The 72,089-nt window shown below is 39.2% G+C and overlaps 2 protein-coding genes across 3 annotated transcripts; both read left to right on the top strand.

The window, feature by feature from the left end:
• Nucleotides 1-40,256: 40,256 nt before the first annotated feature.
• Nucleotides 40,257-41,604, top strand: LOC145059207 (uncharacterized). 2 transcript variants are annotated; one of them, XM_079007059.1, is made up of 2 exons: nt 40,257-40,477; nt 41,008-41,604. In XM_079007059.1, exon 2 carries the CDS (start codon nt 41,013-41,015, stop codon nt 41,472-41,474), a length of 462 nt encoding a protein of 153 aa, XP_078863185.1. In that variant the 5' UTR covers nt 40,257-40,477; nt 41,008-41,012; the 3' UTR covers nt 41,475-41,604. The 2 variants fall into 2 exon arrangements, with proteins under 2 accessions (XP_078863185.1, XP_078863184.1); XM_079007058.1 differs by having other exon boundaries at nt 40,259-40,477; nt 40,978-41,604.
• A 1,448-nt stretch (nt 41,605-43,052) lies between these two features.
• On the top strand, nt 43,053-44,615 carry LOC145058179 (UPF0481 protein At3g47200-like). Its single transcript, XM_079006090.1, has 2 exons — nt 43,053-43,129; nt 43,220-44,615. Exon 2 carries the CDS (start codon nt 43,234-43,236, stop codon nt 44,452-44,454), a length of 1,221 nt encoding a protein of 406 aa, XP_078862216.1. The 5' UTR covers nt 43,053-43,129; nt 43,220-43,233; the 3' UTR covers nt 44,455-44,615.
• The last annotated feature ends 27,474 nt before the right edge of the window (nt 44,616-72,089 follow it).

Here is a 72,089-nt window from a genome sequence, read left to right as displayed (position 1 = left end):
CGACCTTCATTGTCGATCACCAGTAATAGGGTTTTAAGTCCAAGTATATTTTGGTGTTGCCTGGGTGTATAGAATACATGGTCTTATGAGATTCTTCCATAAGAAGATCTAGTATACCACCCAACTTAGGCACCCAAATGCGATTCTTAAACGTGTTCAATCCTTACTTATCTTCTTCAAACACAAACGTCTTGCCTAGACATTCTTCCGTCTTATGACCTTCTGCTAGAGCCCTTCTCTGAGCTTTTGTAACATCCCAAATTTCATAGCTAAAAATTTATTTTTAATTAAGTAATTATAAAAACAGTAGTCTGAAACATTCATAGTGCTAACTCATTTCATAATCAAAACCAGTATTTCAAATAACTAAAACATGTCATAGAAAAGTATTATTAGAGAACAAGTCCCAAAGATCTCACAATGCGGAAATCATTGTGTGATGCGCTGCGATCCTACCGGCTCCTTTCCTTTTGAAAAAGAAGTAATTGAAACCAAAACTGAAAACCGTAAGCGTGAAGCTTAGTGAGTTCCCCCATCATACCACTTACCACACAATAATCATACTGTCTAACATGTCTGGGTACTGGACTACCCCTTTGGCCTCTTTAAACCAATAATTGCCTAGCATATCAAGGTGCTGGCCTACCCCTTCAGTCTCTTTCAACTGGTAACTGCCTAGCACATTAGGGTGTTGGCCTACCCCTTCGGTCTCTTACAACCGGTAACTTGCCTAGCATATCAGGGTAATGGGCTACCCCTTCGACCCTTTCGACCAATACCTTGCCTAGCATATCAGGGTGCTAGCCTATCCCTTCAGCCTTTTTGACAAGTACCAGGGACTATTTCACCCCCTACTTCTACTATATAACATCCTAGCTCATAACACATAAGTCATATACTGCTTAGCTTATCAGGGTCCTGGCATACCCCTTCGGTCCTTTCAACCGGTACTGGGGCCTATCCTACCCCTCCTACGACTATCACATACTATCATAGCATACTAGCACATAAAGCATAACAGATAGTGACATACCAGATAATTATCACAAATAAAATCATCTCTACTATAACTCTTACTAGTGGGTTGACGTTGGTGCCTTCGACCCACTTCTACTGGAAGGTAACTCACCTCACACTGCTGAAGCTCATCGCAATAAATCGTTAGCTATTTCCCTGACAACTCCTCGAGCTATCAATACAAAAATATCACCCAATTAGCAATTGGGTCCCAACCCATGATCCATAATCCATACTTGGGGTGAAATGACCGTTTCACCCCCCGACACATCAAAGTTCATACTATAAAATCCATGAAAGCCCATAAATGGCCCAATTTTCCAAATTGGACCCAAAGCCTTATATGGGACTACCCTTTAGAACCCATTTTATACATCATAACCCCCAAGGGTCAACCTTGGTCAAAGTCAAGTCAAGGTCAAGTCAACATCCAAGTCAAAGTCAAAGTCAACGCTCCAAGTTAACTCTACTCGGCGAGTTCCCATAAACCACATAATCGTGACACTACGAATCAACTCATCAAATTCTACCTTAGCTCGTCGAGTCCTCTCCTTTTCAACAGGATTGGGACACTTTGATTCAACTCGTCAAGTTCCCATGTGGACTCGTTGAGTTCCTTTAACAGAATCGGGACATACTCGTTTCAACTCGCCGAGTTCCTTGTGAACTCGTCAAGTTCTTCAGTCTGTTAACCATGCTTAAAGCATTAAGGCATTTCTCTCGAATCCAATAGCTCCAAACCTCAGGTCCTTTCCATTATGATGTCTAGTAGGGTAAAGTTTCTAGCTTTACACTAAAGAACCAACTACTAACCTTAAAACTCAAACCCTGGTTTCTTTAAAGGTGGTTTTTATCCCTTAAGCCCCTAAACCCCTACTACAACCCACCAACATATAGATCTGATGTCCCAAGGTGGACAAATCATGTAAAGTTTCCAACTTTACGTTCATGCATGCTAGAAACACCCTCAAATGTCCATATTTGGCTTCACAAAGGACATATTGCATGAATGGGACATGGAGGCCATTAAATTTTGCAACTTTAAGCCTCAATAGGTCATATAGGGGTTAGATCTATCCCATTAACCCCTAGAAACCTCTTCTCTTCGTACTTTTTGATCAAAGCCCCAAAACACACGCTAAAACTTCAAGAAAAGAGATCTAGTAAGCTATAGGTCAAGGTGACGACTTTATACCTCAAAGATGCAGCTCTTGATGAAGGGTTTCTGGATCTAGTGCACTCCTTCAAGCTAGGTGTTTCCCTCTTCAAGTCTCCTTCAAGAATCACCAATAAATGAACCTTATGAACTCATAACACTCAAAAATGGCCTTAGGGTTTCGAGGTTAGGGTTTTGGACGGTGGAGGCTAGAAATGAGGCCAAACCATAGAGATTAAGTTGATTAAATAGGGTGGAAAAACCCCGAATTTAGGATTTCTCAAACAACGAACAACTCGTCGAGTTGGTTCATCCAACTTGCCGAGTTGATCTTCGAAAATGAGTGTGACTCCTAACTCCTACACATTGAGTTTATACCTTAAACTCAACGAGTAGACCTTTCAAAGTGAGTTTTTATTTTCCATAATTAGCCTTCTAGATTCTGGGTGTTACAGCTTCAATGATCTTTTCCACAATCATTGAGATCACTTCAATCTTCAACGATCTAGCTCTTTTCCCTTCCAAAATCACCTTTCTACTTAAGCCGTCAGCTATGATATTTGCTTTATGTGACAACTAGAAGATTCTGGGTCAAACCAAGTCTAAGTGACCTTGTGTATACGGGTATTGAAAATGTATATCTATGTAAATTGATGCAATAATATAAATTGAAAGCCAAAAGGGCAACATTTGTATGATTAAAGATAATATACACTTGGAAATTCATGTTGAATTAAGCCTTGAAAAGTTCATGCAAGTCAAACAAGAATCAAATAGTTGTAACATACCAATATGTATTTATGCAAGGACCTTGAATTATTGAGTTTTAAGGCCATGATTCTTGTGATATAAACCACTCAAAACCAAAATCATAATGCTTAGGAAACATCAAAACCGAAATCTACTATAATGGATTATTGTTTGGCCAAAAACACACATTAATGACCCACTAAGGCCAAAAACACCTTTACAAGGGGGATAGGATCGAAAACACTTATTCAAGCCATGCCTAGGACCGAAATTATGCATGATTTCGGTCATACCAAGGTAATTAGAGATTTTTGCGGTCTAGATTAAGGGAAATGCAAGAATAGTTGACTTTAGGATGTGATAACTTAACCCTTTCCAATAAAAATCCCAATAACCCATGTAATATCCCCCAAATAAACATGCATTATCCCCATACTTCCAAATAAATATCTTATCATCACTTTTCTTTATTACACACGAAATAAAACCCTCCCATGCCACCATTCTCTTCCTTCTTTAAAACTTGCGAACGAACACACACACACACACATCAAAAACCTCTCCACTCTTTTCACTCTTACGTTTTCTCTCATTTTCCCCCACCAAAAATCGTGAGCCATCTTCAAGGAGTGATACTTCTTCAAGTGGTCCTAGGAATTTTTGGTCAGTTTTGTGTAAAACTCAAGTGTTATTATGCATGTTAAGGTTAAGATCATTCTATTTACACACACACACTTTCGTGTGATCCTTAAGACACTTGTATTTTCATGAATATCTTCAAGTTTGTGCAAGTCTAGGCTCGGCATCCTCTTCATTTCCTTCCTATAACTCACGCAATTATCAAGGTGAGCTTCATACCCCCATTTTTTTTTCGATTTTTCATGCTTTTAGCAGGGGGGGGGGGGGGTGGGAGTACAAGTCAAACATGTTAATCTTATGAATATTTGCTAGTTTCATCTTTATTATCCGAAGGTGAAATAATATTTGCATAAGATATGCTTAACTCTATTTTATCTACACAAAAATCATGTATATAAGATGACATAAAAAAATAAAAACTCATTATGTGATACAAGTACCAACAAGAAAATATGAGTTGTAAAACTACAAGTTTTGGTAGTCTCTTTGCTAAAAATAGCTTTTCTAGTAAAAGTGGTCATAATTTTTAGTCATCATCGTTTGGTGGGTCAAAACCCAAGAATATTATGTTTTAACCACATATATTACTACTAAACAAGATTTCAACTAGATATTTATATAAAGTTTATATAAATAGTTTTACACAAAAACATACAAGACAAATTATCGATAGTATAATTTGTGTGTCATAAAACTCATGTCATAAGTTTTTCAAATAGTGGAAGTGCTTTATTACACAATAGAAAGAGAGTCGTAGTTCACGTAAATCCATTAATGCTCTAGTAAGATGTGCTCTTCATCGTACCTACCTAACATACACTTTAAGTCTTGGATTATAAACTGAGTCTCCTGGAGAGAGAGTGAGATAGTTGTGTATAGATCTATACAGGATTGACAACTCCACACCTGAGCTATTTGCTACAGCTAGACGGGTCAGTCTACGATGACAAATATCTACCAATTCCAACGCCTGAAGAACGTCGTACATGCATAACAGTCACATCAAGCATGGTTCTAATAACTCACATAGGGAATAACAATACTATCTTGGTTTACAGGAAGCTTACACTTCACCGGTTTTATTAAAATACAAAACTACATATCATTTTTTTTAGTACACAATCGCTTACACTTCTGGTCTTAGGTTTTAAGACTATAGGTTACTTATAAGAAAATATTGGATTTTCTTGAAACATACATACACTATCATTTTACAAAGAAAGATACAAGAGTCGTACACACATTTTTCTTAGTTTTGGATATAAGACTAACAATACAGTTTATAGAAAATATCGGATTTTCTGAAAGTATATGAAAACCATTTTAAACAATTACAAATCCATTTTTATACAAAAATTCTTATAAACTCACTAACTTTTTAGTTGACGCTTTTCAAAATGACTTGTATTCTCGGGGAACCAGTAACAGGTAATCAACTCTGCTTTGAGATCAAGTGATGCAGCATTATGAAATTTTACTTTTTGATACTTTTGTTTAACTGATGAACAAGTACAATATATAAACTATGTTAGTTTGTATTCTCAACGTATGTCGTTTGGGTTTCTATGTTTCATTTATATTCAACTGTTATGATACGATACAATGACGTCATCCTCCCCCGGACGTTTCTGTCATCCTGGTTCAGGGGTGTGACACTTTACTTGGGTGGTAAAGTATCTCACAATCGTAGTCCTTGAGTAGCTCCATTCATCACCTTTGTCTCATGTTCAATTCTTTCTTAGCAAAGAGATATTGAAGGATTTAATGATTTATATATATTTTGCTTTTGGTTCCTTCAAGACAATGTCTCCAAATCTTTAGGGTAAAAACCACTGCTTCAAGTTCTAGATCATGAGTCGGATAATTTTGCTCGTGACGCTTCAAATTTCTCGAGTCATAAGATACTACTTTGTCCCTTTGGGTAAGGACACATCATCTAATCTTAGAAGCGTCATTGAAAATCGTAAATTTGTCAGTTCCTTCTGGTAGGGCGAGGATTGGTGCTTCACATAACCTCTTTTTGAATTCACCAAAAGCTTTTTATTGCTTCTCACTCCATGTATATGCATATCCCTTTTTGTTCAGGGCTGTCAATGGAGCCGCGATAAAAGAGAAATTTTGGATGAATCTTCGATAGTATCCTGCCAATCCCATAAAACTACGAATTTATGTCGGACTCTTTGATCTTATTTACTCCAAGAACAATCAAGATCATGGAAATCATCTCCGAGAAGTGCTCAAACTCCTTTAGAGGGAGACGCTTTATGCACACTTACAAAGTGCGACTGGTGGTGAAAGGCTTTACTTAAACTCCGAGAGTTGACTATGATGAGATCTTCTCACCAGTAGTGAAGATGAAGTCTATTAGGGTTCTTCTAGCCATAACTGCATTTCATAATTATGAAATATGGAAAATCGATGCCAAAACCTCTTTCCTTAATGGAAAGTTTGCTGAGTATGTTTACATGAATCAGCCATAGGGTTTTGTCGATGCAAAGTACCCTAATAGAGTGTGTAAGCTTGAGAAATTCATTTATCGATTGAAACAAGCATCTCGCAGATGGAATCTTTGCTTCGATGAGCAAGTCAAAGAGTTTGGCTTTTTGAGGACAGAGGATGAGTCATATGTATATGTTAGGGCTAGTGGGAGTATAGTTATGTTTTTGGTACTGTATGTGGATAACATACTACTCATAGGAAATGACATCCCAACTTTGCAGGAGGTTAAGTCCTGGCTTGGGAACTGTTTCGCTATGAAGGACCTTGGAGAAGCTGCCTATATCCTAGGGATAAGAATACTGAGAGACATGAGTTAAAGACTAATTGGACTTAGTCAGAGTACCTACTTAGATAAGGTGTTGAAAAGGTTCAACATGGAGAATTCCAAGAAAAGAGACTTACCGATCAAACATAATGCCAGACTGAGTAAGACTTAGAGTCCGAGTACAGAGGCTGAGATAGCTGAGATGAGTCGATTACCATATGCTTCCGTTGTTGGCTCGATCATGTATGCTATGACTTGTACTCGTCCTGATGTTGCCTTTGCTTTGATCATGGTCAACAGATACCTAGAAAAACCTGGAAAGGCTCACTGGACTATGGTAAAGTATATTCTCAAGTACCTACGGAGGACTAAGGACTCAGTTCATACCCTCGGTGGGAGTGATGACTTGAGAGTAGCAGGGTATAGTGATGCTAGCTATCAGACTGATAGAGATAATTTCCGCTCTCAGTCAGGCTGGGTATTTACCCTAAATGGCAGAGCAATTACTTCGAAAAGTTCCAAGCAAGAGACAGTAGTGGATTCTACTTGTGAATCGGAGTACATAGCAGCAAGCGAAGCGGCAAAGGAGGAGATATGGCTGAAGAACTTCATTGGAGACCTTGGAGTTGTACCAGCTACACAGGAGCCTATAGAAATTTTATGTGACATCAATAGTGCGGTTGCCTTAGCCAAGGAACCAAGAGATCATGGCAGATCCAGACACATTGACAGAAAATATCACTTCATAAGACACAAGATAGAAGAAGGACTCCTCGTGGCAAATAGGGTATCATCAGAAGAGAACCCTGCAGATCCCCTCATGAAGGGACTCACTACGGTGAGACATTTGCAGCATGCGAGGAGCATCGGGCTAAGAGACAATATTAGTTATAATAATTAGATAGCTATTTCTGAAACTTGTAAATGTAATTGACATTTGATGATTAAATAAAAGTTGTTGTTTATTTATAAGTGAGGTGTTACTATCTTATGTTAATCATTTACTATCGTTTCAATTTTGCATGTTTTGACTTCCAGAATAATTATTTTATTCAAAACTGTCCACAGTCGGTCATATGTTGGAAGTAGGCATTGAATTAAGACTGTCATGAATTTGGCTTGTAAGATTTGTCTATGGTGCATTAGACATTGCAATGGTTGCTACAACATTCATGAGTACTAATAAGGTCTGAGTATTGGATTAAATCCACGCTCACTTGTATCACTTCATGGAATTTATCTCGAGTGATCGTGAAACGGTAATATCATATATATCTCCAAAGCTAGAGATGTGAGTTGTTGACTATGAGTTGATTATCCATTGATTGTATGAAAACGCATCAGTAACTTGATGTCATAAAACGTGCTTTTGTGCATAATTCTACTAGTAGTTAGTACAAGCATATGAGTCGAAATATATCTGTTCCTTCTAGCAATAGAAGCGATATTTGGGCCCCTCGATGATTTGGTTTTGACTTATGTGTCGGGCCCGGTCAGAACCTAATAGACGTGTTCAATTTAGTTCTATGTCAAACAAATAAGAGAGCGAGAAAAAACTATTGGACAATAAGTACAACATTGTTCCATGTATTTGTCCGGCTGGTATCTTGAGAACAGAGGATTATATGATCACTTATCTAAAATGGCGCTTCATAGTTCAACAGAGTTTTAAAAGAGCTACGATTGCTGGTTGGTTCCTGAAGTTATACTTGCAACTATAGTTATCAGACTTATCTAAGTGGGAGATTGTTGGATAAGGTGTCTAAGTCTGTAACTAATTCTGGTATGAACTTGACCCGAACAATTTGTATGGATATACTTTTGAGAATAAGATGTTCATGATCTATTAATATATTATAAGTTATAATATATTAATATGAAATCATATTATTTAATTAGTGTTGATCAAGAATTAATTTTGGAATTAATTTTATGATCAAAAGAGGCTAATTAAATATAGACTCTTACATATATATGGATTGGGCTAAGATTTATTTAGGATGGGCTAAGAGTATATGGAAGTCCATGTATAGTCCATTGATCTTTTAACCCATGGATCCTAGGTAAATGAAGAGTCATGTGTATTAGGGTTTAACCCTAATCCTCCATAATATATAAAGAGGTCCTTGGTTCTAGAATTGGCATTAGTCTGTGTGAAAAACAAGGGTGGGCCGATTTTAGCAAGCGTCATATTCTCTTAAGTATTTCCAAGTTGTTTTGGGTGATTTGTGACACCACTTGAGGCATCCACACTATTTGTGCTAGGCTCTAAAACTCCAAGCAATCAACCACAAAAGAAAGGTATGTTATTCTACTTAAAGTTTTATATTACAAGTACCCCATAACATGCTAGTTAGGTTGTAAACCTTGGAAATCAAATTTGCATCATAGATCTAAGGTTTCTAGGGTTCCATGTACACCATAGGAGTGTTAGTATGCTCAAAACCCAACACTTACTGCCTTTAAACTATTGCTAGCAGATACATTCCTACCATCTACTTCTACAAAGAAAGGCGTACTTAGACTAAGTGGTGATAATCTAAGTTTCCTACCAAATTCATGCGATATAAATGAATGATTCTCTCCAAAATTGAATAATATCTTTATAGGAATTTGATTAACTAAGAATGTACCTAAAGCAACATTGGTCTTTTCCTTTGCTTCATTGAAGGTCATCTGATAGATTCAACCCTTGGGCTTCGGTGGTATGATTCTTGGGGCAGGTTTCTCAACCTTTGGGCACTATGCCTTCATGTACCCCTCCTCTCCACAATAGAAACAAACTTTTCCTTTGACTGGGCAATTTGTAGAAATATGCCCGGGCTTCTTGCACTTGAAGCAGACGAAAAAATCGTTGAAATGCTTCTTCTTGCACTAGTCGCACCACTTCCCATCCTGGTTGCTTCCAGATTTGTTGCTTGACTTTGAGAACTTATTCTTCTTCTTTGCACTATTGGTGTTGCTTTTCTCAGCCTTCCTCTTTTCACTGACCTCGGTCTTTTCAGCAACGCTCTTCTTCATCATACCTTCCACAGATGTTGTAGCCCACACGTCTGCCTAAAAAGTAGGTTCCTGCTTCATTGGTTCAATGTACTCTCATGGAAATCCCTTTGCATACCAATTAATCTTGGTCAATATATTTGAAACAAGTCGCAGGTCGAACTCTATTTTATTATTGAAAGCATTGGTGTACTCGTCTACTGACATGCTTCCCTTTGTCAAAGCCAAGAATTGATTCTCCGCTTCCAGCATCTTCTCAGTTGAATAGAACTTCCTCTTGAAATGGGTCAAGAATTCATCCCATGTCAGCTATAGTGGCCTATTGGGGCTTAGAATCTTCCCTAACGTGTTCCACCAATGAAGCGACGTGCCCTTGAACTGCCTCATAACATAGGTGGTTTGCAGCTTCCCCGCGTAATTGCATGTTATAAAAGTTGACTCCATCTCTGATATCTAATCCATGACTCTAATTGGATCCTCTTTTCCATTGAAGGATGATGGCTTGCAAGTCGAAAAATCCTTGTACTTGCAAATACCCCTTGGCTCATGATTCCTTCGGATTTGCAATTCCTCTGCAAGAGGAAGTGGTCCTTGATAACTTTCCAAGTCATCATTTCCTTCCTTAACCGTCTCTGGATGACAAGGAATTGGTCCGTTGTTGGATTGTTCAACAACTACCGGCTCATTAATCACTGACGCTCATCCTCTAGCATTAGCTAGTTCTTGAGCTAAGAGCTCCCTAAACTCACCTCACTGCTGATCAAGAAATTCTTGCATCATTGCTCGAGTTTCATTCATCGGGATTTGAACGATAGCTTTTTCGACATTTTGGGGTGCTGGACCTCCTTCGTTTTTGACGACTCTTCTGCTCCTAGTGATCGTCATGTCGTTCTATAGTCGTAAAGGCAAGAAGTTTTAGGAAAATGATATATATATATATATATATATATATATATATATATATATATATATATAGACACACACACACACAAACAATTAGCACATATTCAGCAATTAAGGCATCTTCCTATAATATACTAGTGGTAGTGTCTAATACAATTAAGGTATCTATCCTAAAGTAATTTATCACACACCTCAACGATCATACTTAGCTTATAAGTTTAAATCTATAATTTTCCTAAATTCCTATTTCTCTTAAACTAATGGTTTGATACCAAATGTGACATAACCTATTTTTTTCAAAACCAATTAAAACATTTTCTTTACGCTTTATAAAGTGAGATGTGGAAATTCCCAGTTAAATAAAACATTTTTAAGATAACAAAAGTTGTTTTAGTAAAACCTTGAGGATGTCATTCGTTCATCATCAAAAATACATTATAGTGTAAATTATAAAAAGGTCCTAAGACTACTTATTATAGGCACTTATCTTTATTCCACTCGGCATCCTAACTAGACAACAACAACCTTGGTTCTATTACCTGTGATGCATAAAAATTAGTGGGTCAGGTTTGGCAAACCTGGTGTGAGGCACAGAGTTTTCAAGCCCATAATAGTTTCATGATAATCATAATTAATATCATTCCTGCAAACAATTTTATCATATAAAATAAAATCTAACCTAAGAACAACTACACAATCGAACCGATCCTCACAGATCCTAAAGCAACGGTTATCTGGAGGAATCATCTAGCCTGATGAATCGTATGAGAAACTGTTTGACTACACAGCTATGGTATCCTTAGCCAGTGTAAGTCATATAAGGCAACCCATGTTTAGATATTTGATAAATATGATATCCTATGCCATCTATGTCGATGGGTTCTAAGTCCATGCTAGCAACGCAATTCACTAGACCGACTAGAATAGTCAAGTGTTGACATCTGCTCTTGTGGATGACCTAGACATACTTGCCAATTGTTTGATCTGGACCCACGATTTCTAGTCATCGAAGAAAGAGGAGAAACACTCTGCTCTGATCTCACACACTCTACCCCAGTCATGAGACCTACTCATTGTCAAGCTTAATTTGAACTACGCAACCTTTATAAGTCTTATTCTTAAACCTAAGGTAAGACTTATAACTAAGGAAAATTGATTTCCGCTACGGTTTCTAATTCAATAGTATTATCTTAATTACACAAATAACATATAGTAGAGATAGTACAAACACGCATTTAATGTTACATATAAATAATACTTTTATTTTAGATTATGATTTTGGTAAAAACTACACTCACTTGACAAAGTGTCTGGTAATTGGTGAATCGGACAGAGCTTCGCCTTACATCTTTTCCAAAAGACCTAGATGTATATAACGTTAAGTCTTAGTCTAATTCCATACTTCTTGGAACTATTATCCTAAGGGTTTAGATTCCTCAATAATCCGAAAAGTCTACTTTAATATCTAATAAGTAATAACTAGGTAGGATCATATTGGAGGTAGGGTCCGTTTGGTATACAAAGTATACTGTTTGGAAATTCCATTTTAAACACATGACTGAATCTACCTAAATATCTCTCTTGTAAGTAAATCAAGAAGTATAACGAATTGGAAATATTGATAAATATTACTTATAAGTATAACGAATTGGAATCATTGATAAATCTTACTTATAAGTTCCAAGTAACGACTTATAATTATAATTATAAATTACATACAAGCAGAGTAAGTGTATCTCGGTTATAGAGGGCTATTGATGAGAACCGAGATCGAAGCGGGCAGAATGTTGACTCGAGATCTCCTACTCGAAGGATACTACTAAAATGTGTACTCAAGGGTGTCACAGGGCTTAACCGCAGCCTAGAATGAAGGAATTATGGACCAAATGTCGAGTATTTCAAAGCAAAGTCGATTGAAATGGTGTGAAGATCGAAGAAGGAATGCACTGCTATTTATAGGGCGATTTTGGTTCAAGCACATTGTGCACCATGGAGGCATGCCAAGCCCTTAGTCGAGACAAAGTGACTTGGCGAAATGCTGGCCTGACACGTGCCACAAGATGGGTGGGGCTACGTGGTCTTGTCAGGTGCGTCGCGCTCCTTATCTCAATTTAGATTTTCAAAATTGTGTAACTTCTTCATAAGAACTCCGTTTTTGATGTTCTTTATATTTTCGAAAAGTTATCGACAAGATCTACAACTTTTGTTTAGACTCCTTCAGCTACTTTTGACTTGATATTTTTCACACATGCTTAGATTGTTAAAACCCATATAAAAAGCACAAATCTCTCATCTGGTGTCCATTTTGACTTTATATCATTGGAATCCTATTAAATAGATCTTCAACTCTTGTTTAGATTACATTGGCCAAAATTCGACCAATCTAAAATTCGATTTTTGGGTTGAATACTATTGTGTCGAATCTTAGAGAAATAACAACTTCCTCTAATATAGTCAGATTTAGACGTTTTCTATATGCACGCTCTCGGTTTAATGGCTACTACAAATTTTGTTTAGATCATTAAGGCTAAAAAGTAATTTATCAAAAATTTATTTTTTACGAGACGCAGAGTCATGGTGGTTTAATCACGAAACTTTGAAGAAGCATAACTCCTTCATATGAAGTCGGATTTGAACGTTCTTATATCTCTGAAATCTTTATATCATATACTATAACTAGGTTAAGATTATTTATCCTAAGTAATCTTTTATCTACGTCGCGTATTGATTTTTTTATTATTAAATACTCATATAATTTACACATAATATCCTATAAAACACGTAATCATACTATAATACCCCGACTCCCAGGTATAAGTTTTAAAGCATTATGTACACGTTTATAGACCTACTCGACGAGTTGGTTACCCCAACTCGTTGTGTAGAGGCGGATTAGCCCGCATGGATTATTGAACCTACTCGGCGATTCGGAGGACCCGGACTCGACGAGTAGGAGCTGGAAGATGAAACCCTAATTTTAAGGGTTTTCACCCTATTTAAAGGACCTTAAGTCCTTACCTCCAGTCCCTTACCACCTCTTGACGGCCAGAAGAAACCCTAATCGCTACTAACCATGTTCTTGAGTGTTTTTGAGGCTTAAAGAGTGATTTTGGTGTATTTTGTGAAGAAGGTGTGAAGTACAAGAAGCTTGGAGCAAAGAGGAGCTTGTTTATCTGACTCTACTTTATCTTGGCATCATTTTGAAAGTAACAAGTCATTACCTTGGCTTATCTTTAGCTAGATCTTTTCATATTTAGGTTTAGGGCCATCATTAGCATTTTTGGGAGTCATTTCATGTATTGGGTATGATGTGAAGTTGTAACTTCAGATCTGGACTCCCTTGGTCCCTATCGCTATAAAGTTATGTGATTTGGCAAGCTTGGGACTTTCCCTTTGAGTTAACCTTTCCCTTAGTCTAGTTGGGCCATGCATGTACGTAAAGTTTGCAACTTTACGTGGAAACCATGCACTAGAAGGTTGGATCTGCAATATGGAGCTTTGGAGTGGCTTAAAAACATTTTTATAAGTAATGGAGTGCATGAACTCGACGAGTCGCTTAGCCGAATCGGTGAGTCAGATAAAGGTTGCCAGTATTTGACTCTACATGAACTCGGTGAGTCAGTAAGAGGACTTGACGAGTCAGTTAGGGTTTTTTCCCCGAATTTTGGACACACATGGATTCAACGAGTTGGTTGGAAACTCGGCTAGTCGGTTAGGGTTTTATGACTTTCTGTGTTCTTAAGGAACTCGACGAGTTAGGTCAACATGGACAGTTGACTTTGAATTTGACCAAAGGTTGACCAGTTTGACTTCTGGGGGTATTATAGTAAATTGGAAATTTATGGAAGTGGTCTTATGGTAAATATAGGTGGTGGAGTTCGCGGCTGTTATTCGAGAGTTTGAGCTTATCACTTCAGTTCGGCATTTGTGAGGTGAGTTATCCTCACTATACTAAGGGGTCTAAGGCACCAATACTGGCCTATTGGATTTACTATCCTTGTAGTTGTTGATATTTTGGGTATGAGTTAGTATTGCATGCTAGTTGTTATGATAGTATGAGAGTGGTTATGCATGCTAGTCGTTGTAATAGTTTGGCAGATCTGTAGGACTACCTATAATATGGCCTGATTATCCGTATGCATAGTTAGTATTATATGTTGACATGTTATGTGGGAAGGGTCAAGGTTGCACTACTCTATGCGGTGACCAACAAAGCCTGGAGTATGCCAGATATGAGCTGAAGGCCAGGGAGAGCATGCCAGACTCATACTGAAGACTCCTAAGCATTCCAGATGTGAGTTGAGGGCCAGGAGAGCATACTAGACTCGCACTGAGGGCTAGTCAATCCGTTACAGTCCAAGGACTGAGGGAGCAAGCCAGATATGAGATGTAGGCCAATAAGGCAAGCCAGACTCATACTGTGGGCTCAGTGGTAATTCAGTCTGTAGAGATGTGGACCAATTACATGTTGTTATTATGTGTGCTATTTGTTATGCATCGGTATTTTAGCGGAACTCACTAAGGTTCTGGCTTACAGTTTCAGTTTTGGTTTCAGATACATCAGATGATCGCGGGAAGGCGAAGGTGTGATCGTATAACTCCCCACATTTTATGATTTTGATTTCTGGGATACTCCGACGTGAAAATATTTTGAAAACACTTTGTAATAATTAATGGTTTTTAATTGGTTGAAAAAGTTTTTAATTGGCTCAAATTTTATCAATGTTACACATACAAATATATGAATAATCCTTTCTTATTCATTCATATAAAGATTACAATAGTTGACCAAAGTGATTATAGACTATGTCTTAATCTAGCAGGAAATGCGGGCATTCCATCACAACACTTTAGTTGATCTTGCCATCAACTCACCCTTGGGAGTGTCTAGACTCACAACACCTAATGTTGATCTTCTCATCAACTTACCACTTGGCCTTCAACATAAAGTTGACCTGCCTGCATCCTGGTCTTCCGCACAAAGCTAGAACGTCTCAGTCCATCATAAAATATGTCGACATATACATACTATAGATAACAGACAACTAAAATCACATGTAACAGTCTACAAGTCTACCTGCCAAACAACACACTAGAAACTAACCACATCCTAGCACAGAAGGATGCATACTGCAATATATAATATAGTGAGAAAGCTCACTTGCTCAGAAGCATACTGGCAACCCTACATGATATGGAAAAGAAAGTAGCCACACCTGTATGAATCCTCAAGGTCGATCAAGCAATCAAAAATATATCTTTAATTTTTTTCATGCAAGGAGTGATCGACTCTTAACGTGATCCTCAATCACCAGATATTCCTAGTTTCATACCCCTAACCGGCAGTGGATTTATTGGGTTGTGCAACGTTAGAATGTTGGATAACAAACATGGAACATTGCTTGAATAGTACAAAAAGATGTATAACAGAAATATCACTTCCATTAAAATTTACATCGGGATATGTTTTACTACAATCTTTAATATGAAAGGGCTTTTTGACAGCTAGGCATGATAATAAATGATAACAACTTTTAGTAGCTTCCTCGATCAATCATTGCTTTAGGAAGTGTATACTTCCATCTCTTGGTTTCCAAGGAATACTTGTCGTTTTAAAAAGGCCAACATAATGTTGGTGAATACACAAGTTTTTGAATACAGAAAATACTTAGCAGTTTTTAAGCAAGATCTTTGTTTAGGAATATAGTGATCCATTTTCCTACGTATCCTTATTCCTATGTTTTAGTTGGGTACGAGTAACTATGTTGTTAACTTTTGATTTCTTTTTTTGTAAAGTCTTATTATTTCTTGAAGGCACTTGTATGATGTTAGGATCTTACATATATTATACTTACTAGGATTGTACCTCCCTAAGTTTCTTTTATAGTTTTGCATACTTTTGTTGTTACTACTTGGAGTCATTCCCTTTTCATAAGTAGCTATATTAGTTAAGGTTGAACAATGTTACAACGAGTTCCCATAATCGAGCTTATCACTGTTGAAATTCCCCTAGACGACGCTTCATCGAATGTCGCCGAAGTTTAGAAAGTTATGTCTGTTGTGACACGAACGTCTAAGTTGTACCTAGCAACCAAAAGTGGGGGTGTCAGTCCCATATAGATCTACACATACCTCTCCCGCTCACTTAAGATTTAACGATTATAGGTCGTGTCATACCCCCGGCCAACAATGGAATCGCCAGGGTAGCGACTTCAGTTAAGTATCACTGTTATAACATACACTGAACAATATATAAACAATAATATATTACAGTATTGACTAAACATGTCTTACATCATTAAAATAATCGTTGCATATCCCCAACGATGAAAAATAGTTGCAACAAAAAATATTCAATATCAAAAGTACAAAATGCGTGATCCATAATATCTGGGATTGAACTCCTACACCATAACTACCTAAGAATACATGTTTTAAGATACTTCAAAAAAATTGTTGGTGAGTTCTACAGGTTTTGACTCCGTGTACTTTCATGATCAAGAATGTTATTTCATATAAACTTGGTGATTATAAAATAAAGTATATTTTCCAAACTAAATGCATAAAACAATTTGTTTATTCCTTTGTAATTCCAAGCATAAAATATGTTTGTTTATGTGAATAACTTATTGAATAAATGTATACACAATGAGAAGATTGTATCATAATGTCTATTAAGTATTAATTTACTTAACTGATTAGTTGACACATAACTATGTGAGAGAAACATTTCTAATATGTACGGTCCTATTTCAACCCGTATGGGTGAACTAACTCCATGTATAATTATCGTCCAATTCATTGCGCACATTTTAATGAACTCCGGGGTTCTATAACGAGCATATAACCGAACTTTGGATGCGAAAACCTCTGGGGTAGCATTGACCATGCTGAGAACATCAGATAACACTAAACCATGCTGAGAAAGTCAGGTAGCATTGAACCATGCTAAGAATATTACCGACGCTTCCTCGACGTCGTGGGATGATAAGAGACTCAACCTTTTCGCCTAATTTGAATCTTCAAATGTAGATTGTAGCCAACAAACATAGGCAGGGAAATCAACCCGTATAAATCTATACCAAATAGTTCATCATTCCTTACGGATTAACGGTCATAAACTAGAGGATTTTCAGTAAGTTTTGAGGTCTTAGTTAATGAAGGTGTAAGGAACCAAAAATCAAAGGTAAAAATTTCATTTTTTTCAATGCAGTTAAAACATGTATATCATTTAAATCCAAACTTTCCAAAACATTGTTTAATTAAAACATTTAACTGAGTATTCCAAAAATAATGCTAATTGAAACATTTATCAGAGTTCGTCCCAAAAAAAACACATATTGCGGAAAACACGGGTGTGTGCGTTGCGATCAACCCGGGCCCTTCCCTTGCATTATACTTGAACCATAAACAAAATTGTAAGCACGAAGCTTAGTGATTTCCCAAAGTATACCCCACATAGTCCACATAATCACATAATCTGTATTAGGCTATTAGCTATAAAAGCTACGTAAATCATATAAGCCATGCATACAACACACAGGGATGTCGTGGAAACCCTCCACGGTCTTAGCCCACTGCCATGGGAACCCCCACGTGGTCTTCACTAACCACCAATCAACCATACATACAAACATATGCGCTAAACATGAAAACATATAAGGATGCCATGGAAACCCTCCAAGGTCTTACACCGGGTTCCATGGGAACCCCCACATGGACTTAACTAAGGATGTCATGGAAACCCTCCAATGTCTTAAACCCTAGTGCCTCGGGAACCCCCTGAGGTCTTTACCTAGGATGCCATGGAAACCCTCCAAGATCTTATACCTAGGTGCCCCGGGAACCGCCCCCCCCCCCCCCCCCCCGAGGTCTTCCATGCAAGTATCACAAAGACAACTAGCATACCAAATATCATATAATAAACTAGCATACACCATATAACTAATTGCCATGGGAACCCCCACATGGTCTTCACATAAATACATAATGTATTGAATACACATTCCCAATAATCATCACAAACTAAATAAATGGGCCGACCTTGGTGCCTTAGACCCATTGCTATGGTGAGGAGAATCGCCTCGAATGCAGAAGCTTCCTGAAAGAAATCCTTACTTGTTGCCTTGTCCCCTTCCTGAGCTATCAATACCGATCAGTATACCCATTAACAATTGGCTCCCATACCATAATCCTTAATCCATTCATGGGATAAAATAACCATTCTACCCATGGCCTAGTATGATCCAAAACTAAGGCCTAAACCCAAAATAAAAGCCCAACACTATAATGTCCATAAATCCAGCAATGGCCTAATTTTCCAAATTGGGCCCAAAGTTTTACATTGGTCTAGCCATGAGGCCTAAATCCTTTTTTCAGTTCAACACATTCTATATTCTGATGGCCTAATAATAATCCAAACACTTAAGCCCAAAATGCTAAAAACACTCGTGACCCAAACCATGGCCCAAGTTTCCAAATTGGGCCCAAATCCTTCTGGGGGCTTTTCCAACATCACTAACAGCCCACAACCTGATGGCCTGATGGGACCAAGATAAACAAGCCCAACAGCTAGCCCACAACGAAGCCCAATAAGCGAAACCCATTCTGACTGAGTACGCAGGGCGTACTAGGTTCGTGACTTGTATGTTGTGGGTACCAGCTTGTACGCCCAATGTAATCCTCTGTTAGGTCCTTTTTGCTATTAAGCACTTAATGCTTCAAACCAAGGGATCAAATTGCAAATTTGAGCTCTAATTAAGGTCTTAATCCATAAAGTCACCGACTTGGTGAATTTGTATGACCCAGATGAACTCAAACTCAAACTATAACAATCTATTTCCATGAAAATGACCATAACTCTTGCATGAACCCATTAAGACCTCCAAGATGGCAACTTTCTACCTTAGGAACTCAGTTAGCACCTAGGGTGGCAACTCTAAGCCAAAAAAAAAACGGATTTGGAACCATAGAGATTCATCCTTGGGACCAAACTGAACTAAAACTCACAAATAAGAGATCTAAGATATCAATGGTCAATCTCAGAGCTTTATACCTTCATAAAGCTGACAATGAGTCACAAAAGCCAGATCTATAAGCTTCTCCTTGATCCCCCATCTTTGCAACAAACTCCACCTTCTTTAAATGGGCCAAACACTCCAAAAAAATGGAGTCCATAAGCTTAAAATGCCAACATGAATCATCAAGGACGATTTCCAGGGTTATAGAGGGTGGATGCTGAAGATATTGGGGTTAGGTTATGAGATAAGGAGCTTAAATAGGGTCCACGACTTTAAAATAAGGTTCCGATCTGACGGGCATATGCCAACGTATATATGCTACGCCCAACGTACTTTGGGGAACATTCGCGACCATCCTAGTCAGTATGCCTAGCGTACTCCAAGGTATGCCCCGCGTACTACCTTCTTCACTAGTACGCCCTGCGTACGCTTTGTGTATGCCCCGTGTACTCGGCTAAGCCTGAATCCATGAAACTTCCGAAGGCCATAACTTCTCTGTTATAAGCCTGATTCTGACGATCCTTACATCAACGGAAAGGAAACGAGAAGCCCTACACTTCTATCAACTCATACCTTTCTTAGGATCTTCCAAACAAAAATCCATTTTCCACAAAAGCCCAACCGACACTTTACCGAAATACCCTTAGGCTCCAAAACACGAACCGAACACCCAGATCATTTCTAATACATCACCCGCACCCAAATGGGCGCATATCCTACCTTTTCAAAAGCCCTAATACTTATGATGACCACTATTCAGGCCACAGCCTCAGACTAGGAATCAATTCGGAACAAGATGTTAAAACTCTCCCCCACTTGAATTAGATTTCGCCCTCGAAATCTGTCCTTCCTTCCCAGCGCATTCAACAATTTGGTCCATACCTCCACAATCCGGAATAAATACAGCCTCCCTAAGGCAACTGATATCAACCCTAAAAGGACTTACCAACCTAAAAAGGAACGAACCCAAAACCCTCTATAATAAAACCACCTTTATCCTTCTGAACCATCATTGAATTTATTACATAAGAAAACCAACCTAAACAGAATAATTTTCACCCATAAAACCTTGAGGCTTCCAAAAGAACAAAATCACCGGACACCTCATCGATTGTTGAGGCAACAGACATACACTACAGTCCCACGCATCTCCCAAAAAGAAAACCGACTGGAAGGACTTGCTTCCACGCCTTGCCATCAAACTTTTGCTAATAGAATGAATGCTACATGAATCACTTCAGACTCACCTCCTACCCAGTCTTCAACAACCCATCTTCTCCTCACTTCAGACATGCTATGGCTCTTTCATGGATAAAACCAACCCAAGACACATCACATTAACTCAAACTGCCATCAACTACACCCATCCATTACCCTTGAATCTGGCGATTAGTGCCCTTAGCATGTAAATATCTCAATCTGTATTCCGTTGGAACGAAAAATCAAGCACTAAACATGTGCGATACCCGACTAGAGATCTTACTCAAAACTGATTTGATACTCCCTCATGTCCCAACATAAATGAATCTGCACCTACATCTCACATCACATCCTCCTGATTACCAACCCATTTACCTAAATGATGGGTGGGTATACCTAATCTGGCTTTGAGACTTCCAATCTCACACGTGGTCTGACCACCAAGTTCCTAAGAGTCAACCACCAGGCTACCCAGCCTGAACCTTTTTGCATCACTGAAACGCAAGATCCAACCCTTGACTTAACGGTCTCTATCAGTTCCAACCTGAGTTTCCATAATCACCCAAGCTCGCCTACGAACACCGAAGATCCTAAATCCGAAAACAGAGAATAATTCCCTGATGAACCTGGCCGGCGTGCCCAAAGCACGAGCTGGTCCCCCTTTCCATGCTTATGACCATCTCATGAATAGTTTACTTTGAACCGATGAATACTACGATCCCATCACAGCCTAACACTACCTCAGTCCAACCATGCTTACCACCAATGGCCTCACCACACTCAAACTACCACAACGTCGCATCTCTCGAGCCGAATTCTATATCCCATCAGGAGTTAGGATCTCACCTACAGATTCCCACTATGCATGATCAAGGTGATGCTGACCGGTGTCTGGGAGTTTCCTAAACTCCAATCAACACAACCTAGGCCTAAGCAGCCACTTGTTTCTTTCCCACTTGGGCTCGAAAATGCTCTTCCACCTCTTATACCTTATGGACCTCCAATCCATTTCCATCAATATGCATGACCTGCCCAAATCCTACGTCGAACAACACATGCGCTCCATTGCTAGCCAAACACAAGGATCACTCCGTTCTAGAAATCCTAAAGAATATTCTCATAATCTTAACCAATCGAATGATCCTAATCACCTCCCAATCCACCCTTTTACCAAAGAAATTCCAAGGCGAATATAAATTTACCACCGTTTCACTGCTATCTAGGGAATGGTAAATGCTACGGGCTACCCCGCAGTCTGACAACACTCTCACCTCACTACGACTGCCCGAAACCTTACCGTTGATCCCTCAGATCGAATACACCCAAAGTTGAGCACCCACTCATAATCCCACCTACTGACACGACTACGCTTGTAGCGATCCATAGTCCTGGAGCGATAACTCTATCGTACAGTTTCCCGCGCGTGCTGCACTGTATCCGGCCCTGCTGGCCTCTCGAAAGCTGATCTGAAATCTTGGGTCTCCTCCCAGAACCCTCCAATATATGCATCTAATCTGTTCCCTTCTTCCCAATGTTCTCTAAATCAATCCCCCGCTCTCAAGCTCTAGAAATCATATCATTCAGGGTATCGCACCCTAATACCTTCACCCGCTCAATCATTCACAGTTGAATTGCAGTGGCTAAAGCAACTTCTGCCCCAACTCGGGCTACAAACTACTCCCAAGACATAGTCTCTAATCCCAAAAGTGCAATAGATTGCACAATCAATCCTTGTCGCCTGATACAAGAGATCCAAAGCGGACTCAAAATTATGACAGTCCTTCCACTAACTGGCTCACAACCAGAGTCGGGACCAACCCTGGTCTTTCCCATACATGCTCATCCTCATTATGCATAATAGCTATTCCCATGGTCCAAGCATCACCAAGAATTCTCCTTCCCATAAGCTTCTTAGATTCTCCAAGATTCCTACCGATTCGAGTATGGATCCTGTGCTTTCAGTAGTACATGCCCAATACTACCTTCCACACCTATCCATACTTTCCTTAGTAATCCTCCTGAATCCTCTAAGTCACCTACTCCACTAATGCACCAAACATCCTCTAAATAGCATCACAATACCCATCGAAGCAGCTCCTAGGCTCCCCCTAAGTTCCCAACCTACCCAATCCTCAGCTGCTGAAGGATTCCCAGTAATGACAACTAGCTACCTCATGAATATAGCAACATGTCGCAGAAATCAAATAATCCTTCAAGTAAAAGACTCACCCCTAGAACGGTTGGACTCATACAAGAGCTGTGCAATAGGGTCAAGTCCATCACTCTGAGATTATCCATCTTGTGCTACATGTGACTTAGCATATTCATTTAGCAGCTAACTCACATTGCTAAGAGTCCTACAAAGCACAAAGCAAGCAACATTCGGTCAACGGAAAACTAACCAACATACTCCAATCAAGTAATTCTATCCACGCATACAATTCACACTTAGGTAACTCTTGTCACTAATCTCATCCTAGGCGTACCCTTGGGCAATCTTCGACCCATGAACTATCATAAAACATTCGGCCCACATACCATAACTCATGCTATCCACATCCATCCATCCTAGCTGCCAGCTGCCTTATGCATGCAAATTATACACAAAACATGATCTAATAGACTGTTGAATAATAGACTTTACCCTATGACCACAACCAGAAAAGGAACATGAAATAAGGCCAAATCAATTATTCTAAGGCTATACAATCCTAACCGTATACAATTTTAAAAGCATAAACTTAGCAGTTACTAATACCAATAATAATTCACATTACAGCATAGCATCCGGTATCTCCAAGTCTATAGGCATCACATATCAGGCCAATCTATTGCTGACTGCTCAGCACTAGCATGCAAGTCTACCAGCTCATACAACATATAAAGGCATCTCTCCTAGCCCTAGCTAGCATGCAATTCACATATTCATAAGTCAAGTCATAACGGATAACATATATGGGTATTCTGGGAAACTTAATTGAGCTCGGATGATTGCATGCACCATACCCTTTCTTTTCTAATAAAACTTTTCCTTGAAAACATTTTTCTTTTAAAAACTTTACAGATCCTCAGTTTGAGTTCAGAAACACCCGAAAATATGTCTAAATCTCTTAAACCAAAGCTCTGGTACCAACTTGTAACGACCCAAAAATCCAGGGTAAAAATTTCATTTTTTTCAATGCAATTAAAACGCATATATCCTTTAAATCCAAGCTTTCCAAAACATTGTTTAATTAATATATTTAACAAAATATTCCAAAAATAATGCTAATTGAAACATTTATTAGAGTTCGTCCCAAAAACCACATATTACAGAAAACACGGGTGTGTGCGTTGCGATCAACTCGGGTCATTCCCTTCCAAACTGATGATACCTGAAACCATAAACAAAACTATAAGCATGAAGCTTAGTGAGTTCCCAGAGCATACCCCACAAAGTCCACATAATCACATAATCTATATTAGCTATAAAAGCTACGTTGACCATATAAGCCATGCATACAACATATAGGGATGTGTGGAAACCCTCCAGGGTCTTACTCCGGGTGCCTTAGAAACCCTCCAGGGTCTTAGCCCACTGCCATGGGAACCCCCACGTGGTCTTCACTAACTACCAATAAACCATACATACAAACATATGAGCTAAACATGCAAACATGTAAAGATGCCCTAGAAACCCTCTAGGGTCTTACACCGGGTGCCATGTGTGACAACTCGAAATTTCTATTTTGTACAACCCTTCACTTCAATCGAAGTCAGAAAAGTTTCTGCAAACTTTCAAGCTTTTTGGAATAAGTTTGAGTGTATTAAGATTAGTACTTTAGGAGATATTAGGAGAGAGGATGCTCCAGGGTTTATTGTGTAACAATAAAGTCCCAAAACTCCAAGAGTTTGGAGTTTACGACCTAAACTTGGTGTTTATGGCCGTAAACCCCAAGAGTATATATATATATATATATATATATATATATATATATATATATATATATATATATATATATATATATATATATATATATATATGGCACTTAGCCATTTAAATCACTTTTTCACTTTTCATGAGCAAAACTCAAATCCTCTCAAGTAGCATCCGAATTTTCCTTCTTGATCTTCAACTTGTAAGTGTTTCTAGCCCTAATAAGCTGATATATTGCTTAATCTAGTGATTTAACCTGATTCCATCCGTGAAATCATTCCAAAAGTGTAGATCTTCAAGTTTCACCAAGAACACACACTAGTGTTCTTGGACTTTTAGCACCTTTTCAAGCTTCTATCTAGTAAGTACTCCTACCCTAGTGTATTGTAAGCCTTGTTACACTTCTAAACATCAAGAAAACACCTAAGAAACCCAAGATCAAAGGTGTTTACGGTCCAAGAACACCTTGGACTGTAAACCCTAAAAAGGGTGCCAAGGTGTGCCCTAGTTCCTTCTAAGCCTTGGATACTATCATAGATCCCTTACTTGATGAGCTTAGCACTTGAAAACATCAAAAGACCATAAACCATTTAGGTTTACAACCTTAAACCCAAAGGCAAATGGTCCAAGGACTGTAAACTCCATTTAGGAGTGAAATGGTGCCCTAATCACTTCCATAGGATTGTACTTCAAGTAGAAATGATTCTAAGGACTTGTAAAGCTTCAAAACTCAAAATGGTCAAAAAAGCATGTGTTTACGGCCGTAAACTCATGGGTTTACGACCGTAAACTCAATAAGTTATGGTCACAAAACCATAAACTCAAATGAAGGGTTCCCTTGAACCCTAAACTCAATAGCAATGTCCTACAACACTTAGATGCAATCCTTGGGACTTATAGCACTTATATAAGGTGTTTTACATGTCCCAGGATGTCTTAACTTTGTTAATTAGTTGTTTAAAGACTAACTAGATACATATATGTGATATTATATGTTAACTAGGATCATTGTGTGTGTTCAAGTCTTCACTTGACACTTAGCATCCTATAGAGTCCTTCCATCCAAACCACTCACTACAGGTGAGTTCATACCCCTTAAATAACCCTTTTTAAATGTTTATAAATTCTTTTATGGGGGGGGATACAAGTTGAATCATGCTAGTTAGTATATCAATCACATGTGATTAATAACTAGCATACAAATGGATTTACTACACTTTTAACTGTTTTACCAAACAAATTACTTCAAATGGATTTCTCAAATGTTTTTACATGTTTAAAACTCTTTATCAAACAGTCTTACATATTGTATGCTTCCTTTCAAACTCTATTACAATTGTGTTTCAAATAAAGGTTTCCTTATACTTAAAACTGTTCTTATCAAACAAACTACTTTCAAATCGTTTTACAAACTAACATCAAGTCATCATTTCTTAGTTATTAAACTTTTTAAAGGTTTTAAAAAACATCTTTTACACTTTTATATTGTCAAATGCATGCCTATATAGGTATAGTTATATAAGTAATGTTTAAAGGACTTAGGATGGCTAGCTCACTTTATTTCCTTTTCCTCGTTGGGATGTGGCCTTAGGGTATCGGTTATTCGTCCGAATGTTGTCTAAATATTAGTTATATATTATGTATACATATATAGACATAAAAGTTCCATCAGTAGTTCAGTACCTTTGGGTAGCAAAGGCATACTTCGGTTATACACGTACATTACTAGTTGCTATAACAGGTATAGTTAGGAGATACTACTTACTATTCCAAGTACAAGGAATCACACAGGAGTCAGTTCATTCATGAGTCTATACTAATACAATACTTACTATATGAAGAGATACAATTACAAGAATACTAATACAATACATACTATATGAAGAGATACTAATACATACTATTACATAGATACTATTCCATATATTCAATACACGATAACATAAGAGAACACACAATAAAGAGAAACAGGGAGGAAGATACAATACACGATAACAGAACAAACATGACAAGGTGCTATAGCATGGAACAATTACAGGATCTAACTATACCAATTAATCGCTAACACATTCTTCTAAACAAAAGGTGATAGTTATATTGGGTATACATGATCATAATAATGTGCATGTTCACGGCTTGCAATCATGCAGGGGTCGCGTTTGGTTCCCAAAATCTCTTGACAGGGGAGCGTTTAGTATGGGATCTAGCCATCACATTATGCCTTAACCCTCAATTAAGACAAATTAGTACAAAAGTAGTCACTTATTATAAATACTACAGTACTTACACTATATATACGACATTTACAAAAGGATATAAAACTCCAGTTAATATATTATTAATACCTTTACTATGTGTCATATTCACATAATCGACGAGGTAGATTAGATTTGAATAATAATAGTCGTACAGTCGGGTCTTAGTATAAGGCTACTTTCGAAACAGTTAGGTCTTGGTAGAAGACTACTTTCAAAACAGTTAGGTCTTGGTAGAAGATTACTTTTTATATTAGTAGGAAATATGGGATTTTCTAGGGTTTTCAAACATTTACAATTACTTACAAACATTTTCATACTTACACAAACTTTCCTTCAAACAATTACAAGTCTTTCCTTTACAATTTCATGAATCAAAGACACATAAATACTTCTGAATTCACCAGCTTTATTGCTGATACTCACTTTCAAAATACCTTGTATTCTCAGGTCGCAAATAGAGAGGTACGACGACCAGTTTCTGTGAAGACGGAGCAGTCAGGACTCGTCATTTATTTTGATTATTCATTATGTTGTTTTATACTATGAAAGAACACACTTGTAATTAAAATTATACTATTAATGCAATGGATGATGTTGTTGCTTGTTTACTACTTTGCATTGTTGTGATAATTTACATGACGTCCTCTGCCCCATAACGTTTCCGCCAATCTCGGTTTTGGGGTGTGACACCATGGGAACCCCCACATGGTCATAACCCAATGCCATGGGAACCCCGACATGGTCTTAACTAAGGATGCCATGGAAACCCTCCAAGGTCTTAAACCCTAGTTCCTCAGGAACCCCCGAGGTCTTTTACCTAGAATGTCGTGGAAACCCTCCAAGGTCTTATACCTAGGTGCCCCGGGAACCCCCCAGGTCTTCCATGCAAGTATCATAAAGACAAATAGCAAACCAAATATCACATAATCAACTAGCATACACCATATAACTAGTATCCATGGGAACCCCTGCATGGTCTTCACATAAATACATAATGTATCAAATACACATTCCCAATAATCATCACAACTAAATAAAAGGGCCAACCTTGGTGCCTTAGACCCATTGGTATGGTGCGGAGACACACCTCGAATGTAGAAGTTTCTTAAAAGAAATCCTTAGTTGCTGCCTTGTCCCCTTTCTGAGCTATCAATACCGATTAATATACCCAATTAGCAATTGGGTCCCATAGCATAATCCTTAATCCATGCATGGGGTAAAATGAACATTCTACCCCTGGCCTAGTATGATCCAAAACTAAAGTCCAAACCCAAAACAAAATCCTAACACTATAATGTCCATAAATCCATCAATGGCCTAATTTTCCAAATTAGGCCCAAACCTCTACATGGGTCCTGCCAAGAGGCCCAAATCCCTCTTTTTAGTCTAACACACTCTATATTCTGATAGCCCAATAATAATCTAAACACTTAAGCACAAAATGCTAAAAACACTCGTGACCCAAACCATGGCCCAAGTTTCGAAATTAGGCCCAAATCCTTCCAGGGCCTTTTCCAACATCACTAACAGGCCACAACAAGATGGCCCCCGTGCCCAAGATAAACAGTCCAAACAGCTGGCCCACACCGAAGCCCAATAAGAGAAACCCATTCTGACTGAGTACGCATGGCATACTCAGCTGTACGTAGTGCGTACTAGGTTCGTGACTTATACGTTGCGTATACCAGCTTATACGCCCAACGTACTCCTCTGTTAAGTCCTTTTTGCTATTAAGAACTCAACGCTTCAAACCAAGGGACCATATTACAAATCTGAGCTCTACTTCATGTCTTAATCCATAAAGTCACTGACTTGGTGACTTTATATGACCCACATGAACCCAAACTCAAAGTGTAGCAATCTATTTCCATGAAATTGACCATAACTCTTACATGAACTCATTAAGACCTCCAAGATGGCAACTTTCTACCTTAGGGACTCAATTTGCACCAAGGGTGGCAACCCTAAGCCTAAAAAAACAGATTTGGAACCATAGAGCTTCATCCTTGGGACCAAAATGAACTAAAACTTACAAATGAGAGATCTAAGATATCAATGGTCAAGTTAAGAGCTTTATACCTTCATCAAGCTGATAATGAGTCACAAAATCCAAATCTATAAGCTTCTCCTTGATCCCCCATCTTTGTATCAAACTCCACCTTCTTGAAATGGGCTAAACACTCCAAAAAAATGGAGTCCATAAGCTCAAAATGCCACCATGAATGATTAAAGACAATTTACATGGTTTTAGAGGGTGGAGGCTGGATTTATTAGGGTTAGGTTATGAGATAAGGAGCTTAAATAGGGTCCACGATCCTAAAATAGGGTTCTGATCTGACTGGCATATGCCCAACGTACTCCGGGGAACATTCGCGACAATCCTGGTCAGTATGTCCAACGTACACCAAGGTACGCCCCGTGTACTACCTTCTTCACTAATATGCCCCACGTACGCTTTGTGTACGGCCAGTGTACTCGGCTAAGCCTAAAAACCACGAAACTTCTGAAGACCATAACTTCTTCGTTATAAGCCTGATTCTGACGATCCTTACATCAACGGAAAGGTAACGAGAAGCCCTACACCTCTATCAACTCATACCTTTCTTAATATCATCCAAACAAAAAACCATTTTCCACAAAATCCCAACTGACACTTTATCGAAATACCCTTAGGCTCTAAAACACGAACCGAACACCCGGACCACTTCTAATACATCACCCGCACCCAAATGAGCCTAGATCCTACCTTTTCAAAAGCCCTAATCCTTATGATGACCGATCTTCGGGCCACAACCTCAGACTAGGAATCGATTCGGAACAGGATGTTAAATAAGGAAAAACAACTCATATAGGAAATCCCAAGTTTAAGTGATCATTTTCGATGTTTAAAATGGTCTAGCCCTAAACTTTTAGTTAAAAGCTTATTAAACCGTTATTAACACCTATCGTTTTGATAGTCGATCAATATAAATGCATGAGTTAGATTAATTTATAAACTTTTGATTTAAAAGATTAAGAAATTAATGTTTGTTCAAATCGTTCCAATTAGAATTCTGTGTCATAAAACTTAGATTATAATATTTGATAGACTTAACATTTCTCATACTTTTAAATATGAATTCTGACGAAAATCGAGCAGCATGATGATTGCGTTTTGACCAAAAGCTAGGCTTTTGATCAACGTAAAACCAATAATATCCATAAAATCAACGGTTTACAAAATCATTAAGAGTGCATTATTTGAAATAACATGATTTCCAAACTTAATAATGCACACTTGTTAGTATGTATCTAAATTTGTGAGCATGTTTAAAAATATAACGCGTCGGATTTAAGGTCATTTCTACATGTACGTTTATATATATATATATATATATATATATATATATATATATATATATATATATATATATTATTGCATGTAAGTATTTGTAACATCATATTAATTATATTTTATACTTTTTATACATTTATACAACAATTTTGCAATATCATTCCAATTATATTACACTTTGTAAATGACCAAGTGTGTATGCATGTGTAAATTAACCCATTTTATGGTTAGATACATATATACAACATCTGCATCATTTAGAAGCCAATTTAACCCTAGGAGACAAAGATAAGAGATTAATCTAAAATGTCTATTATGTCTCTGTTTTAGAAATTTTTTTAGAAAAATCATTCGGCGTCAGAATTAAGATTCATAAACTCTCAAGGCTTAGAAATTGAGTCTACTGTGTCCCTAATTTTTTCTATGACCTGATATGAAACCTAACTGGGGTGAAAATGACCGTTTTTACAGACTAGTCCAAAATGGACTGTAATGATATGCAGTTTTGCAAAAATCATAGTAGATTGTAGAAAAATCGTATGAATGTATGCGAGTAGTACATGAAAAGGTATCGATCTAAACTACTTACATACGGTACAGTTTTGAAAATCATAGGGTTTAAGAGGCGAAAAACAAGTCTTGAATAGACCATAATTTTTTTTTGTAAAAAGCTGAAAAACAAGCCTATAAATGTTTAGTGAAATAACATGTATTTTTAGTTAGCTAAGCTTTTATATCATCCATATAGAAATCATTTAGCATGTATTCTCCCCCAAACTCGAAAATCATAAAAGAGGGGCCCGTAGCAGTTCACGGTTATCGCATGAATTGATTTCTTTTCTAGTCAGGGATGTTTTATGTTGCACAAAGTGATTTTTTGAAGGTCTAAGCACACATGGTCAATATTTTTAAGTTAGAACTTTAGATGGAACATTGTTATCACAAAAATAGTTGTTTTGGTGACAAATAACAAGGGAAAAGATGGGTGTTTTTACCTAGGCTTCTTGAGACTTTTAGAGGACCAAAAAAGAGTGCTAATCAAGGACTTTGAAGATTAAAATTTGACAGCTTCTTGAGGACTTGGTATACTCGAAAATAGATTCTATTTTAGGGTTGTTTCTCCTCGAAAAATCAGTAAGAAAAGAAGATGATTGAGCTATTTTTATTCTTTTGTCGAGTAAGAAGTAAGGAATAAAGAGTAAGGAGTTGCGATGAGGGTTGCTTTCTTGGCTTATAGAGCTATTCAAAACGATGGGATGGAGAAGAAGAGTGAGGCTAGATCAAAGTTTGGACCGAGAGAGGGCATCAACCATTGCTTCCTTCAGTTTGTGTGCTTGAATCAAGAGAAGAGAGGCTGGAAAAAGAAAGAGAGTTTTAAGAGTATGGAGAGGGATGAATGAGAGATATTTGATGCAATCTTATTAGATGTAGATTTTTACCATTTTGTATCTTTCAAGGATTGGGTTGTATCAAAAGATGTCTGGTGAGATTGTTATGGTGTTCATGAAATTTCTTAAAAGGTAAATGAGTGAAACAGAGAGCAATTCAGGGAAGGTGTCCCCATGGAAGTTTTCATGCTGGGAGCCCAAAGCGGACAATATTGTGATACATGCCAGAAGGGAATGATACAAATGGTATCATAGTTGGGGCACGGGTCGGTGTGTTCGACGGGGACTTCGAACCCTATAATTGGAGGTGAAGGTAGGTTGTACCTAATCCCACATCGTCTTGGATGGAGAACGAAGCGTTTACTTATAAGGGGTGTGGATGCCTTCCTTGTAACAATTCATTTTAAAGCTATGAGGGCAGAAAATCCCATAATAACTCTACAGTTAAGTGTTCCCGGGCTAGAGTAATCCAAGGTGGGTGACCCCTGGGAAGTTTTTGTACCGGGAGCCCAAAGCGGACAATATTGTGATACGTTCTAGAAGGGGATGTTACAAATGGTATCAAAGTTGGGGAACATGTCGATGTGTTTGACGGGCACGTCGAAACCTATAATAGGTTGGGGGCGAGGGTGAAGACGGGCAGGTTAGCTACACCTGATCCCACGTCGGCTGGGAAGGAGAACTAAGCCTTCCTTAAAAGGGGTGTGGATACCTTCTTTGTCACAACACGTTTTAAAGTCGCGAGGGCAGCAGATCCCATAAGAACTCTATAGTTAAGCGTGCCCGGGCGAGAGTAATTCAGGGATGGGTGACCCCTTGGGAAGTTTTTGTGCCGAGAGCCTAAAGCGGACAATATTGCGATACGTGCCAGAAGGGGATGTTACAATATCGTTTGTGATGGTTAGTCGGTGAATCCTGTCCGAATTTTACCAATTGTCATAAGTTGTGGTTAGCTAAAGGATGAATAATGTCTCATTTAACAACTGTTTTCATGTAGTTGTATCATGTAACCTGCTTTCCCATGTTTCTTTAGTAATACTTAATATATGTAATTAAGTTAGTATAGTTTATTCCAGTAGGATATTCGGGCATAGTAACAATTAAGTACAATGTTATCCCAAAAGTTGGCTTGGGTAACGATTAGGTATAATGTTTTCCTAGTGAGTTGGCCAATGTAACGACTAGGTACGATGTTATCTCAAAAATTTGACAGGGTAAAAACTAGGTATAATGTTTTCCTAGTGAGTTAGTCATCATAACCACTATGCATAATATTATCTTTAAAGGTTTGGCAGTGTATCTACCATACATAATATCATCCTAATGTTTCTAGGCATAATTATATCACTAACACTATACAATTAGCAATAATTATAAAAAAATAGTGTAGTATTATAACATGTCTTCTCCCTTTCCCTAAAAGCATTTGAAAATCATAAAAAGTGGGGTCGTGAACTCACCCTTGAAGCGTGTTTCGTGTACCCGATGTGTTGTGTTAGAACTGCGGAAGCTCAGGGATTTCTTGGAAATAGAAGATGTTCCATTATAGAGAGAAGCCAAATGATATGGGGTGAGAATGGATGAGGTAGAGACCTCTATTTATTGTGAGGAGTTTTGGGGTGTGCACTACATCGTTGGGGTGCACGTCGCGCACATGCACGTTGGCCCCAATTAGAGTTTGACACATGTCATCTTTTCTGTGGGCCACATCATCTAAATTCTCATGAATCCGGTGTTAGTACGTGCGTCGTACGTGGTGCACGAGCATGTGCGCTCAGCCTAGTAAATTGCATATTTTCCATGTATAGCCTTTATTTTTGACAACCTTTATTCCCAGGTGCAGATCTTGATGAGTACTACAACTTTCCTTTAGGTTTTTTTTTGGCTGATTCAAATTTTATTTTTAGCCTATATTTTTATACCCTTAATGGTTTTTCAAAAATCACAGCTCTCCTATGCGAGCTCCGTTTTTGGCCCTCTTTATCTCTAAATTATTATCTTGAGGATTACTACAGTTTCCTTTTGGTGACTTTGGCTGTAAGTTAACCGTTCGCTTTGTAACTTTTTATGCGCGATTATTTTTATATTTTATAAAAATCATATCTCTTTGACACGAAGGCAGACTTTCACTAATTTTATATTTTTGGAATCGCATTGACGCATACTTTCCAAATATATTGTAACACCCATTTTCCTGGATGAATCGAATTAGGGTTTCAAGGAGTCAAAATGTTGGATTTTAGAGAACAAGGAGCCTCACGATGTGAGGTCAGTTGCATGAAGACTTTTTTCTGGGATTGGTCTCACGATATAAGACATAGAGTGCTCACGACGGAAGAGCTGATGCAGCCCAAGCCCATGATCTTTTAGGGTTTCCTTCATATTTAAGCATCTCTAACCTCATTTTAGGGTTTCTTATCAGCCCCAAACCCTCTTTCACTTCAGAAAAACCCTAGACCCTATCCTTACTTGATATTTAGTGATTTTCGAGCCTTCTTGGTGTGGAAGAAGAAGAAAAGAAGAAGGAGTGAGTGGTATTGTGTTGAAGTTTGTACATAATCATCATCATCAGTTTGCATTGTTTCTGGACCTTTGTAAGTGTCCAAGACTCAACCTTTACAAGTTTAATTTACTAGATCTAGGTTCATGCTTCTTTTCCTTCATGGTTGTGGAAGTTTGAATGGAGAAGATCCATAAAGTTGGAAACTTAAAGGCCTTTAAGGGTCCCTTGAGCATCATATCTTATGGATCTGAAGTTTAGTTGTCATTTATGAATTTTGCTTGAGTTTGGAGCCATTTCTTATTATTTGATCTAAGTTGGGTTTAGGATATGCATGAGGCATGCATGTCCATCAAGTAATCATTTTTACTGGACTTTGGAGTCCCCTTTAGCTTCTGAAAGAGTTTGGGTTCGAGTCTTAATGGATTAAGGACTTAAAATATGGACTTTTTGATTCATATTGTTCTCACGATGTAAGACATAGGGGTCTCACTACGTGAGGGTCGAATGACCTCGTTTCTGGTTATCTGCTTGGAGCTCATGACGTGAGAAAAGTCTCTCACGACGTGAGGTCAACTCCGTTAAATTTTCTTGACTGAGTTGGTCAGGGTGAGTGGGATGAGTTAGAATCGGACCGAGTGAGATCTCACAAAGTGACCAAGAGATGGCCACGATGAGAGGGTGGATAAGTTGACATTAGGTTGTTGACTTTGTCTTTGAGCATTGAGTTTTCGCTTGGTGAACTTTTGGGTCAAGATTCTATTTTTAGAACGTAGAATTAGGATTTACCTTGTGTGGATTGATAAGAGGTGTCGAGTAGGTACCTTTTGGCAGGAGAGCAGTTAGCTGACGTCGACTTTGTGATTCAGGTAAGTCTCCTCACCATACTATGGGTCGAAGGCACCAATTTCACCCCAATGGCTTATGTTATATAGGAAGACCAGGGGTGGCCCTTGGCATTTGTATGAAAGACTCGGAGGTGGCTCCCGACAAATTGTATGCAAGACTAAGGATCAGACCTTGGCAGATAGGTGGATATATATATATATATATAGTATGCTAGTTGTCTTTGTGATACTTACATGGAAGACTAAGAGGCGGCTCTTGGCACTTGGTTGTAAGACCTGGGGTTTTGGCCCCCGACTTGGGAAGGAAAGACCATGATATGGCTCGTGGCATAATGATAAGACTATGGTCGGCACTTAGCAAACTCTATTGTATGTATGGTATGTGGTATTTTGGGGAACTCACTAAGCTTTGTGCTTACGACTTATTGTTTCTGGTTTTCGATACTTTTGGTACAAAAGGGAAGGGTTCTGAGTGACTGCAATGCATCCACCCATGTTTTTTGCAACTTCATGATTTTAAGATTGTACTATGATTTTACCTTATTATACTTCTGAATGATTGGTAATACTAAATAGTGTTTTATGGTTGAATTAAAAACAAATTTTCACCTTATAATTTTTGGGATGTTATATATGTTTTCCGATTCGTAGGGTATTATGACTTTTTGTTTTCCTAATTCTTTGCTTTACTGTCTAATTGGTGGCGTATTCTTGGGTATAGACTTCGAAACTGTTTAAATGTTATAACTTTACTCCTTTACGTTCATGTGTATCACTCTTCTGGGTGGCGACACACTTTCCTTGGTCGTCACACCCAGGTAAACAGTAATAAATACCATAAATGTTTTGTAATAAAAAATGGTACCTAGCCAAGTCTCGATTATTTGGTTAAACCTATTTCATCGAATTAATATACTTAAATGTCGTTACTAATTTAGCCATACAATATTATAATTTTGGACCTTGATATTTATACATCTTTATTAATGCATTTAATTCTTATTAAATTACTTATCTTATAATTAATTTAATGAAATGACATCCGCTTAAATATTTTACATTTCATAGCTTAAATGTACGACAAATTACAGTTTTAGACCCACGTTACTAAGGCTTAGTTACATTTATTTTGTCTTTGACCCAATAATTCTAAGCCTAAACACTTAGGTTGAGTCCACCAACTTCAGTTGTAATATCCTTCTCCGAGACGTATCACACTATTGTCCTATTTGAGCTTCCGACATGAAAACTTCCCAGGAGTCATCCATCCCTAAATTGCTCTCGCTCGGATGCGCTTAACTGCAGAGTTCTTATGGGATATGTTGTCCTCACATCTTTAAAACACATTGTGATAGAGAATGTATCCACACCCCTTATAAGAAAATGTTTCGTTCTCCTTCCTGCTGATATGGGATCATGTACAACAAAAACCTTATACCATGAGACGTTCAATAATGGTGGGGGTTTCTTTCTCACTAGTTCCATTTAGTGCCGATACTTTCTCTATTTTTGCTCCGTTATGTGTTGGTCCCGTTCCATCCTCTAAAACTTATCAATTTTTCACATATATAGGTTTCCTGAAATTAATTAAACAATATCGATTTCTTACAGGTCAGAGTTTTGTTGATATTATCTTCAATTGAATACCTTGATTTTGAATTTGTGCATAAATAAAGACTAAAAGATATAGTTGGATTAGGTTTGATTTTTGGATATTTGATTACATCAAAATTTTTAAAAGATTTTAAAATTTAATTTCAATTAGTCCCAATAAAAAAAGTAAAATTAAAGAAATAAAGAAATAATGACCATTTTAGGTTAGTAAAAGATCAAAACCGAAATGTTAGTGCATCACTGGTCCAAAATTAGATATTTCTATTGTTTTTGGTCCCTATCAACATAAAAAGACTATTATACCCTTATATTTGTTTTTTAAATTTGTTTATATTTATTCAAATGTTTTTCATTAATTAAAATTGAGAAAAATGCTCTCTCTCTCTCTCTCTCTCTCTCTCTCTGTGTGTAACGACCATAAAATTCCAACCAATTTAAACTTTTCAAAAACAACCCGATTTCATAAAATTATTACAAAAAGGTTTTCAATACAATTATTTTAGAGTATTCCCATAATCACATCACAAAACATAATCATGAGGAGCGGTACGATCACGCCTTTGCCTTGCCACGGTCTCCTGAGGAACCTGAAAAAAACATTAAACCACAACTGTAAGCCCGAAAGCTTAGTGAGATATCCCTAAAATACCAACCACATATACCATACACGCATAACATGCCATCTCATAACAGAACACAGAACAGCCATGCACTTCGGGTCTACAGTGTGACTGGTCCGCCGCACCGGCCAACAGTCCACCTGGTCCACCCTCCGAGTCTAGCCACATACATCGAGTCTACAATGTGATTGGTCCGCCCGCACTGGGCCTTCAATCCACCTGGTCCACTCTCCAAGTCTATAGTATGACTGGTCCGCCCGCACCGGGCCTTCAGTCGGCCTGGTCCACTCTCCGAGCCTCGGAACGTCTGGTCCGCCCTCTTGGGGCCTACAGCCTATCCGGACCGCTCGTTGGGCCTTCGGGATAACCGGTCCTCCCTGGGTATGTTGACCTACAACACAAAGCAGGTCCCGCCTCAACCCAACCCCAGTCCAACAACCATGTGCACATAAACATTCAATCATATAACATATAACATCCAATCAAACTGATCTAACAGATCACATAGCATAACATCATCCTAACCAGGATACCGACCTAACCGGTTACTAGCACAACATCATCTTGTATACCAGGATTCCGACCTTAACCAGGTCTCTAACATATACCATCCTAACTATCAGGATGCAACATAGCAAAGCAATAACATAACAACGATACCCGAATCACAATCCGATAAAGGGTCGGCCTTGGTGCCGTAGACCTTGTTGATATAGTGAGGATAACTCACCTCGCAACTGGCGACTGAACAGATAAACCCAAGCTGCTCCGACCACTGATACGATCTCCAACACTGGCCAACACCAAAACTCTGAACTCAAAACAAAAGCCAACAATTACCAAAATGCCCCTGGAAATCAACTGGTCAACCCTTGGTCAAAGTCAAAGTCAAAGTCAAAGTCAACCCCTAACTGACTCTACTCGCCGAGTCAACCCGATGACTCGCCGAGTCCCCATGCACAGAACTTACCCAATCCGCGACTCAACTCGCCGAGTCACCCCGAGACTCGCCGAGTCCAACAACTCTGAGTCTTTTCACACTCAACTCACCGAGTCATCCCTTGACTCACCGATTCACAGCTCAACCAAAAGAAAGGTTAGGACCTCACGATGAGACTCACCGAGTCCACGAACAGACTCGTCGAGTCCAAGGCTATCTTCAACCAACTCGCCGAGTTGTTCTTCCAACTCGTCGAGTTCCTGGCCATATTCATCCAACTCGCCGAGTTGTTCTTCCAACTCGTCGAGTTCCAGCCTATCTGCAAGCAACTCGCCGAGTACACCCGTGTGACTCGCCGAGTACCTCTAGATCTGAATCCATACAGAGGCTTTCCAAGCCATGCAGTTGATCTAAAACGTAGATCTACCCTTCTAAAACCCATCCATCACGTAAAGTGACAAACTTTACGTGAATCCAAAGAGATCTAGGCATTTTACACTCTAGGGCTAGGGTTTGGGACAAGATGGCTTCACCAAACACTCAAGAACAGGGACTTTAATGCACTCTAGACCTTCTCCATTCCAGATCTGAGGTAGCAACCTCAGATCTAACCTTCAAACTCAAAATACCACAAGCTAAACTTCCCACACATTCCAAAAATGATGAATCTAGATGAATAGCAACCCAAGAAACGAGATAATACCTCAAAAGGAAGCCCCAACAGCAAAGAAATTCGAATCTTAGCAAAGCCCCTTGCTCCAAGCCTCCTAACTCTCCAAGATCTCCTCCAAAATCTCTTTGCCAAGGTTCAAATGCACTCAAATCCCTCACAATCGTGCCTTAGGGTTTTCTGGACTTCAAGGGAGGGTAAAGAGGCTGGGGAGAGGGTATAATGTCCTTAATATAGGGCTCATTCTCCGAAATTAGGGTTTTCTCCACTCAGCACCAACTCGCCGAGTCCAACCGCCGACTCGCCGAGTTGGCCACTTGACACGCGACCAGAGTCGCGACCCTACTCGCAGAGTCCACTCGTGGACTTGCCGAGTTGCCCTTTCCCATCTACACTTTTTGCCCTTCAACTCTACTCTTGATATTCCAGGATGTTACACACACTCTCTCTTTCTCTCTCTCTCTCTCTCTCTCTCTCTCTCTCTCTCTCTCTCTCCACATGTGCAACCCACAGAAAAAAGGGCCGACTTCCTTATCCACCCAAAGCTATCTTCCTCGCTCCTTTTATGGTTACTACCATCACCATCCCCTCTTAACTGCAAATCAGAAATCAAGGTTGAAGCCCATGAAGTCAAGGTTCAAATTATGCAATTTTCCTTTTTTCTATCTTGTTTGTATGTCTCATTCATTCTTCATCTTGATTAACGATTAATCATTCAAGTTCCAGATTTGTTGTGATCTCCTTTTGGATCTTAATATGTACAATCACCACTATACACCACCAACCTTGAACTCCATTACAGCCATCCCATCATCACCCCTTCTAATCAGCCCTCCTCACCTTCTTCCCCCCTGTTCATCAGCATGAACATCACCTCGAACGCCACCCACATCACACATCACCAGACCACCATAACCCACCATACCCACAAGCCAACACACATCTATCATCAAAAAGATAATTAAAAACAACGAGATTGATTCAGAAGAGAGAAAGAAGGAGGGGTTGTGATCGAGTTTAATAAAAAAGAAAAAAATGAAATACATGCCTTAACCTCTTCTTGATTTTCCACAGAAATCCGATCAGCACCATCAGACTCACCATCCTAAGCTCCTACGATCTGAATCGAAGAAGGTGTGGTGAGAATCGAATCAGAACAGAAAAGAAGGAAGGGAGGGTCGTGGTTGTTGTCGATTGAAGTTAGAACAAGAAGGAGAGTACATGTGATTGTGAGAGAAGGAGGGGGTGCATCGATTTCAGATTTGAGCTATGTGTGATCTGAAAAGCTTGTTGATGAACATAGGAGAACATCAATGATTTTTTTGGGTGAATGTCTGATCTAAAAAGTTGGGTTCTTTCTCTATGTGTGTATATGTGTGAGAGAGAGATAAGTGGGGTGATATATATTTTTTGGTTTTTTTTAATTAACGGAATTAAAACTCAATTAAAAGAAATAGAAAAAAACAATTTTAAGGGCATATTAGTAATTTTCGGTGGGGTATAGACCAAAACCATAGAAAAATGCTAACCATAAGGACCAAAATCACACAAAGTATCCGAAATTGGACCATCGATGCACCACCAAACTTTTTTGGATCAAAACCTCATAATTTTGACAAGCATAGGGACCATTTTTACAATTTTGTGTTAATAATGTTTCAAATTAAAAAAAGAGTTGCCTTAACCATTTATGTAAGCCCTTTTATGAGTTTATGTAAAACCCGTCAAACTGGGGGAATAAATTCTAAAGGATCTTAATTTTAGGACTGAAATTGCCAGATTAGGTCAAAAAATGGAGCAATTTCGTCATTAACAGAGAGCGAAATCCCTTGCCCTCTTCCTGTCTTCCATAAACCGACTCAGCCTGGAGGCGGTATAGACCATAGACAACCTCAACCTCAACCTCTGCAGCAAACTTTCTCTACGGGAATCATTCTCCGGTAAGTTTCAGCTTGTTGGTGTAAAATTCTTTCGTTATAAGAATTCGTTTAATTATCTGATTTCTAGTCTCTTTTATGCTAAGATCCTTCATTAGTACATCAATTTTGTTATGATTTATCCTGCCAAATTACTTATCCCATAAACAATTGGGGATGTATTGTTGAATCTGTATCGTATTTATTGCTTAGAATCACGATTCGTCTCCTCGATCATACCATTACTATATCCGTCGAACTTCGATTTCCAGGTTATTGTTTCACCAGAAACCCTAGTACTATTTTCTGTTTAAAGCTGTATGCTTGCAGAAAAAAAAACCTCACTCTTTTTATTCTTTAACAGAGTAGTTAGTTCCAACGATTCAGTGCTCTTTAGGTGTTCGATGAAAGTCTAAATACTTGATTGATCACAATTCTGAATATTCAATTTACTATGTGTATAGTCGTATAGATGTATCTTTTATCATGATTGACATGTTTTGTTTGATTCATTTTATGTTTAGGGATTTCAAATTGGTTGTAAATCATGTCAGATAAAATGAAGGCTGCAGCTTTATCAGCCACAAAAGGGCTAAGCCGTGTTCAAGCCGAACGTGCAGCAGCAAACGCCACACGTAATGTAAATGCATACGGACAAAAAGAAGAAGGGCCAAGCAGATGGCAAGAAAAGAAAGAACTAAAGACACAAATGTATCTAAAAAGCACAGAAAAGCAAGCGACTTTGAATCAAAAGAAATGTCAAAAGTGTCAACAAATCGGACATTGGACGTACGAGTGTCAGAAACCGGAAAAGACCAAATTGGACATCAAAGCGCTGATGTCACGTGATTTGGATAAAATGGAAATCAAGAAAGAAGAGGAGATTACGAAGAAGAAGGAGAAGGGTAGTAAAGGAAGAAAAAAGAAAAGAAAGGAAAGGCGTAGGTCAAGTTCAAGTGATTCGGATTCGGATGGTGAAGAGGATAGAAAGAGGAAGAGAAAAAGACATAGTCGAAAGTGATTTGAGAAGACTTTTGTTATGTAGTTAGAGAAAATGAAAATGTTATGTTAGATGGGTTTAGTTTGTGATGAATGAAATTTAAGAGTTGATGTTATATGTTTGTGTATGTATATTTTTCAGTTTTCACTTTTGTTTTCTCTTCAAAGAATGTTTGATTTGAAATGAAGGAATATTACAAGAAGAAAAATCCCTAGGGAATTACTAAGTATACAAAACAAGTTTATTGATTTCACCTTATTCTTTCACCATAGAATAAGAAACTCAAGTTTGTGTGATATGCCATCACCATCACCTGTGTGTCTACCAATGAGACGAAATTTGCTCTATATGTCACTTATCTTTAAATTATATTCAATAGGTTGGTTGTTAAACTTTTAATTGTATTGGGTAGCTCATTACTTAATCCACCTTTCTGTGTTTTCATTGCAACATTAGAGTATATTTCAATTAAGTAATTTCATCGTGTCGGTTGCAAGATTGGTCATAATATCAATGTTGGGTTGACCTAAATGAACCATTTAGAGTGCGTTTGGTTGCGGAAAATTTTTTAATTTTTCATGAAATTTTTTAAATGAAAATGAAAATTTTGAAATTGCGTTTGGTTGATTGAGTTTCCAAAAGTTTTACAAGAAAATGAAAATTTTCTATTTTCATAATTTTATGTAAAGTAGAAAAATGTTTTTTTTTTTTTTTTTTTTTTTTTAATTAGTTTTTCTAAGTTTTCTAAATTTTTAAGATAGAAAAATGAAAATCACATCGGTTCCAACTAACTGTATTTTCTAAAATTTCCAGTGAAAAATGAAAATGAAATCTTTATTTTCTAAAAGCATTTGCTTAGAAAATAAAAACAAGAATCTACAACCAAACACACATTTAGTGACATATTGATTATTGATTAGAGTTAAAAGCCAATTAACATAAAAATGTTTAGGTGCATTTGGTTGTGAAAAATTGTTCTTCATTTTCCAAGAAAATGGAGATACTTTTTATTTTCGATTTTCAATGAAAATCGTAGAAAACACATTTGGCTTAATTTGTAGGAGTTTTCATTTTACATCAAAGAAATTTAGAAACTTTGGAAAACTTTAAAATTCACTTTTCCAATTTACATGCAATTTGAAAAAATGAAAATTTTCATTTTCTTAGGAAACTTTGAAAAATTGAACCAACCAAACACGCTTTCAAAATTTCCGTTTTTCTTATAAAACTTTAAATTTTTTCACAACCAAAAACATCTAGTATCCATTTTCATTGTATGACATTAACCCATAAAAATATATAGTAATAACATTAAATTATATAAAATTAATTAGTCAAATACCCGATACACTAATTACGAAAATATAAAAAGACAAGGAATCTAAGCCTTAGTAATGTCTTCACCAAAAAAATGGATTTTCGTCCAAGTCTAACAAGATGCTATATGAGACAATACGAAACACATGTACGAGTGTTTCACTTTTATTTTGTCATCCTGAGCAAGTTACCTTTTATTCTTCTTCTCTTGTCTTATGACTTACTCTTACAACCTTATAAGTTTTTTTAATGTGCGGTAAGATTTATTGTTTAAAAATACATGTTAGACTATTAATCAGATATTTTTAATTATAAAACTTAGAATTTTGATTGCTCATCTCGTGACTCTTGTGAATCGGGTATGTTTGTTTTTTGACTATCGGTTATAATTTGCATATTTACTTGTATATACCTTAACTTGTTTTTGTTTTTGTTTTTTTCCCACAAAGAAATATCTTCGAAGATGGAGTTAGATCTTCATGTATCACAAACTCAAGCTTCAAAGGAGATTGTATTAGAAGAGCATGTGAGTCTTGTTTCATCCATCAAGAAAAAAATGGTAAGCACATCTCATTTTGGTCGCATATGCAAAGTTTCCGAAAAAATTTATAAGGAAAACGAAGAGAAATATTTCCCTTTAATTCTCTCCATTGGCCCTTTTCATCGTGGCGAAGAAAAGTTAAAAGCCATGGAGGACTACAAATGGAAGTATCTCAACACCCTTCTCTCTCGTGCAACAAATGTTGAAGCACGATTAGGCAAGTGTGTCGAGACACTCAAAGTGTTAGAAGATAAAGCTCGAAAATGTTATGGAGAAGAAATTCATATGCAGAGTGACGAGTTTGTGGAAATGATGTTGATTGATGGTTGTTTCATTATTGAGCTTTTTAACAAGTCATGTTGTAAAGGAACTAGACGAAGAGGGGATCCGTTTTTGGCAACCTATGAAGTGTTTTATCGATTGAGACATGACTTGATTTTACTCGAAAATCAAATCCCTTTCTTTATTCTTGATCATTTATTCCATATTGTTCCTACCCCTAAACAATGTGGAGACTACTCATTGATCGAATTAGCTTTTCGTTTTTTTAAGAAAACAGTTCATGAGGACCCGTATTATATTCGAGAGAGATATGGCCAAGAAATCCACCATCTACTTGACTTGATTCACCAATCTTTCATACCCAAAACACATATTTTCCAACTACACTCCAAACAACCACTTCTCAAAATACTCATTCCAAAAGTAACTGAACTTCACAGAAGCGGAGCTGAAATAAAGGGATCCAAATCTCGAAACATCTTGGAAGTAAAATTAAACAATGGAGTACTTAGAATCCCAAATCTGATACATCATGATCTTATGGAAACTGTGTTGAGAAATCTCATTGCTATGGAGAATTGTTGCTATGATGCCACAAAGTATGTAACTTCGTATGCATTTCTCATGAAAAGTTTAATTCAATCAATCGACGACGCCAAATTTCTCCTCAAGAAGAGAATTTTTGACAAAGATGAAGAATTTTTTACATTGTTCAATGAAATATCAATCGATGTGGACACAAAAGATTTCTATTATGGGGAATTGTGTGAAGATTTCGACAAGTTTGCAAAAGTCGACATAAATATTAGGTATGCAAGGAAAGTCAAAACCATTGTAACAAGATGCCTTCGCGAGTTGTAGCTTTAATAAAACCTGTGGTCATAATAACATGGTATTATCAAGCTAAATAACTTTATAGTAATCAAATGTTGGAAGTTTTAAGCCATTAGTGTCCAATGATGTTGATCATATTCGTATATGTGTTTACAAGATTTTTTTCTATTAAATTATGTCTATGGGTAACTAAGGTACCTCAATTGTTGTATATGTAGTTAATTTTTTTTACCTTGTGATAGTATTATATTTTTAAATGTTTTTTGAAATGTTCAAAGTTCTCCTTTATAGTTGTTCTAGGTTAAGTATAAGTTTTTGATCATCAAATTATAAGAATATATTATAGTTTTATTTTCAAGAAAAAAAATTAAGAGATAATTTTTGGGGTATATTGGTTGAATAAGTAAAAAGAATACAAGACATGTTATATTTACATGGTGAGGTCGATTTTGATATTGAGGACTCTAAGACTACCCCATCGTTAGCGTCTTGCAACCAGCTCACTAAAGACAAAAAAAATCTATTAAAATAATATTTTTTTCTCATCCCATATTTATTGTCCACTTTTGACTTTCAAGTTTTCAACTTTGACCTTTAATATTTTTATTTGTGTTATATATTACTTAACGAAACTTATAACAATGAAAAAAAATTTAAAACACAATCTAATCATATATTTTGCATCAAGTATTATATATGAAAAAAATAAATAAGGTCAAAATTGATGAATAAAGACTTCAGAAGTCAAAAGTGGACAATAAATATTCGACAGGGGGTAGTTTAAAATATAGAGATGAACACCAACCTGTAACATCTGATTCCTGGTATGCATTTTTATTATAAGTTATTCATTTTTGAAGAGCTACTCGACGAGTTGGGAGCCCCAGACTTGCCGAGTAGAAACGAGATTGGCCGCGGGGTTTTAAGCAACTACTCGACGAGTTGAGAGCCCTCAACTCGGCAAGTAGGTCTGCCAAAGTGAAACCCTAATTTCAGGGTTTTATACCCTATTTAAGCATCTTAATCCCCACTTTATGGCCTCATCTCCAGCCTCCAAGTCCCAAACCCTAATCCACGAAACCCTAGAGCCTTGTGTGAGCTTGTGAGCCATTTTTGAGTGATCTTTGTGTGTTCTTGATGCTTTTGGAAGAAGAAGGAGCTAGAGGGTTCAAGGAGAAGATTGTAGATCCAGAAGCAACATCTCATCCTATTTATTTTCTGGTAAGCAAGTCTCAACCTTGCTTAATAGCTTGTTAGATCTCTTATTTGTCACTTTATGTGGTTTTTGGTCCAAGAAGCTTAGCCCTTGGGAAATGGACGTCCCAAGTGACCTACCTTTCAGATCTGGGGTCTAGAAGGGATTTCATGGCATAAAGGTGCAAACTTTATGCCATTGGAGCCTCTATGCAAGCTTTAAGGTGTTGTTATGGCCTTTTAAGCCACAAAAGACCATGCATGAAAGGAAAGTTAGGAACTTTACATGTTCATTTGGTGACTAGGACCTAGATATCGGTTTTCATGCTTTGGTTTGGAGTATTATATCTTATGGACAAAGATCTATGTCCTAAATAACTAGGGTTTGAGCTAACCCCATTAAGAAGGACTATTAACGGGTAAAGTTGGAAACTTTACCCTTAAGAGGGCATTTCCAGTATGTAGAAGAAGTATGGGTTTGGATTTGGAGAGTAGAGACTTAATCTGTTAAGATGGCCCAAACAGAATACGAAACTCGGCGAGTCCAGAGAGGGACTCGATGAGTTGAGTCGCTTTGTCCCAATTTTGTACAAGGTAGAAATCATCAAGTCTGCGAAGGGACTCAACAAGTTGATTTGCCAAAACGCGACTTTGAGTAGCCAGGGAACTCGACGATTCAGGGGGATGACTTGACGGGTTGGATCGCGATTTCAGGATTTTTGATTCATAGGACTCGGTGATTTGATGAGTCAACTTGGCGAGTTGAGTCAACCCAGTACGTTGACTTTGACAAGAATGTTGACTTTGACCAGGGTTAAAATGGTCATTTTACCCTTAGAAGGATTCTCAGTTTTTAACTAAGTGATTATTGTGATAATGATAATCGTGGAGTCATTGGATCGGCTATCAGAGATTCCTCATACGAGATTTCATTAGCCAGCTTGAGAGGTAAGTTTTCCTCCATTAGGAAAGGGTTGAAGGCACCAAGGCCGGCCCATTTATGTATGATAGTATGTTCCAGATTAAGGTTCGATGCCGGGCGGGGCCCGATGTAGGTTTACATGTTTTTTGGATTTCGATCCAATGCCGCTACGGTACCCAAAGAATGTTAGTATGCTTGATGCCTTTGTAATTCCTGCATGTGTATGTGTTTGTATATTCCGGACTACGGTCTGATGCCGGGGCGGTTCCCGATGAATGTTTACATGTTTCCGGATTTCAGTCTGATGTCGGGCTGGGCCCAAGGAATGTGTATATGTTATAGTTAAGTGGTTATACTTATGTTATGTGTACTAGTAGTTATGCGCATATGCATGTCGAGCTTTGCTCGATGTTAGGCGGGGCCCGATGCGAGATGCGGTCTGATGTCGGGCGGGACTCATTGCCGGGCGGGGCCCGATGCCAGACAAGCCGATGTCAGGCAGCTCCCGAGGTAGCAGGGCGGGGCCCAATGTATGTTATATGTGATTATGTGATTATATATATGGCATGTGGTAGTTTGGGGTGACTCACTAAGCTTCATGCTTATAGTTTTTCAGTTTTGGTTTCAGGTACTTCTGCTAGTTAGGGGAAGAACTCGGGATGACTACATGGCAGACACACACCACAACGTTTAGCCTGGGAGGATTTACTCTGATATTTTGAATTTGTGATACAGTGTTTTGACATGATATTTTGAGATATTACACTTATGTTTTATGAGATGAATTGATTACTATGGTTTTGTTATAAATAAAAATGAAACTTTTGGACTGCATTTTTGGGATGTTACAAGTTGGTATCAGAGCCTTGGTTTGAGGGATTCGGGCACACTCTCGGGTGTGTCTGAAATCTAACTAAGGAATTGGTATGAAAATTTTCAAAAGAAAATCAGTTTTATAAAAAGAACTTTGAAAAGAGAAAATAATTTTTGAAAAGAGAAAGAAATTTTGAAAAGAGAAAGAAATTTTGAAAAGAGAAAATGGTGTGGTGCATGCACTCAGCCGAGCTCAAGTAAGTACTCCCAAATTACCCATACAAGTTTATGTTATGAGTTGATTATGAGAATAACATGCTAGATTAGGGCTAAGGATCTAGGAATGATGCCTTGTATGCATGTTATATGTGTAGAAGAATTGCATGCTAGATAAGGGCTATGGATCTAGGGAGGATGCCTTATGTGCATGTTATGTGTATATCAGGTTTATGAACTGCATGCTAGTACAGATTAGTCAATGATATGATAACCTGATTAGAATATGCTTTATTATGTTACTCTATGCTCGAATGTTGCTTGCTTTGTGCTTTAAGGAGTTCTAGTTATCTTTTACTAGCTAGTAAACTGTAACATCCCAAAATTCAAGATCAAAAATTTCGTTTTTGGTATAACAATTTATAAATTTTTTTTTTATAGAAAACATCATCAAGTTAATTCATTTCATGAAAAGCCATAGATCATAAGTCTCAAATCATGTCATAACATAGTAACAATGTCAGAGTGTAATTCCCAAGAATCTCATATGTGGAAATCGTGTGTGTGATGCGCTGCTACCGTACCGACTCCTTTCCCTTCGAAGAAGAAGGACCTGAAAACCAAAAACTGAAACTGTAAGCAGAAATCTTAGTGAGTTCCCCCATCATACCACATACCATACAATAAACATACTACCAAACATATCTGGGTGCCCGACCTACCCTGCTGAGCATATCTGGGTGTTCAACTTACCCTTGTCAGGCATACTGGGGTGCCCGACCTACCCCTTGTCAAGCATATCTGGGTACTCGACCTATCCTTCCAGGCATATCTGGGTGCCCGACCTACTCTACCGGTATATCTCAACCGGCTCCGGGGACTAGTCCCCTCCTACCACTATCACATAACATCATAGTATACTAACTCAAATAGCATAACAAATAGTGGTATACCAGACAATCATCACAAAGACAATCATCTCTACTATACTCAATCTAGTAGTGGGCAGGCATTGGAGCCTTAGACCCACTTCTACTTGAAGGCAACTTACCTTAATATCGTGAAGTAGCTAAACTGTCCTCGGTGCTGGGATCAACTCCTCTCAAACTCCTACACAGAACAATCTCCTTTAATTACCTTTTCACACTCATAACCATTTAAGGGTCAACTCTGGTCAATGGTCAAGCCAAAGGTCAACACTCTAGTAAAAGTCAACCTTCTGGTCCAAGTCAACATTCTAGTTGACTCAACTCGCCGAGTTGGTCCATCAAATCGTTGAGTTCCCGGGTCCATAAAACTCTAGAGTCTCGATCCTAATCGTCGAGTTCTTCCATGAACTCGTCGAGTTCCACATTATACTAATGGGGGCATTTTACTCACAAGTTGTCGAGTTCATCCTCAAACTCGTCGAGTTCCTCTTCATATTAGTTGGGACATTTTTCTTTCAACTCGCCGAGTTCATCCTTGAACTCGTCGAGTTCCTCTTCATATCAGTCGGGACATTTTTCTCTCAACTCGCCGAGTTCATCCTTGGACTTGTCAAGTTCTTTGATCTTTAAATCCATAAACATGTACAACTCGCTGACTCATCTTCTAGACTCAACGGGTTTGCCCAGTAATAGAAAAAAGCTGGGGGACCATGACCCAACTCTGTAGTGGTGTTGATTATGATAACATGTGCAGAATTAGAAAAGATCTAGTAAATCATCATAGAAATCAAGAACACATGAAGTAAATAAATCTGGTTTTAGCTCTCATTAGTATTGATAGAAAGAGTACTAATGGGTCTTGCAATTTCTCTCTCTAAACTAATGCTTTCAAAGTGTTCATTACACAAATGAGTGTCACTCACTTCCTATTTATAGGAAAGACAACTCATTACACAATACAAGTGGGTAAAGAACAAATATATCCAAGGTCATATGGACGACTCGTCGAGTCCCCCAAAGTCCAAATCTATCAAGTCAATTTTAACCTGGCTTAATGCATCCAAAACGTAGATATGGCCTCCTAGGGTTAATATAACACGTTAAGTTACAAACTTTACGTTCACGCATGGGTTATTTAGCTCAAATATCCCTAAAAAGTGGTTCATATGATGCATGAGACTCCCATGGCCATAGAGCTGGCACCTTTATGCCATGGAGTCCCTCAAAGGCTCTGGATATGAAGTTATTACCCGAAAACATGCTTGTATCCATTAATGGTTCCATATTATTCTCCATATGGTCCTAAACTATCCCATGAAGAGATCTAGTAAATAAATAGACAAGGTATAGAATTTATACCTCAAATGAACTAGAAATGGAGTTCATTTTTTGGATCCAAAACTCCTTTCTTCAACCAAGCACTTCTAGCTTCCATTCCTTCAAGACAACACCAAGGAATCACTCCTTTTTCACTCACACACACATACACACTCACAAAGCTCAAGATCACGAATTAGGGTTCGCTGGACTATGGGAGGCGATGAGGGAGGCCACAATGAGGGTGTTAAGGTCTTTAAATAGGGTGCAAACCCTGGAAATTAGTGTTTCACTTTGGCATCCCTACTCGTCGAGTCGAGGCTTCTCGAATCGTCGAGTAGACTTCAACTCCCGCGTCCAAAAATCCCATTCCAACTCGACAAGTTTGGGGCTTCCAACTCGTCGAGTCCCTTTGCAAAAATGAATAATTCTTTCTTAAAATACATACCAGGAAGCGGGATTTACAAATCTCCCCTGCTTATTTTATACTTCGTCATTGAAGTCTGCTGCATCTGGAAACAGCTCAGGGTAGTGCTCCCTCATCTCTTCCTCCGGCTCCTAAGTCCATTCTGAGCCCTTACGGTGTTGCCACTACACCTTCACCAACTCGACCTTCTTGTTCCTCAATCCTTCATATTCTTGTCGAGGATGGCTACCGGTCGCTCAATGTAGTTCAGGCTGTCGTCCACCTGAATATCCTCTAGAGGTACCAACATGGAGTTGTCTACCAGGCACTTCCATAGCAAGGAGACATGAAAGGTACTGTGGATCTAACTAAGCTCGGCTGGCAGATCCAACATATACGCCACCTTGCCCACCTGGGCTGGAACCCTGAAAGGACCAATGTACCTGGGGCCCAACTTGCCCCGCTTCCTGAACTGGATGGTACCTTTCCAAGGTAAGACCTTCAAGAGAACCATATCCCCGACCTGGAACTCCAGGTTCGATTGGCGTTTGTCGGCGTAGCTCTTCTGCCGGCTCTGAGCAGTCTGAAGCCTGCTCCTGACCTGTTGTATCCTCTTCGTCGTCTTGAGTACCACTTCGGTACTCCCCATGACCCTCTGTCCAACCTCACCCCAACATATCAGGGTTCTGCACTTTCTCCCATATAACATCTCGAAGGGAGGATGGTCGATACTCACGTGGTAGCTATTATTGTAGGAGAACTCTTCCAAGGGAAGGTAGGTGTCCTAGCTACCACCAAACTCGAGGACGCATGCCCAGAACATATCCTCCAGAGTCTGTATGGTCCGCTCACTCTGACCATCTGTCTGTGGGTGAAAGGTCATGCTAAAGTGCAAATGAGTATCCAACTGGTCATAAATTTCTTCTAGAATCTGGAAGTAAATCTCACGTCTTAGTCAGAAATCACGGACACCAGCACTCCATGTCGAGCTACTACCTCTTTGATGTAGATGTCAGCCAACTTCTCGGCCGAAATGCTTTCCTGGATCGGAATGAAATGGGCACTATTGGTCAATTGATCCACGATGACCCAAATCGAATCCACTTCCCGTGCAGTCCTGGGAAGCTTCATGATGAAATCCATAGTAATGTCCTCCCACTTCTGCATAGGGATATCCAACGGCTGCGCCTTGTCTTGAGGCCTATGGTGCTCCGCCTTGACCTTCCTGCAGGTCATACATCTATCGACGTACCAGGTTACATCCCGCTTCATGCAAGGCTACCAGTAATCAGGGCAAAGGTCTCTGTACATCTTTGTCATCCCGGGATGGATGGAAAATCTAGACTTGTGAGCCTCATCCATCAGAATTTGTCGCACTCCGCCCCAGTACGGTACCCAGACCCTCCCATACATGGTCAACATCCCATGAATTTCATAGTCAAACGAGGCTACCTGGCCTATGATCCGCTCGCACTTCCGGTGCTCCTCTTTCATACCCTCAACCTGCATCTCGGATCCGCTCCAAAAGTGGAGTCACCACCATCATAGTCGTAATCCTTCACCACATCTAGCCACTGATGTTGCCTCATGTTCAGATTCGGCTGATCCATGAAGTACCTCAAGCTCCTGTGGTCCATGTATATGGTACAACGGACCCTATAGAGGTAATGCCGCCAAATCTTGAGGGCAAAAACAACCACCCCCAACTCCAGGTCATGCGTCGGGTAGTTCGCCTCGTGAGGTTTCAGCTGCCACGAGGTGTAAGCGATGACGAGCCCCCTCTGCATTCATATCACACCCAAACTGGAGATGGACGCGTCATAGTATACTACAAAATCCTCCACGCCCTCTGGCAGGGCTAAAATAGGTGCCACGCATAACCTCCACCTCAGCATCTCAAACGTTGCCTACTGCTTAGGCCCCCAACGAACGATAACAACTTTCTTCGTCAGCTGGGTCAAGGATACTACTATCTTGGAGAAGTCCTGAATGAACCTCTGGTAATAGCCTGCTAACCTAAGGAAACTCTGAATCTCAGATGGAAACTTTATAACCTCCCATCTCATCACAACCTCTACTTTGGCCGGGTCAACCAAAATACCGTTCTGGTTGACAAGGTGCCTAAGAAACTACACCTCGCACAACCAGAACTCACATTTGGAGAACTTGGGGTACAAGCTCTCCCTCCTCATGGTATCCAAAACCTCTCGCAAGTGCTCCTCATGCTGCTCCTGCAACTTGGAGTAAAGATGTCATCAATAAAGAAGATCACATATCGATCCAACGTCAGTCTGTATACGTGGTTCATGAGGTCCATGAACACGACATGATCGGGGCTCCCCAAGGTGAACTGATCAGCCTAATGAATCCCTTGTCTAATAGATCATGCAGCTGTGTAGACAAATCCTGCATATCAGGAGGAGCCAACCGATATGGTGCCTTGGATACCGGAGCTACACCAGGGACCAGGTCGATCCTGAACTCCACTTGCCTCTCTGGAGGTATCCCAGGCAGCTCTTCTGGAAACACATCTGGGTACTCTCGCACCATAGGTACATCACTCACAGTCACCTTACCTGCCTCCCGGGTATCCATAGCATAGGTGACATACCCTGCACAACCATGCTGAAGATAGCACCTAGTCCTTGCTGCCGAACACATAGCTGGTCCATGTTGTGGCCTCTCGACCTGAATCATCAGCTCTCCCCCACTTGGGGTCCCGACACGCACCAACTGCTACGCACAGTCGATCACCGCCCCATTAGGGTTCAGCCAATCCATGCTAATGATAACCTTGTTCCCACACAACGGAATGGGAACCAAATCCATGAGGTAACGCTCATCATACAACCTCAAAACGCAATCTCTGAAAACCTCTGATGCCCGGACAGATCGGTCGTCAGCTATCTCAACCTCTAAAGGACAATCCAATATCCCCGAAGACTCAGGAAACCTCATGCTAAGAGCAAGAGAGATGAATGATCGGGTAGCCCCCGAGTCAAATAACACCTGTACTGGAATGTTGTTCACATGGAACGATCCTAAACAAAACACATAACATAGCACATAAATATCATAAACGGCATATAATAATAGTTAGGGAAAAGAAAACATACTCGTCACCACATCGTGCTTAGCTGGAAGGCTCGGCTCCTCACCAATGGAGTCTCTATCTTGCCCTGTCGGCCATCCGTGATTCGTAGGGTCGTTGGAGCTGGTGTCGCCACTGGTGCTCCTGATGTTAGTTGAGGGCAGTTGGCCTTTTTATGGCCCCTCTGATTGCAATGAAAGCAAATCAAGTCTGACTTCTGGATGGTAGGGGTAGGGGTTGTACAATCCTTGCTAAAGTGCCCGGTCTTCCCGCACTTGTAGCAGTCCGAGCCCCCAACTTTGCACACTCCGTCATGTGGCCTGCCACATTTCCCATAGCGGCTTTAGCCTTGCTGGCCCTTCGACCTAGAGTCAGATCCCTTGGGTTTTTTTTCCCTAAAACCCCACTAATCTACCTAGCCTCCACCCTCCTCTTCCGGAGGTGATCAATGTCAATCTCCCTCTCTCTCTCTCTCTCTCTCTCTCCTTGGCTATCTTGTCCTCCAAGTTCGGGCATGCTGAGTAGCTGACATGTTTCCTGATGCCAGCCCTCAACATGTCGTGCTACCGAGTCTTCCTCATCTCCTCGTCCCCTGCATACCTAGGAACCAGTAAGGCCCTCTCCCTGAACTTGGCGGTGTTCTTCGCCACCAACTCAGTCGTCTGCCTCATATCCAAAAACTCTCTGGCAAGCTGCTGAAGCTCCACAGCCGACGCAAACTCAGCCCTAAACCTGGTCACAAAGTCCAAAAAGTCATAGCCTTGATGGCTGGGGCTCCCCAATGAATCACTGACAGCCTCCCACCAATCTCGAGCTCGGTCCCTCAAACATCCTGCATCATACCGGACCTTCGACCCCTCGGTTCAGAAGCTCGTCAAATGAGCAAACTCCATGTATGCAATCCACCTACTGGCCACCATGGGGTCCTTTACACTGTGAAAGTCTGGCACACCACATCCCCTGAAATCCTTGAAGGAGAGTGTGTGTGTCCCAATGTAGCCAAATGCCATGTCACTCCTGAAGGCTCTGAGACGCTCCTCCATCAACTCGATGATCCCTTCCTTGATCGGCCTTAAAATCACCGGGGTCGCCTCAAGGATGCCTCTCATGATCTCAGACGCGATGAACTCACGTAGTCCATCATTAACTGGCTCAAAACCTGCACCCGAACCTGAACCTGATCCTGACCCAGACCTTGAACCTCCTGCTCCGTGACATGTCACCACCATTCTGAAACAAAACACATAATCATCAGGGTCATACATAATCTCGAGAGGTCTCACACTCTCGATAGTTTCCCTGGTTCAATCTTAGCCCTCCTTGACTCGAGTATGAGTGCTATGCTTTCAGTAGTACGGACCCATACTACCTTTCACATCTATCCGTACTTTCCTCAAGGATTTCCCTGAATTCACCAAGTCCCTTATACTACTACTGCTCATTGTACTAATCTCATCTTAGTCTTACCCTAGGGTAACTCTCCAACCCACTCTCCGCCATCAGCCGCATAAGAAATCCCTACTACCTTTACCTAACTAGCTCGTGAATACCATTACATATCACTAAGACCATATAATTCTTCGAATGAGAGGTCCTACCCTACAACGGTTGGACTCAAACAAGAGCTGCAAAATAGGGCTAGACCTAACCTTCCAAAATTATTTAGTCCCCGCAATATGTAACTTAATGTATTCGTTTACTATTTAGTTAAAGATAACTAGAACTCCTAAAAGAACAAATCAAGCAACATTTGAGCATTGAGTAACAAAACCAAGCATATCCTATTCAGGCCATCATATCACTCACTAATCAGTTCTAGCATGAAATTTAATAAGCACAATAGCAGGCACATAAGGCATCTTCCTAGATACTTAGACCTAATCTAGCATGAAGTTCTTATACATATAACAGGCAGTTAAGGCATCCTTCCTAGATCCTCAACCCTAATCTAACATGAAGTTCTCATAATCATATCATATATCATATCAAATATGTATGGGTATCTTGGGAAAAACTTATTTGAGCTCGTCCGATTGCACATATCACACACCTTGTTATTTTCAAAGTCCTTTTTCTCTTTTCAAATTCTTTTCAAAAGCCTTTTTATAAAAATGATTTTATTTTTGAGATTTTTCATACCAATTCCTCAGTTTGAGTCCAGACACACCCGAGAGAGTGCTCGAATCCGTCAAACCAAGGCTTTGATACCAACTTGTAACATCCCAAAATTCAAGACCAAAATTTCATTTTTGGTATAACAATTTATAAAACAATTTATAGAAAACATCATCAAGTTAATTCATTTCATGAAAAACCATAGATCATAAGTCTGAAATCGTGTCATAACATAGTAGAAATCGTATGTAGAAATCGTGTGTGTCATGTGTTGCTACCGTACTAGCTCCTTTCCCTTCGAAGAAGAAGGACCTGAAACCAAAAACTGAAACTGTAAGCACAAAGCTTAGTGAGTTCCCCCATCACACCACATACCATATAATAAACATAATACCATGCATATCTGGGTGCCCGGCCTACCGTGTGAGCATATCTGGGTGCTCAACCTACCCTTGTCAAGCATACCGGGGTGCCCGATCTACCCCTTGTCAAGCATATATGGGTGCTCGACCTACCCTTCTAGGCATATCTGGATGCCCAAACTACCCTGCCAGTATCTCTCAACCGAGTCTAGGGACTAGTACCCTCCTACCACTATCAAATAACATCATAGCATACTAACTCATATAGCATAACAGATTGTGGTATACCAGACAATTATCACTAAGACAATCATCTCTACTATACTCAATCTACTAGTGGGCTGACATTGGTGCCTTAGACCTACTTCTACTGGAAGGTAACTCACCTCAACGTCGTGAAGAAGTTGAACTGTCCTTGGTGCTGGGATCAACTCCTCTCAAATTCCTACACATAACAATCTCCTTTAATTACATTTTCACACTCATAACTCTTTAAGGGTCAACTCTGGTCAATGGTCAAGTTAAAGGTCAGCACTCTAGTAAAAGTCAGCCTTCTGGTCCAAGTCAACATTCTGGTCGACTCAACTCGCCGAGTTGGTCCATCAAATCGTTGAGTTCTTGGGTCCACAAAACTCCAGAGTCTCGATCCTACTCGTGGAGTTCTTCCATGAACTCGTCGAGTTCCACTTTATACAAATCGGGGCATTTCACTCATAACTCACCGAGTTCATCCTTGAACTCATTGAGTTCCTCTTCATATCAGTTGGGACATTTGGCTCTCAACTCGACGAGTTCATCCTTAGACTTGTCGAGTTCTTTGATCTTTAAATCCATAAATACGTCCAACACGCTGAGTCATGTTCTAGACTCAACGGATTTTCCCAGTAACAAAAAAGGTTGGGGGACCACGACCCAACTCGCCGAGTCGTATGGACGACTCATCGAGTCCCCCAAAGTCCAAATTGATCCAGTCGATATTAATCAGGCTTAATGCATCTAAAATGTAGATCTAGCCTCCTAGGTTCGATATAACACGTAAGTTACAAACTTTACGCTCATGCATTGGTTATTTAGCTCAAATAGCCCTAAAAAGTGGTTCATATGATGCAAGGGACTCCCATGGACATAAAGTTGGCACCTTTATTCCATGGAGTCCCTTAAAGGCTCTGGATCTGAAGTTATTACCCCAAAACATGCTTGCATCCATGAATGGTTCCATATTATGCTCCATATGGACCTAAACTACCCCATGAAGAGATCTAGTAAACAAGTAGACAAGGTATAGACTTTATACCTCAAATGAACTGGAAATGGAGTTTTTCTTCTGGATCGAAAGCTCCTTCCTTAAACAAAGCACTTCTAGCTTCCACTCCTTCAAGACCACACCAAGGAATCACTCCTTTTTCACTCACACACTCACAAAGCTCAAGATCACGGATTAGGGTTTGCTGGACTATAGGTGGCGATGAGGGAGGCCACAATGGGAGTGTTAGGGTCTTTAAATAGGGTGCAAACCCTGGAAATTAGTGTTTCACTCTGGCATCCTTAATCGTCGAGTCGAGTCTTCTCGACTCATCGAGTAGACTACAAGTCCCGTGTCCAAAAATCCCATTCCTACTCGATGAGTTTGGGGCCTCCAACTTGTCGAGTCCCTTTGCAAAAATGAGTAATGTTTATTAAAATACATACCAGGAACCAAGCTTTAAATAAATGAATATGTTAAGTTACATATTGTGAGGACTAAATAATTTTAGAAGGTTAGGTCTAGCTATATTTCACAGCTCTTGTTTGAGTCCAAGCGTTGTAGGGTAGAATCTTTCATTCGAAGAATTATATAGTCTTAGTGATATGTATTGGTATTCGTGAGCTAGTTAGGGGAGATAGTAAGGACTTCTTATGCAGCTGATGGCTGAGAGTGGGTTAGTGATTACCCTAGGGCAAGCCTAGGATGAGATTAGCGTAAGAACAAAAGTAGCAGTAGAAAGGACTTGGTGGAGTCAAGCAAGTTCTTGAGGAAAGTATGGATACATGCGGAAGGTAGCATGGGTCCGTACTATTGAAAGCATAGGATCCGTACTCAAATCAAGGAAGGCTGAGATGAACTTAGGAAACTTATAGTATGTGAGATCCCGCGAGTTATGATGTGTATACTGATTTTGTTATGGTGTATTTTTAGTATGGTGACGCGATGCACTAGACCAGTCGGCACTTCGGGAGCTGGCTAAGGAATATGCTCGGGCTTTGGAGCCGGGCAGCTAGATGACCAGATGAGGGAGTTCATCTCATCTGAGATCACACGCAACATTATAGACCAAACTCCTGTGATCTTTGGTACGATCAATGAGGGTATCATGGAGTTGTTGGATGAGAGGCTGAGTGCATTCCGCACTGTGGTGGAGGACATGATGGGGTCCCACACATTGACATTCAGGGAGTTCAGAGCCCATGGAGCTCCTGACTATCATGGGGCTCAGGACCCCATTGCTAGTGTCAGGTGGTTGGTAGATGTCGCCAACTCCTTCCGCACCAACAGATGTCCTGAGGGGGACAAGGTTCGACTTGCTTCCTGCTTCCTGAAGGATAGGGTACGAGATTGATGGGAGGAGGTTAGGAGAGCTATTGGAGATGATGCCGCTATCGATGCGATGACTTGGAGTGATTTCTTGGCCAGGTTCATGGATGAGTTTGCACCTATGATTGAGGTGCAACAACTTGCGAGTGAATAATATTATAGTGGGTATGGACTGGTTGAGTCCCAATGGGGCAGTAATCGAATGCAAACAGAAGCTAGTGAGAGTTCAGACTCCTAGTGGGGGAGGGTTAGTGATTCAGGGTCAGAGGCCGCAACATGAACCGACTCTATGTTCAGCAGCTAAAGCGAGGCGCTACCTTCAGCAGGGTTGCGCGGGTTACGTCATGTATATTATGGATGCCCGGGATAAGGGTAAGGCGACAGTGGATGATGTACCGATCGTGCGAGAGTATGCGGATGTGTTTCCGAAGGACTTGCCTGGGGTACCTCTGGAGAGACATGTTGAGTTCCGGATTGACCTAGTCCCTGGTGCGGCTCCGATATCCAAGGCACCATATCGGTTGGCTCCTACCGAGATGCAGGAGTTGTCTATGCAGTTGCAAGAGCTGCTAGACAAGGGATTTATCATGCCGAGTAGTTCACCATGGGGAGCCCCGATCCTATTTGTGAAGAAGGACGAGACACATCGCATGTGTATAGACTACCGGGAGCTGAATAAGGTAAATATGAAGAACCATTATCCCTCCTGAGGATCGATGATTTGTTTGACCAGCTATACGGTGCATCTTCGTTCTCCAAGATTGATTTACGATTGGGTTATCACCAAATGCGAGTCAGGGACAAGGATGTGCAGAAGATAGCTTTTAGGACTCGATATGGTCACTATGAGTTTGTGGTGATGCTGTTTGGGCTCACCAATGCTCCAGCCGCATTCATGGACCTCATGTACCGCGTATACAGACCGATGTTGGATCAGTCTGTGATAGTCTTCATCGATGACATCTTGGTTTACTCCAAGACCTAGGAGCAGCATGAGGAGCACCTGAGGGAGGTGCTAGAGACAATGAGGAGGTAGAAACTTTTCACAAAGTTCTCCAAGTGTGAGTTCTGGTTGCGTGAGGTGAAGTTTCTGGGGCATGTTGTTAACAAGAAGGGTATTCTGGTCGATCTGGCCAAGATAGAGGCCATGATGCAGTGGGAGGTTCCGAGGTCTCCAACTGAGATTCGTAGTTTCCGTGGTGTAGCGGGTTACTACCAGAAATTCATCCAGGATTTCTTTAAGATCGTTGTTCCCTTGACCCGACTGACCTAGAAGTCGGTGACTTTCTGCTAGGGGCCTGAGCAGCAGGCAGCCTTCGAGACTCTCAGCAACAGTTATGCGAGGCATCGATTCTGACATTGCCAGAGGGCGTCGATGACTTCGTGGTTTACTGTGAAGCTTCGATGATGGGTATGGGTGCTGTATTGATGCAGCGGGGTTACGTGATAGCTTATGCTTCGAGGCATTTGAAGCCTCACGAGGCTAACTATCCGACACATGATTTAGAGCTGGGGGCTGTGGTTTTCGCCCTCACGATTTGGCGTCATTACCTCTATGGGGTCTGTTGTACCATTTACACGAACCACAAGAGTTTGAGGTACCTTATGGATCAGCCGAATCTGAACATGAGGCAGCGTTGGTGGTTAGACGTGGTGAAGGACTACGACTGTGAGATCCTTTACCACCCGGGCAAGTCCAATGTGGCGCCGATGGTTAAGCCGCAAGGTGATAGCGACCCTAATTCGAGACATCAGTCTGGGGATGAAAGTGATTACTACATTGCTGGAGCAGATCAGAGAGGCGCAGGTTGAGGGCCCGAAGGAGGAGCGCCGGAAGTGCGAGCGGATCATAGGCCAGGTAGCCTCATTTGATTATGACAACCAATGGGTTGTCGACCCTGCATGGGACGGTCTAGGTTCTGTACTTGGGCGGAGTACAACAATTTCTGATGGATGAGGCCCATAAGTCAAGGTTCTCCAACCATCCCGGGGTGACGAAGATGTATCGGAACCTTCTCCCTGATTACTGGTGGCCCAACATAAAGCAGGACGTAGCATGGTATGTGGAGAGGTGCTTGACCTGTAGGAAGGTCAAGGCTGAGCACCAACGACCCCACGACAAGATGCATCCGTTGGACATTCCCATGTGGAAATGAGAGGATATCACCATGGATTTCATCACCAAGCTTCCCAGGACCGCACGTGGGGTAGATTCGATATGGGTCATCGTGGATCGGTTGACCAAGAGTGCTCATTTTATCTCGATTCAGGAGAGATTATTGGTTAAGAAGCTGGCTGAGATTTACGTGCATGAGATAGTGGCATGACATGGAGTGCCCGTCTCGGTGGTGTCAGACCAAGATGTCCGTTTCACTTCCATATTTATGAAGCAGTTTCATGACGAGATGGGTACTCGTCTCCACTTCAGCACCGTTTCCAGCTTTAGACAGACGGACAGAGCGAGAGGACGATACAGACTCTCGAGGACATGCTACGCCCATGTGTCTTGGATTTCGGTGGCAGTTAGGATATGTAGGACCCCAATTTGTTGGGGCGTGGTCATTCAGAGAGTCATAGGGAGTACTGAGGTAGTACTCATGACTACAGGGAGGATCCAGTAAGTCCGAAGCAGGCTCAAGACTGCTCAGAGTCGGCAAAAGAGCTACGTCGACAAGCGGCGTTCAGACTTGGAGTTTCACGTATGCGACATGGTTCTCCTGAAGGTGTCACCTTGGAAAGATGTTATTCGGTTCAGGAAGCAGGGCAAGCTGGGCCTCAAATACATCGTTCCGTTCAGGGTGCTGGCTCGGGTGGGTCTGGTTGCTTACCATTTGGATCTGCCAGTAGAGCTCAGCCAGATCCACAACACTTTCCATGTTTCTCAGTTGTGAAAGTGCTTAGTGGATGACTTAGCGGTTGTACCCTAGAGGATATTCAGGTTGATGAAAGCCTTAATTATATCAAGAGACTGGTAGCTATTCTCAACAAGAAGACGAAGGAGCTAAGGAACAAGAGGGTGGAGTTGGTGAAGGTGCAGTGGCAGCACCAGCATTGCAAGGGTTCCGAGTGGACTTGGGAGCCCGAGGAGGAGATGAGGAAGCACTACCTAGAGATGTTTCCCGACGCAACAGACTTCGAGGACGAAGTCTAAGGCAAGTGGGGGAAAATTGTAATGCCTGATTCCTGGTACGTGTTTTTATTATAAGTTATTCATTTTTGAAGAACTACTCGACGAGTTGGGAGCTCCAGACTCGTCGAGTAGAAACAAGATTGGCTATGGGGTTTTAAGAAATCTACTTGACGAGTTGAGAGCCCCCAACTCGGCAAGTAGGTCTGCCAGAGTGAAACCCTAATTTCGGGGTTTTGTACCCTGTTTAAGCATCTTAATCCCCACTTTATGGCCTCATCTCCAGCCTCCAAGTCCGATACCCTAATCTACAAAACCCTAGATCCTTGTGTGAGCTTGTGAGCCATTTTGAGTGATCTTTGTGTGTTCTTGAAGCTTTTGGAAGAAGAAGGAGATAGAGGGTTCAAGGAGAAGATTGTAGATCCAGAAGCAACATATCATCCTATTTATTTTCTGGTAAGCAAGTCTCAACCTTGCTTAATAGCTTGTTAGATCTCTTCTTTGTCACTTTATGGGGTTTTTGGTCCAAGAAGCTTAGCCCTTGGGAAATGGACGTCCCAAGTGACCTACCTTTCAGATCTGGGGTCTAGAAGGGGTTTCATGGCATAAAGGTGCCAACTTTATGCCATTAGAGCTCCTATGAAAGCTTTAAGGTGTTGTTATGGCATTTTAAGCCCTAAAAGGCCATGCATGAAAGGAAAGTTACGATCATTATGTGTTCATTTGGTGTATAGGACCTAGATCTTGGTTTTCATGCTTTGGTTTTGAGTACTATGGCGTATGGACAAAGATCTATGTCCTAAAGAACTAGGGTTTGAGCTAAACCCATTAAGAAGGACTTTTAATGGGTGAAGTTGGAAAATTTACCCTTAAGTGGGCATTTTCAGTATGTAGAAGAAGTATGGGGTTTGGATCTGGAGAGTAGAGACTTAATCTATTAAGATGGCCCAAACAGACTAAGGAACTCGACGAGTCCAGAGAGGGACTCGGCGAGTTGAGTCGCTTTGTCCCAATGTTGTACAAGGTAGAATTTGGCAAGTATGCGAAGGGACTCGACGAGTTGATTTGCCAAATCGCGACTTTGAGTAGCCAGGGAACTCAACGAGTAAGGGGTATGGCTCGATGAGTTGGATCGCGATTTTGGGATTTTTGATTCATAGGACTCGACGAGTTGAATCAACCCAGGACGTTGACTTTGACAAGAATGTTGACTTTCACTAGAGTTAAAATGGTCATTTTACCCTTAGAAGGATTTTTAGTTTTTTGACTAAGTGATGATTGTGACAATGATAGTCGGGGAGTCGTTGGAGCAGTCATCAGAGATTCCTCAAACGAGATTTCATCAGCCAACTTGAGAGGTGAGTTTTCCTCCATTAGGAAAGAGTCGAAGGCACCAAGGCTGGCCCGTTTATGTATGATAGTATGTTCCAGATTAAGGTCCGATGTCGGGCGGGGCCCGATGTAGGCTTACATGTTTTCTGGATTTTGATCCTATGCCGAGACGGTACCCGAAGAATGTCAGTATGCTTGATGTCTTTGTGATTCCTGCATGTGTATGTGTTTGTATGTTCCGGATTACAGTCTGTGTGAAAATCGTCAAATTCTGGTCAAGTGAAAGTCAAATAAAGTCAACAAGTCAAATCGGTCAACTCTACTAACTCTTGTATATTATGGTTTACTTTATGTAATTACTGTACAACTCACTATTTTAATAAGAAATCATCACTTGAAAAGTTTGTATTTTTAGATTTCTTGAACCCTAATTAGGGTAAGTGAGGTAGCAAAGCGATAAAACACTATTACATACCCTTCGGGGGTATGTAAGATTCTTAAACATGGCTAAACGGGGTTTACAAACCTTGCGTTACAAAGCCAAACACTCAAAAAGGTCACAAAAGAAATCTCTCCCAAATCTCTTCAAGCATGTGAAATCGCTCCCAAATCTCTCTCTGAATGAGAAATCTCTCTAAGTATGTCAAATCTCTCATAAATCTCTCTAAGTATGTCAAATCTCTCCAAATATGTCAAATCTCTCCCAAATCTCTTTAAGTATGTGAAACCTCTCCCAAATCTCTCTAAGTATGTCAAATCTCTCCTAAACCTCTCTAAGTATGTGAAACCTCTCCCAAATCTCTCAAAGCATGTGAAATCTCTCCCAAATCTCTCTTTGAATGAGAACTCTCTCTAAGTATGTCAAATCTCTCCAAATATGTCAAATCTCTCCCAAATCTCTCTAAGTATGTGAAACCTCTCCCAAATCTCTCCAAGCATGTGAAATCTCTCCCAAATCTCTCTCTAAATGAGAAATCTCTCTAAGTATGTGAAATCTCTTCCAAATCTCTCTAAGTATGCCAAATCTCTCCAAGTATGTCAAATCTCTCCCAAATCTCTCTAAGTATGTCAAATCTCTCAAAATATGTCAAATCTCTCTCAAAATCTCTCTCAACTTCATATAATCACTTGGGGCATCCTAACCCTTAATTTAATCGAAAACCGCTTGAAAACAGAAGTTTACGAGAAAAACCCTCTAAAGGAGCCGAACCTTCTTAGGAACCGAACCTCCTGAGAACCGAAACCACCTCTTGAACCGAAACTACTAAGGAACCGAAAGTAACCTTTGGTCCGAGAGGCCACCTTCAGTCCGCGAGGACTACCTTCGGTCCAAGCCTTCACATTCGGTCCGAGATGCACAACTTAAGGAGCCGAACCCTACTCTCGTTTCCCCCATCAACTTTCGGTGCTAAGGGCTGGGACCGAACCTCCGACCTAGAATTTCGGAAATTGGCAATTTTTGCCCGGTTTTCAATATTTTTAGCGTTTTGAGCACGTTTTTCGTGATTTTAACACGAGATTTTCACCCAAACTCGTATTTTAGCATAAGGTAAATTACACGGATGGTCCCTATGGTTTAGGGTAATTTGCGTGTTTGATCCCTAAAAACTTTTTTTTTTTTTTTTTTTTTAACTTGGACGGTCCCTATTGTATATTTTTATTGCATGCCTAGTCCCTGTCCAAGATAAAAAGACTATATCACCCTTTTATATTTCTTTTTTTCTTTTTTATTGTTTATTTGTTATTTATTTATTAAAAAAATGTTTCGTAAATAATGTGGTCCCAACCTTAGCTTCCTTCACTTGTACCCTTGAACATCACGACTTCATCTTCTCCGAACAAGCAAATGGGGTTTCACTCTAGCAGACAAAGGCGAAAGCGAAGGTCTCTAATAAGATGGTGGTGGACCAACATCACCAGTGATACCACCTTCACTTCGACAACCATCCATGACCCACTTCCTTATCCCTTTAATCCATTTAGTTCCTCCTCTGATTTCTCCATTGTTTGGAATTTGGACTACCATCGAAATAAAATCGGTCAGAACCATTCCCTTGTCACCACCTCTTCTCGATGCCCTCTCCTCAGTCGAGAGTAGAAGATCGTCTAAATCATGCCTCTATAAAACAAAATTGGCATACTCATCCTTCTCCTCCCTACCGCTCTTAGTCTCCTTCATCAAATCTCGGACTGTTCATATACCCAGACTCATCTCCTTCATCTGATTCGTATCCTTCTTCTGAAATTCAGGAGACTAATAGGCGGTAATCAGTTGAATTTAGGGCTTATTGTGGTTGTTTTGAGTTATGTCGTATGCCATAGTAGGGTATAGGATCCATGAATCGGGTATTGATGTTGTTTGCTTGTATGAATCGAAGAACCCAAATGCATTGCTGAAAAAAAAAAGTCGTGGAGAATGTTTTGGGAGAAGATGATATGCAGAAGAAATTGTTCATGATATGTAGAAGAAATTATTCATTTTTGGGATGAATGGATTTTGATTCCTCGAATCTAAGAACCCAGATTGGTCTTTTGCAAGTTCTTAATATTATTTGGTTGTGGATTTTGATTTAAATGGTTAGGTTTGGTTTTCATATTTGGGATTTGTTGAAGAACAAGGGTGGCTGGTTGCCAGAGGTCTCATCGGAGATACAACCGGAGGGGCGATGGCAAGGACAAGAATGGGGTGGGGTGGGGGGTTTAGGGTGTGAACCACCTATCTTATTAAATAATTTCTTTAACCAATAAATAATTTAAAAAACATTAATTAATTAGAAAAGAGATATACAGGGTCAATAAAGTCTTTTTATGTCTGCTAGGGACCAAACGCGCAACGAAAAAATGAAATAGGGATAACTCGAGTTAAAAAAAGATTTTAGGGACCAAACGTCCAGACTACACCAAACCATAGGGACCATTCGTGTAATTTACCCTTTAGCATAAGAGACCCTAAATATTCATATTTTAATCATATTTGGAGGAAAATCATTGCTTAAGAATAAAATCTAGTTGATGAGATATTTAGGTGAAGTGTTGACTTATCCTTTGGGCAAGGACACAAGCAACCTCCCACACCTACTCCATGGCCATACCCAGCCACTATTCATCACTATTCAGTCAATCATTGTCCTTTTTACACTCATTTTTCCAGCCACTCTCGAACAAAAGCTGGAAATCCTTATCTCTCCTCCCATTTCACTCATTCTCCACCAAAAAGCAAGATCCATTTCTCTCTCACTTCTTTCTCTAAAATTTGAAGATTCAAGGGCTGATCCCAAGTTCTTCATCTACTCCTAGTAAGTAATATCACTCCGCACATGATTATTTCACTTTCTTTCTACTAAAATCATAGATGCCTTGCACAAACATCATCATATTCGTGTTAGATCTTCGAATCTTCAAGGCGTCTTCTAAGTGTTCTTGAGTTTAACACTTCCCTTCTTCAACATCCATCCACTGAAATCAGACAAGGTGAGTTCGTACCCCTATCTTTTCATGTTTTTCTTAAGTTTTAAAGGGAGGGGGGGGGGGGCGGGATACAAGTTAAAACACCAAGAACACAACTAGACTCATCCAATAGCTTTCATCAGAAAAGTTTAACTCCATTCACGGACTGTTTTGGTCAACTTAAACATTTTAGTTTTCAAAACTGTATTAGTTGCAAATAGTTCAGGTTCATACCTTTAAATTGACTACTTGCACATCCCCATACGATTTTTCTACAATTTATGGTGATTTTTACAAAGCTGCCTATCACTGTAGCTACGATTTTGGACTAGTGTGTGAATATGAACGTTTTCACACCAGTTCTAGACTTCTAAAAATCATCAGAAAAATTATGAACAAACTATACAAAATTTCTAAACTCTCGGAATTTACTAAATCAGTTTTCGACTCCGTATGAATTTTCTATAATTATTCCAAGAAAAGGAACAGAAAGGATAAAACTAGCAAATTGTTATTTACTCATTTACACCTTGTATCTTGCTGAGCAAGGTGTGTAGTATCATATATATATATATATATATATATATATATATATATATATATATATATATATACATGTTGTTTATATTAAATGTCTTTTACCTCATTGTAGAGGTTTACATCATATGCACAGAGTATTTCTACCATTACAAAACGTTTTTTATAAGCTATAATAGGTATAGTTTATGTCTCGTATACATTACAAACATTTATGATAAACTATGGTAAGTATAGTTTATGTTTCATATACATTATAAACATGTTTCCATTAACACAACAAACACATTTCAGAAGGTTTTATTCCCACAGAAAAAGGTTTTACACTCACGCACACTACATGTAAACTTGTTAGCTTAAATTGTGAGACATTCTTCTCAGTACTCCTAGAGTACAGGTTAAAATTCCTGGCAGTTATAACCGGAGTCTCTTGTAGGGAGAACGTGATAGTTGTGTATATATCTATATTGGGTCTGACAAACCCACACCTGAGCTGCATGCAGGAGCTAGACTGGCAAGTCTGGGGTGACAAGTGTCATTATCTTTTTTGACGCCTAAGAAACGTCGTGGCAGGTTCATTAGTCATAGTATGGTTATAGCGACTCACATAGGGAGTTAACAACACATAAAGTTTACGGGGATTTTATCAAATCAAAAAGGGTTTTATGTAGATTTAAAATCACTTTTTATATCAATAAGTATGGATTTTACTTGTACATTTCGGTCTTGGTATTTAAGACTACACATCACTCTTGTAAGGAAAATATTGGATTTTTCTTGGTAACACAAAACTCATTAGAAAGATCGGTTTCCAAAATCTTCATCTAAGAAGCTTATGAACTCACCAACTTAATTGTTGACACTTTTTCAAAACTATTTGTATTCTCAGGAAATCAATGAAACCAAGAAATCATAAGCTTTTGAGGATGGTACGCTACGACGTTGAACAACTATTTTCATATCATGTTGTAATCAATCATTGAAATATGTCACACTTGAAACTATATAATTCTTTTCCAATTATATTTATGCAATTATGATTGGTTGTATTGCTTTGATCACTATTATACTCGTTGTTATGATACTATACATGAAGTCTGCCACCCCCGTATGTTTCCGCCATCCTTGGTTTGGGGGTGTAACAGTCTGATACCGTGGCGGTTCCTGAGGAATGTTTGCGTGTTTCCGGAATTTCGGTCCGATGTCGGGCGGGGCCCGAAGAATGTGTATGTGTTATAGTTAAGTTGTTATGCTTATGTTATGTGTACTAGTATTTATGCTCATATGTATGCTGAGCTTTGCTCGATGCCGGGCGGGGACCGATGCCAGATGCGGTCTGATGCCGAGCGGGGCTCGATGTCGGGTGGGGCCCGATGCCAGAAAAGTTGATGTCGGGCAGCACCCGAGGTAGCGGGGCGGGGCCCAATGTATGTTATATGCGATTATCTGATTATGTGTATGATATGTGGTAGTTTGGGGAGACTCACTAAGCTTCGTGCTTACAATTGTTAGTTTTGGTTTCAGGTACTTCTGCTAGTAAGGGGAAGAGCTTAGGATGACTGCATGGCACACTGACTCCACAACATTTTAGCCTGGGAGATTTACTCTGATATTTTGGATTTGTGATATAGTGTTTTGACAAGATATTTTGAGATATTACACTTATGTTTTATGAGATGATTGGATTGCTATGGTTTTGTTATAAATAAAAATGAAATTTTTGGACTGTATTTTTGGGATGTTACAAAACCCGACTGATATGAAAGGCCAAAGTTGTCATGAGTTGCTTTTCTCAGTTGGCTACACATTAATTATGATGAAAGAGATATTATTTTTTAAATGAAGGTTAAGTTGGGTATTGTCATGAATGTGGATAGTCTAAATGTCTAATTGATCCATGCATGGATCATGAAAGCCCAAAAGGTGATGAGTTAGTGATTACTAGTAGGCTGGAAGGTGGTTTGGGCTTAATGGTTGGGTTGTGCATGGTAACCCATGAATTGGATTAGGGTTGCATGAAGGCTAGGGCAACGTTTTTAAGGCTTCTTATGTAACAATTGGTAAAAATAGGAACGATCGTATGATGCTATGTTTTGATTATTAAGCAATATGAGTATTTCATCAAGAATGGTTGAAGGAATTTAACCTCTTTTATTTAAATAAGTTATTGTGAAATATAAAACAAGTAACTATTGATAAATTTCGTTATAATGTATGGCTACGAACCATCACTGGTTTGTGAAATTAGCATATAACATCATTTGAATGCAACAAACTTAATTTTTGTATCAACATGTATCTAGTTGATAAGTAAGTTGGGTTCTATGTAAAACGTGTGCTTAATAGTTGTGGAGGATCTAAATTTGACAAATATACGAACCAAAGTGACAAAACGTGTTTAACGATATGGTTAACCGGTTAAATGTCACGAAATTATACATTGGTCAGTAAATTTTATATTTAAATAAATTAAAATATAAAATGAATTATTATAAGGTATAATTAGAATGTATTTAAGTGTTTTTGAATAAAAAGAATAAAACATAAACATTAAAGTTCAAATACACAAAAACTACATTGTTATTTTATACTAAGTATACATGTATGTATTTGTATATATGTATTATTATCTAGTGAATGACTAGTTATGGGTCATGACTTAAAGTGATTTCATGTAAGTTTTATGATGTCTAAATCAATTAAGATAAGAGAATTGGTGGAGATAAGTGCCAACTTAACTAATAAGTGCTTAATCACTTGAGACATTTTACTAAGAATGCTTATTAATCCCTCTTCTAATTTTCGAGATTAAGACCTTCCCTCTCCTTAACTAGAAATCCTAACTAACTAAATAACTAGTAGTTAGTTAGTTAACTAACTCTATCTCTAAGCAACCAACCAAGCAAGTGGCTAGACAAGATCACATCACTTAAACTCACATCCCATCACAAGCTAGTCTAGGTTTTGTCCCCTTATCCTGTTCCACTCTTTCCTCCTTCATAATCACGAAATTTCATCTTCATTTTACCCTCATTTGACCAGCCAATACTCCAGGGAATTACTCTCAACCTTCATCTCATTTTCAAGCACAAAAACTTCCTTCCAAAGCCATCAAAACCATGAACTAAAGGGCTGCTGTCCCTTTTGTGTTTCAGCCACCATTTCACCCATATACACCTTCCTTTTGCTTGATATTTTTACCAACAAATACTCCTGGAAGCTACTTGTTATGATACTCAAAATTATTGATTCAAAACAGTGAGTAAACTATCCTTTTTCTTGCTCTTTTGCTATGAAATTTTGTGACAGCAACATAGCCAAAAGAGTGGCTGTTTTGGAGCATCAAACGAACAACCAAAAGTTCATCTTCAACCTTCCATTCTTCAAGTATTCACATAAGGTGAGTTCATACCCCTACATTTTCATGTTTTATTCAAGTTTTAAGGGGGGGAATACAAGTTAGAACACTAAACATAACTTAAATTTAAATGACAGCTTTCTACAGAAAAGTTGAGTCCTGTTCACGGACTGTTTTGACCATCTTAAACTTAATATCATTCAAAACTGTACAATATGAAAATAGTTCAAGTTTATACCTTTCTAATGACTACTCGCACGCATTCATACGATTTTTCTACAATTTATGGCGATTTTTATAAAACTACCTGTCATTTCAAAAGTGATTTCGGACCAGTCTGTGAAGATGTTCATTTTCACACTAGTTTGAGACCACTAAAAATCATAATAAAAATTAGGAACAAAGTAGACTCATTTTATAAACTCTCAGAGTTGACGGATTCAGTTTTTGACTTACGATGATTTTTCTATGAGTTTTCTAAAACCAGGGACAGTAAAGGGTAAAACTGTCAAAAGTGGTTTATAGATTTATTAACACCTTCTAACATTTTTGAGCAATGTTTATACATTAAGGAAGTTAAAACACAATCATTTAAATATTTTTAATTAGCATTTTTACAAAAGTGATAAGTACAAAAAGGTCTTTAGTATCAAACTTAAGGATTATTTCATGCAAAGTTTCTAATAAAAACGTAAGAATATGAACAACAATTACGAAACATACCAAATCATCTTTTAAAATTTATACGTATATATAACCATATACATATATATGTTTTGTTTACAAACTTGTCTTCTACATCGAAAATATACATATATATATATATATATATATATATATATATATATATATATATGTTTTGTTTACAAACTTGTCTTTTACATCAAAAATTACACTTTTCATAACAAGTGAACATTTTACTAGGGATTACTATGCAAACAAGACACATTTTTAGAAAACTATAATAGGTATAGTTTTATGAGAGCATTACAAACTTTTACATACTAGAAACACTATTTCAAGAAGTTTACTTTCATATACAAGAACAAACGAACATTTTTTCACGTAAATCTGTTTTATACTAAGTTTTGTGAGACATCAACTTCACGTACGTTCGAGTAAGCATTTCAAGTCCTATATTATATACCAGAATCCCTTGGAGGGGGAGCATGGTGTTTGTGTATAGATCTATACGGGCTTGACAACCCGCGCCCTGACTGTTAGCTACAGTCCACCATTTGGGGTGACAAACGTCAGAACATTCCAACGCCTGAAGAACGTTGTGTATAGGAATTTCTAGTCAATAGCATGGTTATAAAACTCACATGGAGTATTGAAAACACATTGATTTATGGGGGTTTTTTTTAGACGTATTGGAAATTTTATACTTACATACATTTTTAGAAACAAACATTGGTCTTGAGAGAAGGCTACATTTATACTAGTAGAAAATATAGGATTTTCTAGAAGAAAACAAACAAGAACAAAACATTTCATTTCATACAAACATTGTCATTTAATACTTATGAAACTCACCAGCTTAAATGCTGATCTACTCTTTCAAAACTACTTGTATGTCCCAGGGATTTAGTAATTATAGGTAACAAACAGCTTTTGAAGAAGGGACGCTGCGGCGCCAGTTTAAATTCATATTTTGGTATCATATTGTAATTGGTTTTGAACATGTACCTTTTAACAATGTAAACTTTCAATTATATATATGATGGTTGTATTGCTTTCTTCACTATGTATTCATTTGTTACGTTACCACATGAAGTCATCCGCCCCCGAACGTTTCCGCCGTTCCGGTTTGGGGGTGTGACATCTTAAGTGCTCAAAACAGTTACTTTTTGCTTCATGAAGTTTCCTATCCGTTTTTCATACTATTTGGTGGACTAGTGTTAGAGTTTAATGCTTATTATGG

The sequence above is a fragment of the Lactuca serriola genome, chromosome 6 (genome assembly GCF_051521515.1).
Source record: "Lactuca serriola cultivar US96UC23 chromosome 6, Lser_US96UC23_V15, whole genome shotgun sequence".
NCBI lineage: Eukaryota > Viridiplantae > Streptophyta > Magnoliopsida > Asterales > Asteraceae > Lactuca > Lactuca serriola.
The sequence above is the reverse complement of the archived record's forward strand: the minus strand, read 5'-3'. Positions and strand labels throughout refer to the sequence as shown.

Bases quoted from the DNA above. Each gene is read 5' to 3' on its own strand.
- LOC145058179 (XM_079006090.1), top strand. From the start codon at position 43,234: ATGGAGTTAGATCTTCATGTATCACAAACTCAAGCTTCAAAGGAGATT.
- LOC145059207 (XM_079007058.1), top strand. From the start codon at position 41,001: ATGTCAGATAAAATGAAGGCTGCAGCTTTATCAGCCACAAAAGGGCTA.